Below are 70,486 nucleotides of genomic sequence, written 5' to 3'. Positions count from 1 at the left end.
GATTGCACTTTTGTCTTATGTGAGTTAAACCGGAGTCAAATTCCTTGTACGTGTTCATATCTGATCAATAAAGCTCATTCTGATTCAGATCACAGACTGTATAAAAAGATGGACGACATGACAGCTCCCTAAAAGTGAAGCCAAACCCTCTCTATCGCCCCCTGCTGACTGGCTGCAGTATAACTCATAAAGCCCGCCTCCTCCATGTTAACAGATGGGACATGACTCAAACTATAAAATCAAAATACACGTCAAATAAATGTTTCTCAAACATGGTTTCTGTCATTATAGTTAGTTCTTATTTACGTCTATTTTTCTGACAAGTTTATTTTTAATTAGTTATTTGATGCTGTAAAAAGGATGATCGACAGCTCTGTTGACAAATACGGCTCCTGCAGCCGATCAGTTCCGGATTAGCAGAGTAGGAGAGGAACGGTGAGAGGAGACGTAACTAAAACAATCACTACAGTCATTGAAGTTTACATATCTGTGAACGTCTGCTTCAGACCAACACAAGAAGCTGTTCTGCTGTTAAACACGCCGGCGTGCGGGATCCTTGCTGTAATTTTGGTGTGTGTTTTGGTCAGCGGAAGTGCCTACGGCGGCTCCACCCGTCGATATCTACTGCGCAACTGACATCACAATCGCAAGATGGCAGCGCCTATCACAGGGGCTATTTTGGCTTAAAGTCCGTACAATGAGAGCAGATGGAGACATGCTGTCCACCTTTATACACAGTCACTGCAAAACAATTCTTATCAAGAGGTGTAAATAACCATGAGGATCACTACTCCCCATGTAAGCAGATGGATGCTCTCAGTGTGCAGAAAGGTTACTCGTGTGACAGAAAGAAAAAAAACCCATCACGTGCGAGTCTGCATGCAGCCAGAGATAGAAGAGATTTCCTGAGAAAGAGAGAGGAGGAGGAGGAGGAGAGAAAAGTGGCCCTGCAGCTCTCCCAGGAAGTCTGTTAATGTGGGAAAGGTGAGAGCAGGAGGCAGGTTGGGATTAAGGGTTATGTTAGAGTGTGTATGGGCCTGGAGCTGCAGTCAGTCTGAGTAATGATTGATGGACAGGGCGAGGGAGAAATGGGTTTGGGGGTCTTTGTTGTTTTTAAGCCAACCTTGACAATCACCCCTTTTTCTACCACCATCATTCATGTGTACATTTTACCAAAAAGATCTACACACAATAAGCTTAGAATTTGTTCCTTTGACACCAAACATTCACAATGATTGCATACCAAATGCAATAAGAACCACAATCCTCTTTATAAGGCTAACAAAATGCTAATTACAGTGTGTGGGCCACATTTTCAGGGGTCAGACGTGGGCAGAATTCCCCGGTGTTCAGGTATCACCAGCAGGCATCAGCTCGCTCCATCTCAAACTGCTTTTATTACAGGAAATAGCGTGTGGAATGAGCACCAATCTGTCTCCCTACGACGCATCTGTTCAGGGGGGAGCCCATGACGCAGGAGGAGGTTACAAATGAAGTAGGGACTGAGTTGGCTGGGATAGTTTGTGATGTTTAGATGTTTTAAGAGGGGATATTTTTCAAGCTGGGGCGATGTTTGCTCATCCCAACTTCCTTAAAGGGCTAGTCAACAGTTTTACTTCCAGTTTTAAAAGTTAAATTAAATATAGGGTGGGGGAGGAGAAGTTAAGGACTTTGTTCAAAGTTCAGGTTCAAATCAACAAACTTCACCCTGCGATTTTGAGTCAGGGTATGTGTTTGTTTGTGTGTGTCATGTATGTGCGTGCTCTTGTAATGATAGATGTGTGTAGAGGGAGGAGCGTGAGTCGGGGGGCAGTAAACAGTGAGACATGCATGTAGGAGGTCTGGGTGCAGACTGAAGCCAGAGCTGTCAGGATCCCAGACAGAGATACAGAGAGATCCCATCCCTCCACACGCTGCCGCTCGGTCCACACAGAGCCATAAACTACACCACCCATCAGCAGGGCTTGATGACATCAGATCTACACATCAGAGTTAACTGTGCTGCTAAAACAAGCATCATCGTGTGGTCATTGTGTGTTTGCTAACATTAAGATCACAGCAGTCCTTTCACACTGCCTTAAAGAGCGTGTAATAGTGGCACTGCTCTGTTGTTACTTGAAACAGACCACCTAATCACAGGCGAAAGGTTCCATCCTTCTAACTTTCATGTTGTTTGGAGTTTTTGCAAGATTAGATAGAGCTTGAGAGGATCAGACTTTAAACACATTATTGCTACCTCAAAGACATATTCCCTTTTATGAAAAAGCTATCAAAATGTGGACATAAAGGTAAACTTTACGTAACAGAAATGACAGTGATCACAAAAAACATAGAATTTAATCATTAAGGCGATCATGTCTTTTTTATACAATGTGGTGTGTTTTTATAACTTAAAGTAATAATCTCGAAGATTTTCATGTAAATAAATGTCTGTTAAGTCATTATCTATCACCGAATGAGGTAACACAATGGTGATTGAGCCTATGGCCCACTGATGAAAGCCTTTACATTTGCACTATATAGTATTATTACAGACTGGGTGTCTGTGGCACCCAGTTAGTGACGTGTTTTCCGTCAGCAAGCAGTGGTTGGTCTGCCAGAGAGGGTAGGCGGAGCTAAGCTGCTGCTTCTCCGGTCTCTGCAAGTGTTGCGAGTAAACAGTAATCTACTATGGCTGAACAAACAAAGAAAAGATGGATGACTACAGATACAACTTCAAAAATAAGTGAAAATCCAAAGAAAAAGAAACAAAGTTGACGCTCAGATGAAGGCAAACAGTCTAAAAAGGAAAGCAACCGTCAGCGAGGAAAATCAGTAGTGATAATGCACATTTGAATAGGTTCATAATCATAACACATCTATTAAACCAAATACACTATGATTAAAATTGTTAATAACACTGTATGTTTGTTAATAATTACACTGTATGTTTGTTAATAAGAGAGTGCTTTGCTTATCGAGGGGGGATAATAGTTGCTGCCAGTACATCTTAAGACTTTTGCGTCAGAGGTTATTACAGCATCCATTTGTCATGATGACACATTAGTGATAAGGCTGTAATATTTTGTTACATAAATCTAAAGCTAGCCATGAGGAAGAAGCATGCTAATACATAAGTATCACTTTGCAATCATTACTGTGTGTTGGGGAAAATTGATAGAAAACTGTAGTTTCCCCCAGGGTTTGTGTACTTTCAGAACGTCTTTCCGCATGGCTGGGTGTGTGTGTAAGCATGATGCGTGTGAATATGATTGTGGTATGTGTGCATGTGAATGAAGGTGGAAGTCACCCCTCTTGTGACCTCCTCTGGGCCTAGGGGTCACACATTGTTCAGGAGGATGCAGACACCCGCGCTGATGGATGACCGTTCAGACCGTTTCCCTGGACTCACGGTTACTCGGGAAATCGTAACTCACCCGCTGGGAGAGGCTGAAGGAGGAACAGGTTCCCTCTTCAGAGCCGCACTCATGTTCTCCTGGATCCAGGATGCTGTGAAGAGGCTGAGAGCTCAGCTGCCTGAGCCGCCCGTGCTTAAAGAGGAGGTGGAGTAAATCTTCAGGCACAGCTGTCCCCTCTGTAAACTCTAAAGGGGTATACTGTGCGGAGGTCGGAGGCCTTACATGGTGCAACCAGAAATACAGCTGTAATAGTCTTCATCATGAGAGGATGCGACCTCAGGATGATGCACTACAGACCTGGTGTTGACTGTGTCTGCTGCTGTGTCTGAGTCGGAGCTGGGATTTTATTTTCTACATTTGAAAGATTTGGTTAACTCTGCAAATGGTGTTGCTGAAAGACTCCCTTTAAAAAAACAACCCAATTTTAACCCCACCGATGGGTCACTATGGGACAGATTGAGCTGGGTGGGTTTGACTCAACTGCTGGGTTCTTATTTCATTCTCTAGGGACGATGCAATTCAACATGGTTCCAATTCAGAGCATGAAACTGAGAGTTTATAGCTAATTTATAACTCTTGTCCTTAGTTGAGCTTTTACATATTCAGTGTAAAACACAGCTGTCAGTATCATAAACCACATTACACAACAGATATTGAAATAGAATAAAATACACATACCAGGACATAAAATACACACACTGATACAAATGAGAAATTTAAAGTACAAGGAGTTTAAATGAGTACAGCTCTGGTTTGCTTTTAGCCAGCACTTAACCTTAATTAGAAAACATTATTTATGTGGGATTACTTTTATTTTCATGGGTAAAGTTCTCCAGAGTTGAAGGCCCTCTGTGTAGAAAAAGGAAGTCCCTATTTATCTAATGTATTGCTCATTTGCACAGGGACATGTATGAAGCAAGTTAACCAATGTCACACAGCATTTCCCTATTTTGTTGTGTGTTACAGTTGCCATTCACCATGCTTCTCTTTTACGGTCCTGTCTTTGTGTATGGAAAGAGGTTCAGGGGCTGGATTGTTGATTTGGAAGCAAATTCAACATACATGCGTAAAGCTCTAAGAGTGTATCTTTTATATGGATGTGAGTTAATGACATGTAAAACTATGCAGAGGGGATTTATCAACATTTTTATGCCTTTCTTTTTCATTTCTAAAAGTCGTCCTTTATTGAACCATGCCGGAGACTGTCTCACCATCGGACAATTTAAGGTAGGGCTCAATCATGTAAAAAATGTAACAACGCAGAAGTTTTACAAAGTTCATGTAAAGCATCGGTTATCTATACCGCTTATCGTGTTCAGGGTCAAGGGGAGGGGCTGGAGGTACACCCTGGACTGATCGCCAGTCAATCACAAGGCGGACACACAGAGACAGACAACCTTTCATGCTCACACTCGCACCTACGGGCAATCTTGGAGTCATAAATAAACGAGCATGTCTTTGGACTGTCGGAGGAAGCCTGGAGGGAACCCACGCAGGCTCAAGGAGAAAATGCAAACTCCACACAGAAAGGCCCACTACGTCCCAACCGGGATTCGAACCAGGAACCTTGCTGTGAGGCGACAGTGCCAACTACTTAATAATGATACCACTTATAATGTTCCTTTTAATATTAGTCACACACTAAGATGCGAATTAGGACAGTCTTTTCTGAAAGTTTCTTTACATGTTTATCAAATTTGAGCTGTGGATAACCCCCAGTTCTTTTTTTTTTAAAGAAATACTTTAGTTCTGTTTTTTACAGCTCAGGAAGTTGTTATGCATGAGCGTTATTTTCAAGAGTACAAATACAGGTCATGACCTTTGCTCTCTCCGGACGGACACCACTGTTACCCTTTTCAGGGTTCAAGGTCAAGTCTGTCCCACCATCTAGATTTGCAAGCTCTGTACCTTTAAGTGTTTTGCAACATCAAAAGATAAGTGAAAATGTCTCTTTCCACGTGACAGTCAAGAAAAAAAGCCCCTTTCTCATGGAAACATGCCTGTTCAAACCACAATAGGTACTCTCACATCCCCAAACTTTGAAGGAACTCTCTCAATGTCATGCCTAAAATAACACTGAAAAACAACTTTCTTGCCAACTTTCTCACACAGCCATGAAGCGGACCAGGGGACGAGAGGGAGCCAGTGTGCGGAGCATCTTCATCTCTGTTATTATCCTCTACTTTACTACATCATGACATCATAGGTCACTCCAGCTGCCTAATGGAGCCGGCGATGACCAAGACGGATGATCTCTTAGCTGTGCGCACGCCATCACCACCCGCGCTCTCTGCCAAGTGTTCAATTAGGGTCAGTGAGTAAGTGGGTGAAGATGAGGTAAAGTTCATCTTTAGGCTTAATGTGGAAAGTCTTGGAAATGTATGGGGGAATGTTTCCTGTCCTGTCTTTGAGTGACTCAGTCATAAAAAGTGTTTCTAAACAAGCCACATAAACACTCAGGCAGACGTCTCCAGTGCTTCTCCAACATCTGCCTGTGTGGCTCATTAAGTGAACGCTTCACAGGGGAGGACATGAGAGCACGTCAAATAGATGTAGAGCAGCCAAAGACTATTAAACCTTCACATGACTTTAAATATTTTATCCACAAATTTTCCAAAATGCATTTTTACAAGCAAGAAGGATAAATGAAATCAGTTAGATAGTAAACCAAAGTGCATTTCTAAATCACTGTTTTTATGTGATTTCCAGATAAGATCAGACGTCCGTATCCTCCACAGGACCACAACCTTAGTTAATGTGCTCACCTCCCCGATGACTTTCACTTAATAACCTCCTCTGAGACTCTTCAGTCTCTTTTGACAGCAACAGTCACTCTCTTTATCTGTTTTTTCCTGTTTGCTTTCTCTTTATGCTCAGCTGTAATTGTTGAAATAACAGCGGACATGAGTGATAGAGAAGAGTGCAGATGTCCAGCTGATTAAAGCAAAATAAGCCAGAGTCATATTGCAGCTGTGACAACTATATATTTGCAGAGAATGCAACTTAATACATTATTTAAACGATAATATTCTTGAGCTTTTTGTTGTTATCACTGTGCAAAGTGCGTGTGCTACATATCCTGCAGGCCAATGGAAAGACAATATCTGTAATTGGTGGCGGTCACATGTTTGACCTCTGGAGGTTTTTTAATGTAGCAGAAACAACAAATAAACAATTTGCACATATAGATACGATCTGCTTTTCCTGAAGGAGTCACTTTGGAAAATGAGGGACTGGAACTGAATGTAGCGTGCATCAAGATGAGAAGTGCTGCCGAGCGGAGACAGAGTCTGCTCGTTATCAGAGGCACAGATGCAGCATTTGGAGAAAGAAAACGGTTTTTTTTCTGAGCCTCTGATTCAGTTTCCTTCCAACATCTCAGATGTGATCACTTTAACTGAAACAGGTTTTTATCATTATGTAAGTTAGTAAAAATATCGCTACAGCTGCAGATACAAAACAAATCATCTCAAGCAAAGGGTTCAAATAAAAAGCAACTGTGTATGCAATACTCACTCGTGAATGTATATTTCTCCTCTGCCTACATGTACAGAATTTGCCTGATCATGTATATACCTAGAAAAATATCAAATATCAAATATCACTATTATCTTAATTACTGCTTCCTTATTATTTTTCATTTTATTATATTTTATGTTTCACTTAAATTTACTCTTACTAAATGGAGCCTCACAGCATAAGAATTTCACATGATTGTATAACCGGAGTGACAATAAACATCTTGAATCTGGTAAATGCTGCAAAACTGTCAAATAAATTGAAACTACTGAACTTTATTTATATTTTCAAAGAAGAAAAGTGAGGTCATTCTGTTCATGAATAGGATTACAAATATATTATGTATATGTTTGATTGCTAAGTGCTTAAATGTACCCATATTAAACCAGTGGTAATGTAGATGAGCTTTGGCTCTATGTTGCCACTAGATGGCGTTATAAAGCTGCACTAGCTTACTGTGGTTTAGTCCAAGCTGTCGCTTTTCCGTCTGCGCTCCACTTCGAGCAAAAGCTCAATGAAGAGCAAAGCAGAGAGAATATTATAAATGAAATGTCTTTCAGTAACAGGACATCTACCAATAAAAAGCCTGTTTCCTCTTTTCTTTAAGTTTCACCGTTTCCTTCTCATGCTTCTGAGCTCTCTTATGACATGATTCTCACTTTTTGCCCTGAATTACATAAGCAGGATTTTCCCCTGCGCGCTCTCTATTGATGTGAACTGTAGAGTGTGCAAACCATCATGGTTAACCAGCCATACGACGATCTGCTTCAACAGTCCTCTCTTTTCCCTCCTTCTCTGGGACACAGCAGGGCAGGGTAACATGCAAATCTGCTGTTAAAAATATATATGAACCTCTCACCGGGATGCTGCTTTTAAACATGCAAATTGATGACGATTTCTCCTGTTTTCCACTGTAAATTATGTCAGATAAATGTGGAACATGGTTATTATTGTGCACTATACAAATCCAGACTGACACAGTCCACCCACCACAGTTTCCAGATGACTGAAACCGATTCAGCGTGCGGATGATATATCAGCGCAGCACGACCAGGTAATCCACCTCAGTCATGTGATGGTCATGTTTGGATTCTGGTTTTTCAAAGAGGGAAGTATGTACTGTCACTGTACTTTCTACCAGAGCGTGTGGTCGGCAGACAGCGCGGCCCGCAGGCTCCTTCAGCTGCACTGGGACCCTTTTAAACCGACTTTAAATAATCTCCATCCCAGCAGCACCTGTTGCCTGGCCAGTGTGGCTTCTGACTCAGAAAGAGGTTGCGTAATCAATGCAGACGGTGTAACGATAAAGTTGGAAACAAGGTTTGAAACCACAAGGATCCTGTTCCTCAATGAAGTTACATGTAATCAATCACATGTCATACAAAAAGTGCAAACAAAAATACTCACTGATTATTCAGGCAGTGTACCAACATTTATTCTAAGACATCTGCTTCATGTTTTCACGCCAACAAGGCCTGGAGAAGCCTGTTCTGTTTGTACGGACAAGCATCCTTAAATACAATACTTAAAAAATATTTGTAAGCAGGTTCATTTAAAAAAAAAAAACATAAAAGGGGTAAATTCTCAATATCTGTTGAAACTACAAAAAAACCCTGTTTTGCAGGTTCTGCTAGCTACCTCATAAGTAACACCTTTCTGAGTACCCACATCCCGTCACCTCTGTGCTTTGCATGCACACACACACACACACACACACACACACACACAAACCCAAACACAGAGTGAGCACTGAACTGTGCTCTACATGTCACTACGTCTCTCATGCTCCCCTGGCTCTGCTTCTCCAGGGACTGTCACCCCACCCTGGCCTTCCCCTCCACCTCCATCGCCTCCCTCTTTCTGCTGATAAGTTTTGTTTTGCCTGAACATGAAACAGAATTACACAATGCACTTAATTTAGTTACAAGACCTGAGCAAGGTTTTCTTTATTACTGTGCCAGTGGCTAACACACTGTAGATGTTTCATAGGGGTTAGATCTTTTGAGAAGTAGTACTGTAATACTGCATGGTTAGTATAGTCCTGTTTTAATAACCTTATTCATGTCAAATAATGTACGTATTATTGGCAGAATTAACAATACTGAAAGTAAATGTGTGAATAAATACAGTTTTTTCTCTTATATATGATGAGGATTTATATCACTGCTGTAATGTTGCACTTTACTGCTGCAGATGTTGAAAGTACAGATAATTTGTATTTATATTATTGGGGAAGTTTGAGCAATGCAATGCAGCGTATTGTATAAGATAATCATGTGTCATAAGTGTTGCGCTGCTGGGAGAACCACATATCTCCATAAAGGCAACTTAAAGATGCAACTTAAAGTATACTTTATTTAGCAGGAAAAATTTTCAACCAATATAGAGAGAACAGATCACCCCAGTTTCAGCCAACATACAGTGTCTTTTTGGATTTAGTTTTTAAAGTTCTTTCTTTACAAATGCCTAAATCTTTGTCTTTTATAATCTTTCACAGCCTCTCAGATCCTCTGCAGCCGGCTCTAACTCAAACCATCGCACAAATAAGAAAATCAGCAGCTCAGCAGTTTTTTAACTCTGCACCGAAAACATAGAACTCGCTTTAGAGACACAAACTATGAGACCATTTTTAACAATTGGAAACATTATTTTTACATATCTTATTGTTTCTAGCATATTCCTGTTCTTGCTATTTGGTATTCATTTGACGGGTTGGTTTATCGCACTTGTTTTAATTTGCATGTTGTTTTTTTTATTCTCCTGTTTCTTCACTTTATTGTAAGGCACTTTGAGCTACTCTCCCTGTAGAAAAGCTCTATAAATAAAGTTTAATCATTATTCTTAGTATTTCTAAGGAAAATCAGTTTATAACAATAAATCTAAATGATCATATTCATGTTTTTCACTGGGCAGGGATGGCATGGCAACCTTAAATCTGAAGAGTAATTAAAGCTGTCAGACATATGCGTGCCTATGAGGTGTAGCAAAGTGTAGTACAAGTACTTCATTGTCGCGTTTGAGTTAATGTACTCTAAAAAAAAAAACAACTTTAGGGTGTTTATTTTGAGACGTAACAGGATGTATTTGTGTACTTCCTCTGATCATAAACACTCACAGCACGTATAGCAAAATGAACACATTTGAATTAATGCCACTCTCATCAAAAACAGCTCAAGTCCCTCCCATACGTATCTAATTCCCACAAACCAAAGCTGACAAATGTTTTCAATCATCTAAATGTTTTCGGCAGCAGGCCTCCGTGTTGACTGTTCCTCTTTTCAGAGAGAGAAGTTGTGTGCTGGACCATCTTCCTGGGCTCCTTCCTGTGCTTCCTGTCCAGAGACAGATCAGGCGGTCAGGGATCAGTGTTGTCAAAGAGTGCAGCAACCCGGGCAGAGACTGACGCAACGCTCAGCTGTGTCTTCACCCTCACATTTAGATACAACGCTGCCCAGTCTCTAATTTCTTTAAATCCAGGCCTTTGAAGATACTTTAGATCTTGCACAATAACAAAGTTTCCATGTAGTGAATTCAAACAATAGGACTTTTAGTTTATTTGAAGTTGATAAATGTTAGCTGGTGACCTAAATTCTTGAGAGATCAGTCACTTGTGAGTCACTCAAACCAAGTTAACCTTTGTGCTTTTATTTTGTAGTACTTCTGAGGCCATGAGCGCTGGCTAATTTACACTGAAAGAGCACCGAATTATATACATATATTTTTTATCGTTTCTAAATTGTTGACTTGTTACGATAAACCGCTTTCCCGTAAATCAGCGTACTTCCTTATCTTCACTTTTACATGTCAAATCTGTCTTGCCACATCACATACTTTCCCATTTGAAAGCATTTCTTGAAAACAGTCTAATTATTTTAAATGCAGTTGTTTTGGGGGATTTAAAATAATAATTTTTACCTTTTTCATAATTTACAGCTCTCTCTTAATAAAATATAAACAGTTAAGCCATAAGAATTGGTGTGAGACTTTGTGGACTTTTGTTTTGAAGGACATGAACTGATACTGATTAGAGGATCTGATCCTCGATCAGTGGCGACCATGGCGTGTGCGCGTGTGCGTACACATTATGTGTGGTTGTGTGGCTTTCTCCCTTTACGTCCCAGGATGTGGGCTCCCCGTCCACCTGTGTCTCCTCTGACTGCGTCCTCAGAGCTCTCCCAGTTCCTCTCCCGATGCCTATTCTCATCTCACCCACACTGATTCTAAACCAGCGCTCTCCCCAGAGACACCTCCAACGCCTCACGCACCACCTCTTGCATAACACAACCTGCTCACGGCAAATCACAACTTCCCATTACTGTTTGTCTCACTCACCTGGCACGGCATCAACGAGGCCAAATGTTTCTAAAATATAGTAAATCACAAAAAAAAACATTACAGGGTGAGATTGTTCATGTTAAAGCTGATACACGCAGAGGACAAGAACAGCAGCTAAATTGAAAGGTCAGTGCTGATTGTGCAGACAAACCTCAGGGCCATAAGACTGAGGAGTCAGCGATACAGAGGAATCAGGAAACAACAAGAATAGACAAAGAAATTCTATTAAACATATCAGGAAATGCTTTTCATTTGCAGATATTTCTCTTTATTCTGCTTTATTTCCTTGAAGCGCTGCTTTTCACAAAATAGCTGCAGCTTCCTTTAAGTGGACTGTAATGTTATGAAGCGGATGGCCATGGTTACGTATGGTGGCAACATCAGTTCTGTTTGTCCCTCGTCTCTAATGATTTATTGTGGGAAGCCTCAGACGCCACAAAGAGATGTTGCAATCCAAAGAGAACCACATTGCAGACACTGAAATGAGCAGAAAAGAGACTCCGTTAGCAGAAATACACACAAGCATGTGTGTCCATCTCCTCCTAATAGTCTCCCCGCGGAGCTTTGTGTAACAGTGCCACAAGCACACGCATAGAGCATTTCCAGGAAACTGGGCATCAGAAGTAAAAGTAATCTTTGTGAAATATAGTTCCCCTTCAGAGTCCTCCCTGCGTCTGATTTTACTGTCTGATGTCCTTTAACAGACAGAAGCAGCCAAGAATGTTTGTGTCCTCCTGACTTACTACACCATGTTGTGCATGTAAATCCCAAACCTATAGAAGACAAATTGGTAATTGATATCATGGAGAAAATACAAAAATATTTCTATTTCAATGTCACTGGATACAAGCTTATAGTGTCCCAGAATTAAAGTAGGCAAGACCAGTAAAGTGGAGTTAAGTTTTGGAGTTAACACGATGTGAAGCCACAGTTCTGGAAAATACTTCAGTTATGTTCAACATTCAGAGTACATTTAAGACAGAGACTGATATTTGGGAGACGCAGTCGGAGACACTAAGAGAGTTAAACGAGAGGATTGAGGGGCGCTGGTTTAGCTCAGTTAGTAGAGCGGGCGCCCCATATACAAAGGCCATAGTCCTCATTGCACTGATTGCAGGTTCGACTCCCAGTCTGCTGATCATTTGGTGCATATCATCCCTGACTCTCTATTCCCAACATTTCCTGTCTATCTTCAGCTGTCCTCTCAAATAAAGGCAAAAGCCAAAAAATTATCTTTAAAACAAAACAAGAGGATTGATATATCTGTATAAGTGAAAATGAAACTACCATTGGCTTGACCAAAGGTAACACAATCTGCCTAGTAGCACATCTTAACCTCACATCCATCCATTATCTATACTGCTTATCCTGTTCAGTGTTGCAGGCGGTCTGTCATTGGGCAAGAGGCAGGGTAATCACAGGGCTGACACAACCAATACCTCTTACACATAAGGGCATTTTAGAGTCACCACTTTACCTAACACTAGCATATTTTTGGACATGTGGGAGGAAGACACGTAGACTACTCCACACAAAAGGCTCTTATACCGCCCAACCAGGAACCTTCCAGCTGTGAGGTGACAGGGCTAACTGCTGTACCACCATGTTGCCCCGCTAATGTTGTTGTTTGTTTGTTTGTTTTTAATCTGTGCAAATGTAAAAACTACAACCAGAAGTGCTGGCAGGAGTTTGTTTTATTGTTGACAGTGCAAGGTTAGCTGTTTCCACGCTATGCTGTGCTATGCTAAGCTAAACGGCTGCGACAAATAGGTATATGTAGCATCAATCTTTGTTTGTTTGTTTTAATTTTTTATGCACTTTTCAAAAGTGCTTTACATTAATAATAATAATAACTGTATTTATATAGCACCTTTCATGCAAAGATGCAACCCAAAGTGCTTAAAAAAAACAGCATCAGAATCACACATTTACAATTAAAAACAAAAATATTAAGACATGGAAAATAAGAATAGCAATAGAAAACAAAGCAAAACAACCAAATCAAGTTGATAAAAACAAACAATAACATATTATCAAAGATATAATAAAGTGGACCCTAATTAAAAGCCAGATTAAAAAGGTCTTCCACAATTTAGGGCCATAGACACTAAAAGCCGCCTTACCAGAATTCTTGTGGAGTACTCTAGGAACTTCCAAAAGAAAGGCAGTGGAAGATCTGAGAGTACGTGTTGGGATATAAAATGAGAGGCAGTCGGTGATGTACGTAGGTGATCCATTATGTAAGGCCTCGTAGATGATAAAAGTATTTTAAAATCAACTCTGGTTGCCAGCGCAGAGACGAGAGCAGAGGGGTAATGTGGTCTCTTTTCTTTGGTTAAAATCCTGTACACAAAATTAAAGTACACAAAACAATTTAGACAACCCGAAAATGTAAAGCAGCTATGGGGAAGTTTCTTTTTTTTCAATTTAGCAGCCCTTGTGGACGAATCGTTGTCTCAGCTGTCCTGTACATGCGTGTCTTCCTTTTAACTGGCTAGCGTGTTAGTCACTGTGAAACTATGCCAGGGAAAACGTAAACGTAGGCTCTTTCATTCTGAATGATTTCATTCATTTAGTCAGAATACAACCTGGCGACAGCTTATACAGGACTTAAGAATAGCTATTGTCATCTTTGAGCTGTTGGTTTGGTTTTGTAGGTCTTAATGAGGCATCAGATTAAGTTTCATAACCAGTTAAAAACTAACCTCACTGTGGGTTTAAGTACCAATCAGAGTGAAGACATTGAGAAGCACACTCATACAGTTCCCTTTTGAAATTAGTGAGTCCAAATTAATAAATATAATCCGGCCCTAATGACCAAATTTCCTTAGTTCAAACCAACATTTGTACCCAGAGAACATAGCTGTTATTTTAGGCTACAAGTACAGTAGTGATATCCTTAATTACAGGGTTTAAACTGAATGTGTGTGATAAATAAATGAAATGTTTATCCAGCCTCAGACATGTTGTTTGAGGGGTGGGGGGGTAGAGACAGCTTCCTGTGTCGGTTCCTGTTCTGTGGAACTTAGACAGAACTCCCCCTTATAGATAACCACACACACACACACACCAACACACACACACACACACACACACACACACACACACACACACACACACACACACACACAGGCATGCTCACAATATTCCCCCCTGTGTTTTTATTCAGTGAACCATTTATTGTAAATATTCTAATTAAGGTGAAAGGTTTAATCCAGAGAAGTCATATGAGGAGCACATGACTTGTGTCCCTGTGTGATCTCTGAGTGAGTCAACACAGCGAGAAAAAAAAAAACCTTTTCATCATTGTAAAAAACTGGGACTGGATTACCCAACGCTGTCTCCTTAAAATGATGTTTCGATTCATGTTTTTTTATACATTTATATTGAATCTTGAGGTATTCAGGCTATTTTCGCTTGGAGCCTCTCGTGATATAAATACAATATATCTGCCGGCATTTATAATGGCCATTAGAAACTCAGGTGTATGTATTGGGGAACTGAAAATGTTGTGCGACTGTGTGTCGGTGTGTGTGTGTGTGTCCACAATGCCATACTGCCTAAATCCAGACATGTTGTGTGCACTTCCCCGCCAATGTTGCCCCTAAGAAACAAGTCTGACGTGTGTGATGACCCCTCTAGTTTTCAAACACAAACAGTGTCAGAAACAAGAGAAGAAGGCCGGTGTTGTCGTCTCATTGTGAGTAATTTGGCGTCAGTCGGTCACCTCTCTTCCTGTCCTTTTTTTGTTACTCATAAAGGCCATGATGGGGGGGTTGTCTGAGAGCTTCCCTGCCTTTGGTATCCTAGATCCTTCTTTTAGTTTCATATATGTTTTAGTTTCATCATTCCTGAGCCGCAGTAACAATCGCCATGTGTTCATAGTGAAGGCAGTCTCAGTGGAGGAGAAGTTCCCCCTGAAGTAGCTTTCTCTTCTATTTAAATTTAATGATAAGTTTGAATTGACAAAAACATCCTCGTTGTCTCAGGCAATGTGAAATTTAACTTTATGAATATGTTTTATGTCTGAAGAAGATTACTGTGAAACAGACATCTTGAACCCCACAGACGTTTGTGTTTTGTGCAGCCAAGCATTGTTCAAACTACAAGTGATATTTAAGATCCTAAACGTCTATGAATATTACTGATACAATGGACTAAATAACGGGGAAATGTTGACAAAATTATACGTTAAATATCTGCAGTGGATTTGGATGAAGAGAAATAATGCCAGTCGGAAGCCCTAACAAATGTAATAGTGATCCTTTCTTGTCTGCCATTCCTTTTTCGTATGTAACGTTGGCACCAGGAATAGTTTTTACATAAGGATTTGATAGCAAGAAGTTTTGTGAGAGCTAGCATGGAGGGGGTGGGCTCTGGGATGCCAGCGCTAACTGTTGAGCCCCCCCCCGAGGTGTCATTGGCCTAATTTGACGAAACACCGGTGAAGGGAGGTGCCCACTTGATAACCCCGTGGATGTGCGGGCTCTCGCTGCCCATCTGACTACAAGTTTGAGTGGTGGGGGCCGTTGGGAGCCATGTAGGGTAGGTAGTATCAGCGGTGTCAATACCTGGAGCTCACATGAGCAGATGCTGGGTCTGTTGAAGGTGGTCATGCTGCTTGGGTTGCAGAGGTGGGTTAGGTTATGTTAGATAATGGGGAGGGGTTTCTTCACTGAGCGCTTATCCTCATCATCAGGGCACAAGTATCTTGTGTTTAATTCAAATTCAGGTTTCTACTTGATGTCATGTTATTGGGCAGAAAATAAAAAAAAACATATAGTGCTTTTGTATGTTTCATCCATCAAGTGTGATATTAAGTCACTTAAAGCTCCTTTAAGAACTTTTGGTTAGTGTTGATTTTGGCGCCCCCTGTGGACAAAGCCGTACCTCTTATCTCTTTGCTGATTTTGTCCTGTTCAGGCTTAAGTGGTGTTTTTTAACAGAAAATCTCATCCTGCTTTCTTTAACAGTCATATGTGTCACTCACTTTAAGTCTTTGTCCAGGAAAATGTAAACAAAGGCAGCGTGCTACCCCCCCCGCCAGCAGTTTCAGCCATTAAAAATAACTATATAGAAATAATCAATCTTGTCGCTGATGATCTGGTTTGCTTTTGTAGCTCATATAGATTCATCAGAATAAATTTCAGTCTGTTTCATAACCAGAGAAAAACTTCTTACGGGAGCTTTAAGCATCCAGACAAGCAGAGCTAAAATAAACTGTTTATGAATCCCTTGTTTTTAAATGTGGTTCAATCCCACCTGAATGAAACAGTGGTTCGTTATTGTTTCAATCCAGTTTTATATTATGGTTTCAAACATCAGGTTTACTTTTGTTGTTGTCTAAGTCACACTGTGTTCTCCTTGTGTGGTCATGCAGTCATGTAGATCTACACACTGATTTAAATACTGTACACATACATTTAATGGTTGAACGGCTGCCTAGATAGTAAAAAATGCTGATTTCTACGATAAGCTTTGAAAGATTAAAGACACATTTAATTTGTAGTTAATGACATGGTCCTATGATCGTCACGGAGAAGATAACGCTAAGAAGTCCAACCTGTACCAATCTTTTAGATTCAGTAGTAGCCACTCAACTTTGTATTGGACACTTTCTTAATAATTTAACAATCAAACTTAAATAGGACAACGACATGATTGTATAAAGACAAGCTCATGTGTATTTCAATAAAAGCTTGATTTACTAGAAAAGCACTTTATTTAAAAAATGATGAAACAAAAGAGTCTGATAGTAAAACCTATCAGTAACACAATGCCACATTGCATCCTATGCAACTTTTAACAGCTCAGTTTTTACAATGTAAAAAGTACAAATAAAAAAATAGAAAGTATCAGTTCCCAGTATCCAAAAGGTCGTCACATAAAGAGCAACTTAAAAACTGAACAGATTATGCATGTGGAAATATAATTCAGATTTGAGAACTAACTGTGTTACAGATAGCAAAACTACGGTTTGGAGAAGTTTAAGACATATTTCTAAAAGATTAGTTGAGAAAGTGAACTCAATTAATGAGTTCTTAAAGCTTTGAAACAATGACTGGATTATTCAATAAATGCACTCTCAAACATTTGAAATAGCTTTAGGCAGACGTCTAGAAACATAACTGACACACAGAATATGAGTGAAATCCTAATTTGGAGCTTACTGTGAGACCTTAATAATCATCTCCACTGTGACTGGGATCACTATAAGTCAAACTTAATTGTGATCAGGGTTTTTACCTGAGCTAAATAGGTGAAATAAGAGGAATTAGACATGTCCCTTATTATGCACGCTGAGGAGCTCCCGGCAGTTGTGTCTCTGCTCACAGTTCAGGCAGTGATGGGCACGTTGTCCCTGTAGCAGGCTGTCCTCTGGGGGCCGCTGTAGCTGCACAGGTCCTGGTAGATGCGGGCCATCTGCTCAGAGGCTGCACTGTCAGACATGTCCAGGCTCAGGCTGTTGCAGAAAGGTTGGGGGCGCCTCATGTTGATTGTATCCAGCAGGTGTTGGCAGTGCATCACTGTGATCTACAATACAGAGAGAAGAGACAGAAAGATGTTTTATACAGTGTTTGTAGTGATGAGTCTGCTTCTGTCAAGGATCCAAAATCACACTCTGAAGACGGCTGTGTTTGCAGCTACTTGTGGGTTGGTACTTTTTGAACATGACTTGAGCAGGTTTTCCAGTTTTGTTTTTTTTCCTCATTTTTTGTCTTTTTGAATATGTAACACACTTGCTACGACTCGACTGATCTTACCTGCACAATGATCAGTTTGCTCTTTGCATTGCTGAGATCATGGAACTCTTCTCCAAAACACAGAGTCACAGTTGGGTCCGGAGCAGCAAACTGACCCTCCTGGTACAGCTGTAGAGCTGGAACATACAGAACAAGTGATCAGCTGTTTGGAGCATCTTTGCAAGTTACCTATCTTCCTTTATGATGCTGCTTTGTGTCAGCTTTGATATGAAATGTATGTTTGACAGTGATTTCTTTCTCATCTGAGCTTTTAAATATAAAAACATAGAGGCTCACCTTGAACAAACCTTCCCGTGTCAAAAATCTTGACCACAGCATCCCTCTCCAGTTTACAGGGCACGGGGCCGTACTGTGAGCCCGTTTCCACCAGCCCACTCCAGAAGACTCGGCTCTGGCACAGCCTTTTGATGAAGATGCCCTCTTGGTTGGCACGGACCAGCACGCCTCTCTCCAGGTGGCCCAGGAGCTTGCGGGTGATTTGGCGTGCGCGGTCGTACTCGATGAGCTCGGCGGAGGGGAAATAAACACTATGCATGCTGTCTGAGCTGTAATGGGCGCCACGACCCAGGTGCTGCTGAGGGGAGATCCGGCAGCCCTCGGGGTGATTGACCATCTGTGTGTGCATCGGCTTCCCTCCGTAGTAGAAACTGATCAGCATTTGGGAGAAAGCTGGAGAGGAGAACACTCGGTAAGCTTTGCATATTAAAAAAATAACTGTGAATGCTGTGTCTGATGTTATTATGATTCCTCACGAATAATATAAATGAATACCTGAGCTGACAGCACTTGATGGCAAAGCTTCCTGATGCACTGGGAAAGCTGTGGATAACAGGAGAAGGAGATGGGTCAAAGCCTGTTTTTAATGCAGTGGACACAACCACACATGTCATGTCATTATTTTGCTGCATCATCAGAAAACAGCATTTCTCCAGCACGATCACACAAAGAAATAATCACCTTAGTCAGCAAAGTTCAACAGGATGTTAGTCAATTCTTCCATTGCAGAATTTAACAGACAAGCTTATAACCTCTATTTAGCACCCACAGTCACAGGGACGTGTCTCTGAGATTTCCACTGTGGTTATTTTCTCACAGACATTAAAGCTCAAACTTGCAGAGATAGAACACCTTTACTTTAGACATCAGGCTGATATATGCCTGGGTTACCACACTGACCAAAGCTTAGTTTAATAAAATGATTAGAAAAGGTTGTCTTACCACTGATGTTGCCCTGAGACCAATACTCTGGACTGGCCTGGATGCTACAGCCTTCTTCCTGCAAACATACAACAAGTCGTTAGCCACAGAGAACCTTTGTACACTTTTATGAGGGTTAAATGAGAGTGCATGCATGCTCAGTGTTGCAGCAAGTGTTGGAAGGCGACACTACAAGTGCGGTAAGGAGGGGGAAAAAAGTTGAATGGTGACAAAGTGCATAGACACAGAAGTGAAAGGGAGGAGTAAGAGAGGCTACAATTGTTGTTGAATAAATGAGGAGTGGTCTCACCTCTTTAATGAGCTCCTCTGTTGCTGCAGGGCTGCAGTCCATGTCAGGGATATCACCAGAGCTGGTAGTGGCCATGGCCATCATTGAGCTTTTGCCATCTGAGGATGAAATACAAAGTTATTAAGACTCTGTTCAAGGTACAACCACAATATTTTCTTGCCAAACTCATAATTCATAATTATTGAATGGTAAACATCAAAATGCATTAAAACATTTGCATAAATAGTTGTATGCAAAATATCTGTCTGTAGATTTTAATTGAACATGAACACACAAGCCTCAACAACTTAAACATACGTTTCTGCTCCTCCTCGGGTACAATGCGGTAGACTTTGTAGGGCTCAGAGATGTCCAGCTGTGACCTTTCTGTCACCTCCTCAAAGTCAGGGCTTTTATTCAGGGCACAGCGGAGCCGGGTCTTCCATGTTGCAGGCTCAGCTTTGTCCCCCTCCTTAAACTTGCCTTTGAACACAGCCCAGGCCTATAAAGGAAAAATAATCAAATATTAAAGGCGGTATTGTTTTGTAATGAAGTTGAATGCATCATGAAAAAGGATGCTGATTTATCACCTGTATTAGACAATGAACAAAATAAAAATGTGATTTACAAGAAAATGAATTGCTTTGTGTCAACATGTACGGTTTCAGTATAAAAACTTATAAAGCACTCCTTAATAAGGAAATAAGAACAACTAAAAACAAGTAGCTACTACTAAAAACAACACACAAGCAATGGCATAAATGTCTAAATCAGTGTATGAATTCAGTTACAATAGGGCCAGATTTAAAGAAGCGCCTGACACATCCATCAGGTTTTATCACCAGGTTTTTGGTTTTACGCGCAGCGCTGCGTAAAACTCCAGATTATTCTATCCATGGATCTACACGAGTGCTATCAAACCTTGAATATGGATGCGTCTACTTCTTGGTTGTAATCCTGTTTCCCGGCGTGTTTCCAAGGAATTCGGAACAAAGTCCGGCTGTCATCTTCCCACTGCAGTCCAGAGTACTGCCCGCTCTCGATCTGCTCCATCAGCCACTGCTTCAATCTGCGACCTCCATTGTTTGACATCTTGATGGAAGGAAGTTGTTTGTGGATTGTTTAACTTGTACCTAAATGAGGTGAAAATAAAATGTATTATAGTCTTTGGAAGATAAAAAAATATCTTCTAATAACGTATCTTTTTAAAAAAAAAAAGATATTATAATAATAATAATGTGTCTAAAATCAAGGCAAGATGTTTAAATTGTATAACTTAGCTTTCACCATGTATGATAGAAATCAAAAGTAAAATCACTTACGGTTTGTGATGTGTTCAGTTGGTGATCGATAGACACTGACAGATTCAGTCAACTGAGATCAACTTGTCCCTGACACATGCCTATCAAGTTTATCGTTCTCAGTGTAATGAATGAAACAGCTGGGAGATGATTGGACAGCGCTGTCTCACTCTGACCAATAAGAGCGCTGGACCTTCTTTAGGTCGGCCCATTCCGGAAGTGCAGTTCTTCTAACTGTGGGCATTTACAAGAAATGGCCTGACAGACATTCTGGTTGTAAACTTACTGCCCACGCGTAAAGCTACGCAGTCGCGGGGCGCAGAATAAATCCGGAGAGTCACAAGTTACCTTGTGCTGCGGGGATTTCTGCGCTCCACCGAGGTGATGTGTACCTCATACGCCCCCGTAGCACTGATGATAAACCTCATAGAGTGTTGTTCAGGTACAGTAGACCACTGCTAGTGTTATGGTAAAAGGGGGTGATTTCCCTTGATCAAGTCCCCGGGTAGAAATCTTCATCAAATATCAAAATAATATCAAATATGATAGTGGGATGATTATTAAACAGATTACGTTTCATTATTACCCTGAATACATCTTCTAATAGTATAACCTGTATCTTAACATCCAGTGAATTTGACTTCATGCTTTCTGTTACAGAATTAACTCTCAGCATGTCCTGCCAGGACTATTGTATTAATAGTCTGAACGTGCCTACACAACATACACACATGGGAAAGCCTGCGTACAACCACTCTTTTCAGCTGTTAAAAGGTCTGAATAAGCACATATAGGCAGTGGGAATACTGTGCAAATAAACATAATTTCAACTATAAACAAATTATAATTTCAAGGTGATTGTAATTTTAGAGGTCACTCTTGTCATACATTAGCAGTTGAGAAAAAGCAAACCTACCAGCCTCCAAGTAATAACTTGAAAAATACAAAGTGTATTGGGAAAGTGTATTCCCTGTGAGAAAATATGAAAGTGAATCGATGTGTTGGTACTTCTTTTTTGTGCTTCAAAATAGTAAAGTAAGCATTCCTCATAATTTTCAGTCTGACATGTCAGCTTGCTGATTCATCAAAATGAGTGCCAGGACACTGATTGCATGGGAAAGATTTTTTAAAGTCGAAAAAAATGATTCTGAATATTAATATTAATATTTTTACTTGATTTTACTGTGATTAAGAGCCTTCAAATACCCTGCGATAGTAGTCTTTCACAAAAAGTGTGAAGAATATCACCTGACAACACCTTTCTAATGTCCTGAAAGTAAATAAATATAATTTTGTGTTCATTTAAACAGTTTGGTTTCCTTTTTGAGATGATTCCTTGTGTGAAGTCTTACTTTTTTTATCTACCTTGTTAAATTAAATGTCTGTTTGCTTGTTATGCAAAATGTCACTGTCTCTCACAATTATACCACTTTTTGGTTATTGCGTAGAGACATTTTTCTGTTAATTAAACATACTTACAGTGTGTAGGACAATAATAATTAATAATTGTCTATTAAAAGACATTAACACTGTTTAATTTCATGAAGCTGCACATGGTTGTAAAGCAGCATTACCACATGATCGGCTGCGTTAAACCCAGAAACGTTTCAAATCTGGCCTGAACTTCAGGAAAAAGCTTTTCTGGATTTTACTCGGCAGCATGTTTATAGTCATTTTTTTCTTTACATACTCACAGACACACACCATAGTTGGATAGTACAGATTTATTAGCATTTCCATCATTTTTTTGTCAATCACTGCATTTTATTAAAAAACACAAACAAAAAAACACCATAAATATGCAATTAAAACAACTAACTGAACCCCTGAATTTAAAACACAAATCACCTTAAAATCAGCTGTCACAATAAAAACAGAAATCAGAGCTTCAGTAAAACCAGGAAGACTTAAGCTTTTGGACTGCAGAGATCCTTCATGTGTAGTTATAGCTTTATACTTTATGTAGCTTCACTATTTCACCTGCTCTGTTGAACTTAAAGGAACATTTTGCCAATTTTGAGACATACTCCACATGTTACTCCAAGTTGTGCGTCTTTTAATGGTTAACTGATGAAAGGTTACTGTGTTTCTCTCTGGGTTGTTTGTGCTGGATTCTGCTGCTGACATGGGTACATATTGTGTGCAGACTGGGTGTAAACAAATGCTGTTTCCTCCATGGGCAGTGATGTGCAACAGTGATATATTTATCTTAATAATAACACCGTTAAGTGAATAGTGTAGCTGCCAATGACACCATGACTAGAGCTGCATCTTTTTAATCCATTAGTCAATTAAAAGGAAATTTACCACCAAATATTTTGATAATTATTTAATTGTTTCTGACATTTTTTAAGTAGAAATTTCAAACACTTGCTGGTTCCATCTTCTTAGATGTCAGGATTTGTTGCGTTACTCTGTCATTTATGACACTCAATGAAGAATAACTGCCATCCAATGGGTTGTAGATTTATCTGTGTCATTGTCCACCAGCACAGACTAAACATCCACATAATTGGAGACAAAATGTTCCTTTAAGAAAACACAAGTTAGTCACGTCTTTAAGGCTAGTGAGCTGAACATTGCAGGTGTTAAGAGTCCACATGGAAGTATATTTTATTCGTTATGGCTAAGGTGCTGAGGTGTTTAGAGTAAGGCGTCTGTAAGCACCGAGACCCCTGTTGTGGCTATATTCAGTTAAGGAAACATGGACGGTACTGGTAGTGGACAAAAATCTATAGCTCAATTCCAAATCAACCTCCAGTCCTTCAAATGACTACACTGATACAAGTAAATAGTTAAACATAATATTTCTATTTATTTCGTCCTATGCTTTCATGGTCAAATAAAGGCCTTAAAGCTGGGGTTGATTTGGAAGTGAGTACAGAATAATAACCTCTGCCGTTTACCGACAGCGTTTGGCAGGACTTTGACACGACCAGAGGCGCTAGTTTCAGCTGCTGCCTTCAGGGTCATCAGGGTCAGACGGCAGAGAAGACACACCTACACCCTGATTAATCCAGCGATGGTCTCCTCCCCTCCTTTGGCTCTCCTGTTGCTCTGTGTACTGGCTCAGCAGGGCTCCCACCTGCTCCTCGTCATTGAAGGGACTGGCACGGAAACTGGCTCGTAACCACGATCGGTACTGCGGACAAGAGGACAGACCAGAAAACTTAGTTCAATTTAAACTCTTTAGATGTTATTTTGTTAAGATCAAATAACATTAAAGTGTAAAAACATTATTTGTGCATATACAGTATACTGCATAATGTATTTATTTTTAATAGCTATAAATCAGTACTTTAAACACGTACATAGAGCTCTTGGAAATGTGTCATCATGCACAGACAGTGCAGTTTATTTTTTAATGATAAACAGGTTAATTCAGTATCATTTTCTTATTCAAATCTTTAACATAAAAAAAAGTTGCTCTAAGAGTACAAAGTTGAACTTACAACGTGAGCTAAACTGTAACTAACTGAGCAGCACATATTTACTTTCTTTTTACTGAGGGACGATACAGGTCTTCTCAGAACAAGTTGGTTCCCTGCGGACATGCCCGCTCACACCGTCATCTGAGACTCAGGATTTCCCCACAACTCATCTTACATTTCCACATTTTTTTAAAGTTGTAATCTCAAAGATCTCAGTTTTGTTCTCTTTGGCCGCATCAATGGCGATAAACGGGAATTGCAGGGGCACACTTCCCAGATATCCAGACAGTGTTGCGCTCCATGGTTGCACTCCGGTTGTGCTCTGGTTGTAACTCTTGATTTTCCTGGCTGACGGTTGCTTTCCTTTTTAGACTGTTTGCCTTCATCTGAGCGTCGAATTTGTTTCTTTTTCTTTGGATTTTCACTTATTTTTGAAGTTGTGTCTGTAGTCATCAATCTTTTCTTTGTTTGTTCAGCCATAGTAAATTACTGTTTACTACGGTGGCCCTGAAGTGCAAATCACAACGGCAATACAGAAAACACAACGGCAAATCAGAAAACACAACAACATTAACCAAACCGGAAAAGGTAGGTACCCTCAGGCGACATGAAACGTCGCTGATTCGTCCGTCCTTTGAACCGGAAGGACAGGGTTTACATGTTATGAAAATATGAGCGCCGCCAGTGACAACGTACTCGCTGCTATTAAAGTTTACTTTGATGCAGGACAGAGATATGACGTGATACTGGATATGCTGTTGACAATTCACAACATAAACATGAGTCTGCGTACGCTGAAGACGCGTTCAAAAGAAGCAGTGTTGACCTTCCGGTTCAAAGGACGGACCAGTTCAATCGGCGACGATTCATGTCGCTCGAGGGTACCTACCTATTCCGGTTTGGTTAATGCCGTCATGTTTTCTCTTTTGCCGTTGTGTTTTCTGATTTGCCATTGTGTTTTCTGTTTTGCCGTTGTGATTTGCACTTCAGGGCCACTGTAGTTTACATAGTAGTATAACAGAAGAGTTAGGATAAACAGCCGCTGAGCTCCGCCTACCCTCTCTGGCAGACCAACCACTGCTGGGTGATGGAAAAGTTGTCACTAACTGGGCACCGCTTGTGATTTTTTCCACGAAAGTCGCCACAGACACCCAGTCTGTAATACTGACAAGGCTTTCATCAGTGGGCCACAGGCTCAATCACCATAGTGTTACCTCATTCTATGATAGACAGTGACTTAACAGACATTTATTTACATGAAAATCTTTGACATTTTTACTTTAAGGAAGATCCTCAATTTAAAAGTTACTGTAGTTTTCTCATTTTGGAAATTCTTTTTATGTCAGTATGTAAATCAACATAGCCTCAAAGCAGGTGCTTGGACCCGTGACAGCTGTGCCACATGACAAGACAAAGCTGTCTAAGTCACCTGAGTGGCTTTGCTTCTTTTGGACTTACATTAGACTTTCAGCTGTTTCAATAAAAGACGGAAACCGTAGTGAGTTTGATTTGAGTTTGAATAAAATGCTGCAGCTCTCCTTTCCAGTGAAGACATTCAGTGTTGCTTTAAGCACAGCCTGTCTTACTGCGATTTCTCAAATGGTGTCCAGGAATTATGAGTTGTTTTGTGCAATACCTTATCTTTATGAAATACCATGAAGTGAAAGTAACTCTGAATGTATTACAATCATCTTCCTAAAATCAGTACTGTCAGCCCCAAGTCAAAAATCAAAACAGTCAAGCACTGACTCATAACATCAACGCCACTAACAATGATAAAGAATCTAAAGTACGGTATAGATAACACATCAATGAGAGGACTAATATCAAGGGTTGTGCAAGACTCTGATAAATGTCAATGTGTGAACTTGAAAAAGAAAATGAAACACATTTGAAGCTGCAAAGTGCGTTCTTCGTCAAACACGAGGTATGAAAATTTAAATTTGGTATCAAGATTAAAAACTCCCCAAAAGAGGAATTTGTTCTGTAGAGCTAAATTCATAACCTTTGAGTTAAAGTGAAGGGAGACTGTGAGGAACATGATCAGACATCAAGCAAATAAGGAAAAGCTCAATGATTTTCTAGGGTTTAATAAAGGTTTTAATTTAAGTTAAATCAAGTGAAGGAAGGCTGAGCTTCAGAGCCTGACTGATTAACAGGACAAATGTTTTTTACTCTACTGTCCATTTAATAGCTACGGAAGCGTATTGCATTCACTTGAGAAAAAAAGTCTGCCCTGTTTTTCTGATTTAACGACATAATGATCTCAGAATTCCGAGAAAAGTTTTCATTTTTAAAAAGTGGGCTCTGTTTTTCTGAATTAACACTTTAAAACCCTGCAAGAGGCTCTCATGGGCACACACTATGGTTACTGCTGCTGATCAGCCTGACTAACAACAACACCGTCAATATCACTTAAAGTGCTAATCTCGAAGATTTTCCTCGCTGGCGGTCGCTTTCCGTGTTTAGACTGTTTGCCTTCATCTGAGCGTCAAATTTGTTTCTTTTTCTTTGGATTTTCACTTATTGTTGAAGTTGTATCTGTAGTCATCGATCTTTTCTTTGTTTGTTCAGCCATAGTAGATTACTGTTCACTTGCAACACTTGCAGAGACCCGAAAAGCAGCCGCTTAGCTCCGCCTACCCTCTCTGGCAGACCAACCACTGCTGGCTGATGGAAAACGCGGCACTAACTGGGAGCCGCTTGTGATTTTTTCCGCTACAGTCGCCACAGCCACCCAGTCTGTAATACTGCAAATGCAAAGTCACCATTGTGTTACCTCATTCGACGATAGATAGTTAAACTCAACAGGCGGGACATGCTTGCTTTCATAAAATTGATCTTTCGTGAGAGCTAATCGCAGGATTTTTTTCTCAAGTGAATACAATACACTTCTGCAAATACCCACCAAAGCTTTTTGCTTATTTTTGTAGATAACTTATTGTTATATTGTTATTCCTTTAGGCACTGTCTCTTTTGCATTAACTCATACACTTTATATTTGAGTTGTTTTTGTATTCCTCAAATTTTTACTGTATTTTTGGAGCAATCTGGCTCGAGAGTTTCCTTCAGGTTCAATCTTATCTTATCTTATTCTGTCAACTCTGTGTTATGCAATGTATTTATTGTAAGACAGCCCTTATCATAGCTCTCTATAAATGAGGCTCTCTGGCCTTCCAGCACAGATTGTGAGCCTGTTTTCAAGTCTGCACAGGAAAGTTCTGAGATGTGCAGTCCACTGGATTTTACATGCCCTGTTGCTGGGACGCTGTAGCAGTAAACAAAGATGTTACAGAAGCAGCAGTGACAAAACTACACTGTTGTCTTTAGGATTACTCACTTTCTATCTGAGGCAAACGTGGTAAAAGCATACTAACAGAAAACTCATTTCCCTTTAAATCCTCGAAATCAGTGTATGATCTACAAACAATGAGCTTTTTTTTTTTCAGTCATGTTATGTTGCAAGCTGCTGACAGTAATGCTGAACACGTGATGAGCAGTACCAAGCTAATGCAATCCCAGCAAATCCCCTGCAGTTCCCCTTCTCTACTCAATGGCTGTCAGAGTCATCGTTAGGGAATGACACGCAGGGTGTCTCCATGTAAAATGCAGGACAGCAGACACCTACAGTGTACCTGACAATAGGAAAATGCAGAGGAGATGTTGGATCAAAATACAACCTGAATACAAATCCTCACTCCCTAAAATGTGATGAATGTGTCTTCTGACGACTGAAGGACATTATGGTTAGAGGCTTACTCCTCCTTAAGACTTTACATTTGACCATTTGTATCTATCATGTATTTTCAGGTACCGTGCACAACACTTTAGTTGTATTAAAAATGAAACACTCCAAACCAGATTGGACATAAAACCAGGAAGTTCAAATGATTTCCTATAAGTTACATAAAGTGAAACTATGAGGCTTAAAGGGCAGGTCTCCAAAAGTGCATGATCATGGAATATACACCCTAAAATGCTCTATACGCATAAATAAACAGGAGTCCAGTAACAGATAACCACAAAGCTTATATATTTTATGTGTTCTAACATTTAACGAGGGAGATTCCCCAATTTGCATCTACTTCTGATGTAAATAGAAGATTAAATATTGTGAATTTATTATCATAGTGAAAAAAGCATGTTTGAATCATTGACGCCTCTGCGGCTTCTCTGATAAGTTTCTGTCTGTAGCTGAGAATCATCACAGCTGTGACAGCTTAGCCACTGAGGTGATGGTTTACTGTGGAACAAATGATGGCTGTTTATTGGCCTCTAAAGGGATAACAAATACAATTACAGAAACAATACAGTGAAATAATCCTACACCAGGAAGTCCACTGCAGCTGTCAGGTATGCTATGTTCCATGACAACAAGAGAGCCACATTAACGGTTGACAGGTTAACCACTGACTGCGTGTGCAGAGTGATGGTGTGATGTGTCATCTGCAGTGAGTTCCTGTGCACGTCCAAGGGGCTTTGCATCAACACCAACAGCACACGACGCACATGTGCTGTATGCTTGAGCTACTGCCAGAAAAAAAACGGTGAAGATGAATAAATAAAATGTGGCTTTTTTTGCACGTCTGCTTTAAAGCTTACATGTTAAGGTCCCCTTTTATTTTAGATTGCAAAGTGTAAAAGGGGGCAGATATTGGTTGTGTGAATTCATCATGTCTCTGTGTTTTCCTTCTTGTGTTTACCTCTGAGACTTGCGTCGTCTGGTACTCCTGCAGCTGCTGCTGGAAGCCATAGTTTGGGCCGACAAAGGAGCGGACGGCCTTGACCGCAGACAGACACTCCTCCCAGCTGTAGTGGGTGACGGTCATCAGGTAGGCCACCACCATGGTAGTGCTGCGGGACACACCTGCAAGGCTGCAGCACAGCAAAGCACACGGCTCTGTCATCGTCATAAAGAGACTGAATTTTTAACAACTTATTTCTATGGAAGCGTGCATGCCAGAAAAAGATAAATGAAGCATCAGTATCACATTATAAGGTCAAAAGTGTATTGTTCTGACAAGATGTTGTTATAATGGGACGTGTTTATGTAATAAGGTGATAACTTGTTAGGTCTCAGGCAGAGATGGACTTCCTGTGAGATGTACAGCACCCTGGGTGGTAACTGACAAATTTTGCAATGAAGTGGCATGTTGTGTTGCATTACTGGAGCCTTCTGTAACTATCTGAACAGAACCATAGATATAATATTTATTCTTGAAATATCTATGATTAGTACATTCTGTCAATAAGTCCTACATATGTGCAGCAACAATATATAACAGAGTAAATAATAATGATGCTGTGAACTGGTTTGTACAATTGTTTTAACATGCTAGAATAGTTTGAATAAGATATATTCATTACATAAATTATTAATGCTGAGAGTATTGCAGAGGTGAGCTACTGCATAGAGTACAACACTGATCATTGTAGTAACCAAAGCATGAAGTAATCTAAATTAAATCGTATAGTTGAGACACATTCCTCTATTTGTCTGTTTCCTCATTCAAACATGAGTTCCATGTAATGAGATGATGCATTTGTACGTCGTAAAAATATCTTGCTATAATTATAAACGTTTGACGCATAGCGAGGTACTGGTCTGTTTTTTTCTGATGTTGCTGCAACACCTCGCTGCTTAAATCTTCCTGGTAAATATCCGAACAGACACTGGATCTGTTTGGATAAATGTTATTTCAACTGATCACTGAACTCTTCCTCTTAGGCTTTTAATCACGATTTGATGGTACTAATAATTACTTCCACTTATTTATTAGTACCATGTGCAGTATCAAGAGCAATATAATATTTTTCTTAATAAGTCATCAGCTTGTGCTCTACAAGTTTTTACTACGTTATAACTGTCAATACTACTGTCAATTTAACTGCCACCATTACTTCCTGCCTACTTTTGTAGATGATTTGTTTTTCTTTAAGGCACTGTGTCTTTTGCATTAACCCATAAACGCTATATTTTCACTGTGTTGTTTTTTGTATTTGTCTTATTTGTACTCTATTTTTTTTAGAGCTATTTGGCACTATAATCTTATCTTGATGAATGATGAATCATTGATGCTTAGCAGACGCTGGTAAAGGCGCTTCATATATAAAAACGTACCAGTGAACCAGACAAGATCCACCATTCAGGCGGCATTCATGGATGAAGCTGATGCACTCTTTAAAATGTTGCATTCTGGAAATAGAAAAAAAAACACATTTTAATTATTAATGAATACTTTTGAAGTCTAAAGTAACTTATAAAAAGCATGTTTCTGTGGAACGCAGTACAAATTATGGTTACAAATGTTTTAAATCAAGAATAACATTCATACTGTTGCTCGTCAAATCAAGAAAGCAGCTTCCTTTTACTAAGGTAGACTAGTTTAAGGTTTGTAAAGCTAAAAATAGATCAGACTTATAGGATCTGAGAAAGGACACTAACTGAAAGTCCTGTGTCGAGGCCCTAACTTTGTGCGGTGAGTGGAAAAAATTGATGTTCTGATTTTGACTGTAGAAACTCCAGGTAACACTCAAATACAAGTCCCAGGAAGGGTCGGGTTGTTTCCATTGATTTTAGTATAAAGAAGAAATATTGATGTTGAAGAGAAGTGCTTTTCCGTTCCACTACTCCAACCTGTCATGTGAGAAAAAGGTCTGCTCGGCTCGAACGGGGGAGTCTGTGGTAGACCAGAGCACAGACAGCAGGGACAGACAAGGGAAGTAACTGGCCTCGATTTTGTCTATCTGCAAAATTACATCAGTTTCCATCATTTATTTATTCAGCGTCTAAATATGATCAAGTAACTCCTTTTGACTTTACAACAGAAATAGAGCAAATAACCTCCTGCTTCATGGTGGACTGTTCAACATGTGTAACTGAGAGCTTAAAAAATAAGAGCACAATATAAAGTCAGTTATACTGCATCCTCAAAACACACAAAAGTACAAACAAACAGAAAAGAAACTGCTTATTATAACGGATCACAGACACCATCAGAGTGCGAGCCTCCCCTGAAATAAAAGGGAACACGAAGCAGCACAAGGCAGAGCAACTGCTCCTCAAATATCCTTCTTGGTCACTGTCAGGAAACACTCATGGGCTTTTGCATAATCAAGCAGTGCATGGCCGATAGCAGCGTCTCCTGAGGAGCAGATGCTGGTTACCCAATAGCAGACAGAATAACAGACAGAGGCTAAAATAGATTGACGGCCACTTTTCTTTTTTCTCCTTCCTGAGATCCAAACTCCTCTTCAAAAGATGTCTCCTCAGCACTTTGTTCTGTCGTGCTAGCACAGAGGTTTCCGGCCTTCTTGTTTAATATGCAGAAAATTACCTTGTGACAAAGATTTGAGGTTTTAACCCGCTGAAGCCAGACAATATCACTGAAACAAAATGAGCTGTTGAGCTACTGTACATTTGAAATGCTTAAGGAGCTTCTGCACCTCTAGTTTATGTTGAAATAATAGTTCATATAAATATATCAGAGCGAATAAGAAACAATTAATAGAACAAAAAGCATTCCTGCTTAGTAATAACCTAAATACATCATGATGGACATGCAGACTCCTCACATGAATGCACATCTAAGTTTGGAAATGTTTGATGCAAATGAGTTAACACCTTCATGGTCGGTGCACATGTGCATTAAAATCATAACAGTCCTGTCATGTGAAGGTTCACAATAGGGGAATCCCTGGCCCTTCACACACATGTACATGTGCATATTCGCCTACACAAATCAACATGCAAGACAACTCCAATGATTGTTTGCGTTCATTCTGAGGTAGCTGACATCCACCACTGCATTGGAGGTCAATTCTACAACAACATTAACTTATCAACTACAATCGTGGCTGGATGCCCCTGCAAGTTGTTACAGGTATTTAACCTTTGTTCAGCCATTCATCGGCCATCATTAGCGAGGCCCTGATCAAGATCTGTAATGTTTGCTTTATCTAAGAGTTTCACCCTCATAAGAGTCTAAGGTGGGCTGTCATCATCTTCATACTTTCCTATTCAGGTAAATGATTGCGCCTATTAGGACAGTAACTGTCATTGTGGGCTATGTAAATGAACCCAACTTCCTGACATCTGTCCTAAAGAAAAGAAGTAAGACATTTAAGGAAGTTTAAGGTTTTTCAAACTGATACAGTTGCTCCAAAAACAGCCTCCATGAGAAACACAGCCCCTGCTGTGGCCCTTAGACATGGGAGGGGCCATCAGACCTGGCCATAGGGGCTCCCTGGCTGGTGTTGAGCATGTTGGGTTGTCAGTGGGCCTCACCATTCCCGTCAGCCAGAGCAGTGATTGTGACAGAGGGGTTTTGTTAAAGTCCTGGGTGGTCGGGCCCAACAGCCAGATGTCACACTAAGGTTTCCTTCCTCTGCTGCCTGAGGGAAGGACACTTGATTGCGACAGTGGAGGTCAGACACCTCCAACCAAACCCAACCAAGCTCAATCAGCAACATTCAACCAAAAAAAACCAACTCAATCCTCTTTAGGTTTCCTTTTACCCAGCTCTGTTTTGTGTTTGCAGAGTTAAGCTGCTTGAGTTCATCTTCAAACTTTAATGTCTGCCAAACTCAAAGTCATACTCTGATTTCTGGATACAAAGAGAGTTGACTCTCCTAATCCAGGTCAAAATCCCACACCCTTTTGTAGAGTCGTCTGACAGAAGCAATACGTTAATATTTAGTCATGTTGGATGGCCTTTGAATAAAAAGGAATATCGAGTCATGATTTGAGAAGTAATCACACAGGATATTATTCACCTTTAGCAACAAGGACCATCATTCAGCCTGAAATCACCATGGCAACATGTCACCTGTCAGCAAGGAGCTACACAGGGACCGGCATAATGCAGGGATGATGTATTCAATTCCCTTCTCCTGTGCAGGAACCCTGACCAACCAGCAGAAGGCACCAGTGCAACAACACCAGTTCAGACCCTGACTGACATGACACTGCTCTTTTGCATTGATACTCAAACTGCAAACCACGATTGATCCTTCTGTTTTGCACTCTGGAATGCAAAATTACTGCAGAATTATAGCGTGAGGTGAAAGGCCCTGCATGGCAATAAAGATAAATGTGATGACTAAAGTGTTGTGTTAGCGACGGCTGCAAGGGCGGAGGGACAGCTCATGCCTCTTACAACACTGAGCCTGATGAACAATGACACATTGAACACACTTACGCCGTCTCTGACACTCTCTTTGCTTCTCTCTCTGACGCTCTCTCTTTGTCAGAAACACACAGATATAGTAGCACAGAAAGTAAAAACTCTTGAAAGTGCTCGATCTTTAGGACCATTACAGTATCAATTTATTTTTCAGGGTCTACTTTACATCATGAGGTTTCCATATACTAATGACTTTGCCCTCCATTGTGCATCTAAAATACAGACCTGTGCTGCAGAAATTAAACTTCCTAAAAACTCCCAAAAAAAATCACGCAATTGAAAAAAACAGTCAGCGTTATTAACTGCTGAAAATCTTCATATAGTTTTTGTAACGGTTTGCAGTTGGCTGTCACACCCTGGAACCTAAATCGGGATGGCGATGGTGTCGAAATAATACAGCATGACACATCAGTGTTTGAGAAACACAAATGGAAGGGACATTTAAAATCTGAGGTATAAGCACCATTAATACGTCTGTGAGCGTGCATGCGTGCGTGTGCGTATTTACTCACAGGTTCTGGCTGGAAGCATCAGCTGCATGAATACAAAGGTAGGTCATGTCCTGTAAAATAATCATTAAAAAAAACTGTTAACAACTGAAACTAAATTCAGTGATATAGGCCAAGCATGTCATATCTGGATGTCTCGTGTAAATCTTTAACTTTATTTATCTAAATCTGGTCAGGTTAGCAAATGAGCATCTTTTTACTTCTCTCCAATGTGAGCCCTTGGACCCGGTGAGTCTTGCACCCAGAACTATGTAAGTGTAGTTACTTTGGCACTCATTATAGCTCTATATGCTGAATGCTTTCTGGGGCTTAGAGTTATTTATATTTATATGGTGATAACATGAATATTTTTCTTGCTGTTCAAAAGAAGCTTAAGAAACTGACTGGACACTTTAACTTGTCTGACACCTGGATGTGACATTGTAAGCATACTGTGTATTTTGCAAGGTCACAATGGACAAGGTCCCTCTGAAAACATGAAATATCCCAAAATTAAGAACTTGCATTAATATAACACCAGATTTGAGTAGCCTAAAAAACTTCACATGGTTTCTAATATAAATTCCCTGTACCTAAACACACACAAAATATGTCAATCTCACAAAACTGTCTTTGTCCAACCACAACTCATCACCTCCCCCAGCTGGCTGACAGCACACATCACATCATTTCATGCACAATCATCTACCAAAAAACTACAGGTAAAATTTCCACAGGAAGCACCAACAGCTTGAGCCAGCCAGGATGGATTTTCCACGAACCTCAAACACGGGCTTAGCATTGTTGTACACTGACAGGATGTGGGTGATGCCGTTTTTAGACAGACTTTCTCTGTTTTCGGCATCTGGGACAAACACAGAGGAATAGATCTCAGTGAATTTCACAACAACAGAGCAGACTACTTCTATTGTAAGCTGCTGCAGAGGCAGGTCTGTGGGCTGTTTACTGCCCTGCAACATCATTTGGAAGAATTAAGCCTGTGGTCACTTGCTGCTGTCATTCGAGCTAATTTTAGCCTTAATGCTCGGGCCATCATGTGGGGCCATCATCGCTGCAGCTAAAGTTAGAAAGCTGTAAATGCCACATTACCTGGTGAGGGGTTGTTCCAGGCCAGAGAGAGTGACACACTAACGACTACTCACTCTTATTTTAGCAACACATTCGAGCTTATTAATTGGCTTTTATCAACAGCATATGAATCTTATTATTGTGAAATATACATTTAAAAGAATAACAGTTTTCAGCAACAAAAAGATACTAATGGTAAAGTGTTGCGACTGTATCAATCCCCATCTCTCCTTTCTAAATGCATTTATGGCCTATAATGGTGGACCTTTATGCTTAAAGCCTGGCCCTATCCATTTACATTCTACATATCAACTTTACAAACACCATATTGAGTATCATGTTTGTCTTACCTCTAATGTTTCCAAGGTAAAGCCCATCGACAACCTGTGAAGCAGCATTCACAGACATGTTGCAGTCAGGTTAGATATTCATCACTGTCCAGCTTCAAAAAACTTCACTGTTCCTGGTTGAGCTGGATGGGATTTAAGGCTTAAGGCTTAAGAACCAAGTTCTAGCAAAGGAAACGTTCCCTACAACCTCCATACAAGGCCTGATGCAACCATGCATGATTATCAGGACGAGGAGATGAGTGGAAAGCAGCCACTGAGTTCTTCTGTATAGCTATGGTACTACTGTAGCACCATGAAGCAGCAGATGTGTGCAGATAATAGAGCGATGGAGTCACAGTAATACAATGTATTAACAGCACAATCTGGAGGTTGTGTGTTGAATCAGAATGGAAATGTAGATGACCAATGTATTTTAATTTGCTGTTCTTCCTTTAGTGACTCCAGCTTTAACATGCGTCCTTAAAATGTATTTCAATTTCCACTGATTAATCAAGGTAATTCTGCATGTTAGCTTTAAATTTGTTGCTATCATTAAACAAATGAAGGGAAAACCAACATTAAGTCTATAAGAAGGGTGTTGGGCCTGCGCATGCTGCAAGAACAGCTTCAATGCACCTTGGCTTTGGCTCTAAGGCAGAACACAATATTACCAAAAGATATGTTCAAATGATGGTGGTGAAGATAGCTATCTCAAATACTGTTCCAAATTCTCCCATAGGTGTTAAACTGGGTGGAGATCTGGTTATTGCGAATGCCATTGCATATGATTCACATTTTTAACACTAATCAAACCATTCATTGACCTCTTATCACCTGTGGATAGGGGCAGATAAAAACTACTCCTATGAGGGTAGAAATATTTCATCATATATCAGACAAAGGCAATCACTCATAACTACTTTGTATTGATTTGTAGTTAAATTCCCTCTAAGGGGACAACGTGGACTTAAAACATGTCATTAAAATGACAGCAGCATCATCATAACAGAGCTGCCAGATCTCCTCTCTGCTAGGTTCCAGCATTTAGGTTTTTCCTTTGGTTTGCCAGCCGAATATAGAAATGCTTAACAATGCTGCATGTAAATAAAGCACAACAAGGTCTTAATAATCTATTGATTTGATCCTCAAAGCAAAGTTGCATAAGCCCTCTCTTAGAAGGTCAGAGGTCAGGGACGATTCAGTGATGCAAAACAATGCTCTGCAAATTCCATTGATTGTGTTGTTGTTGCCATTGATACTAATAAACCTAAAGATAGCCAAAGTCTTGGTTTTAGTTGTATTGCTCAATTTAAACATTTATAGGGGACCTATTTGCTGCATGTGAAGCTTCTGCACTCAGTATCTATCGTGCATTATTTAGTTAATTTAATTTGGCATCATATCAGTTTGGGACAGAGCTAAACATGTGACTTGATTGATTGACGTACCAGCTCCACTTTTAACCACCAAACAGACACTGAAAACAACACAACACCTATACAGGAACAAAAAAAAACCTACCTTATTCATTCCATTGCCCATGATGACTTTGAAGCAGTCTGCGACGAGCTACAGGACTTTAATATGTGGAGCTGCTACGATATGTTAACATGGACTTTGAGTCCAAAACGCGAGGCAGGACTGGATGACTCATACAAAGGGGGGAACCTTAGCTTCAGTCACTATATTTGTCTTCTATTTAACAACATTATTAAATTCAAACATGCTAAAAATTGATGTAAGTAATTAAGCCTTCACCTCGTCTCGGCTACAATAACAATTCCGTCATGCTGTATCGTCTTCCGGATTGTTTTGACGCGAGTGCAGCTGCGGGTTCATCCGGTAAGTGACATCACAGCAGGCTGCCGCCGGATCAGCTGCTCTCCCAGCATTCGCCTTTAAGTGGAGGTTTGAAATGCCAGTAGAAAAAGACCAAAGACATACAGTCTGGCATGTATATATGTGCATATTATATGGAAACAATAAAGCATAACAATGACGTACCTTTTTTTACACCCACCTCTAGAAACACTACAAAGATGACGTAGTGCATTCCTAAAATGGGCAAAAACGGAATTCCTCTTGTAATCTCTTAAATTATACCCACCTAGCCACCATAGTCTACACATATTTTGACCTTATATTAATAATCATGACAATTCCAACTTGTTTTTATAAAAAAGAACAATACAATTCAAGCATCTCTAACCTTTAGTACCAGAAGATCTACTTTTCACTAGGAAATTATGCTGTTATCTACCTACAGTTTTTTTTATTGTGCAAACAAAAAAATGCATGAATTATCCTGCATTAAAAAAAGATTTAATTAATAAATGTAAATAATCAAGCACATTGCGTGCTATGGTGAAAGTTATTATTGTGCTTCTCCTTATAAAACCCTTCGGCCTATAACAAAGAAAGAGTAGAGCTATACCCTACCTAAATATGTTCTAACAGTACAACTTGTATATCAAATGAATGCTTAATTTAAAAGAATATATTCAAAAGTACATTTTCCCAGCCCTTACAGCCTCCACCTATATGTTTGGGCAAATTGTATGTGTCAACTCAGATCTTATTTGGTCTGTGGAGGTTGGATTGTGAGGACATATTCTTTGGTTTGAGACTTTGGTAAGAGAATAAACCTGGAACTATTGAAGGGGGCATTTCCCCCATCCTTAGTGGAAATAACCTATTTAGAAAAAAAAAAAAACCCCACAGAACTACATTTACAATCGCCTTTATTACTACATGGTCAGACTTATCTGACCACATATCTTCAACTGTTGTCTGGGATTCAAACTGGTGAAAGAGAAACTGAATCAGTTTGCTAAGGATGCCAATAACGCCTCCCTGGGCACATTTAAAAGTATGAACAAATAAACTTGATATCACTTGCTAATATTTTTATGATACAAGAAAAGTTTACTAAAAAACAGTTCATTCAGTGCCTTATTAAAAGGTGAAAAACTTTGGATTAAATATGTTACAAACTTGTGTAACATAAATGTGATATTAAAATTGTGATGGAAAAACCTGACCAAAAATAATATATCCTCATTAAAGTTCATGTCTTGTGTTTCTCCCCGTTCACAGTCAGTAGATGTAAAAGTAAAACACTTAAAACAATGTTATGAGTTTAACCATTTTTATTCTTATTTCTATAATACACGATGACCTTAGGAGGAAGAGGTCTTCCAAAATGCACAGACTGAGGTAATGTGAACAGTTGATAAATACAGAAATATAGGTATTCTTGTATCTTTGAGTTGGTCTGCCTTTCTTTTCAAGTATGGGAAATGGTCCTCTGGTTCTGGATTTTACTTCTTCCACTGCTTGTTTTCGTAGTCCCACTTGGAAGCGAAGCCCTCCACTGGGTTCATTCTCATGTCCAACACCCTCTGCAGCTCCTTCTCTTTGTACTCGGCATCAAATGTGTGTGGGACAGGTCCATACACTGCAAAGAAACAATATCAGATGTGTAAAACAATGGCCTTGGAAGGACTGCGGGAAAATAGCTGAATAAAAAAGATGGAATTTGCATTAATGTTTGTTGGAAATTATAAGATTAGGAAAAACAGGGGCATCACTAGAGCTGCATAATATTGGAAAAAAATGAACATTGCAGTATCCTTTTTTTCTCTGCAATAAACTGTATATTGTGATATGGAGAATACAGAGAATTACACTAGATAGATGGAGAGTGTTCTTCATGTACAGAAATACAACTAACAATCATAATTTTGAGCAGTTGACTCAATTGTCTTCTAACAAAACAACCCCCCCGTTAATTAACACACTTGCTTTGACTTTCTGACAACCAAGTAGAGAGACATGTTTCATGATGAACTTTACAAACATTTGTAACTTACATATCATCTACCATTTCCTAAAGTTGGAAGCTCACGTCTTGCTGCCGATGTAATTGCTAAATGGATATGTTTGGCGCCACATTGGCTGCGTTAACGGTTCTAAAAATGTACACACAGCGTTAACCAGCACTGGGATGCACACATTCCCGCTTCGCATGCCTGGCTCAAGCATCAAGCCTATATTATCTGTGACAGCAGCAGCGTTGCATGCTTAAATACAGAAAGTGACACGCAGACTCTGCATGTGTAGCAGTCAGTTCTCTGTATGCTTTGTCGAAGTGCTGCACTTATAATGTACTATCATAAGGACTTTTACTTCAGGTTAGTCATGGAAAATGAGAACCTGGCAACTTTTGGTTTGCATGAAACAGGAAAAAAGTAGCAGCATGAAGTGTTGCAGTACATGTGCCTCACTATTGCATGTCTTGTGATTTGTCTATTGCACATGGCCAAGGCAATGCTTTGACAATATACCATTTAGCCGGAGGCATCACTAAAATCTTGTACAGATTTGCCATTCTTTTTGGAAGACGTACCATACTTTCTCTGCCAGAGCACAACCAGGCCAGTGATGCCAACTATGAAGAACACCCCTGCAATAACAGACTTCCACTCTGCTGATCCCTGGTTCATCTCAGCAAAGCTCTGGTTGAAGCTGATGCGGTACACTGGACAGCAAAAACACAGAAAAATAGATTATTAATTGGCTTTACCATCAACACATTATTAATTATATTATAAAATATTTGTAGATAACAAAATATGTTTGACCTATGGATATAAACATTAAAGCATCACAAAAACGTGCAGTAAAGTCCTACATGCAATCTTCTCCTCATTGGAGAGTCCAGCCCAGGAGCCCTTCTCCTTCTCTTTTAGGGACATCTGCTCAGGGCTCAGGTTCTGCACATAGCAGATATCCGGGAGGGGACTATCCCGCCTGTCGAAGTAGGCAGGGAGAGTGTATTCTTCTACCTTGGCAACACCTGTAAGGGACAACACAGAATTAGTCATCAAGTAAGTTTTGGTAACAGCATCAAGCAATGCCTCTGTTTGTGCAAAGCTTCTTTTTATTGTCATGTGTATTCTAAAACTAAAACTGTTGTTTTACTTCTAAGACTTTGCATTGCTGTTGACTGATCTGAGTCTTGCTCCATGTTACCAGCAGTATTAATCAGAATTAGAGTAAGTCCATCTTTTAATATAACTAAACATTGTCAACATTTTCTGAATATACTTGCATTTGCATTAGAATGACACTACACCGATTCAACCCCTTCAGTCCAATGTGCGCTTCTATACCGATATGCTTTTCTGGTTGCTGGGAAACATGTTTACAATACAGCAAAAGCTTAGATTATATGAGGCGCAAACTTCAAGTTGATATTATTCCCACTGCCAAAAATAGATAACACTTCATGTCATTCCAGGACACACATACCATGTCCTCCACGTACACAGACAGATGTGGAAATGGCACGTTTGCCAACGAGGCGAAGGGCTCTAGTGGCCAGCATTCTGTGGACAAGGTCATATGGGAAATTAGAAAGCACATTAAGCTAAAACATTGACTTACATTTCAACACACCATCTTTAGAATATTTGGGGTAAATATATTGACTTTGATTATGTGACTATTTAGACTTTTCAGCATGTCTTATAATGATTCCATCAACAAGTTATCCTGTTTCATCAGGGGACTAGCACACAAAATATTACGAGTATAATTATTTTAAGGCAGATCAAAACAGGTGTCAGGATACTACATTAAGTGGCCAGAGATCTATAATTTAATTGCATTGCCATCATTTGACAGTTGTTTAAAGACTTTGAGACATTAATTTAATTGCATTTAATCTAGGTCCTGCAGCTTGAATAACAATTCAGAAACTAATTCAACATGCGTTGACTTGTGTTGATCGCTTATACCAAACGTCTAGCGTTACAGTTAGCTTCACCGGGATGTTAAGCCAATGCTAGCCTTAGCTACAATACACAAGGTCATAGCGCCCGGGAATAAAATAACCACAATACTACCCGTTAAATTGAAACGACACTGTCAAACGCAACACTACCCTGTTTACTGAGACTATATTGTATGATCCAAAGGCAGACCACGGCATTGTTCACTGTCTACGCAACACATCTGCTATCACCATTCTGATGCTAGAAGCTAAAGACAGCTAGCCGGTAAGTTAGCCCGTCCTAGCTCCGACAAAGTCACTTCGAAACAATCGCTAATTCCGATTTAAAATACCATTTCAACTTGGGTCACTACTCACATCGTGATATGTATAACGTTAGATTGAGGGTAAAAGTTCAAATGTGGTGCATTTCTATGTGGATGAAAAGATGCTATTGATAAGAAAATACAACCTGCTGTCTCTTCCTTGCTCTTGTCCACCGAATGGCTCAGGAAGCTTGGTTTTAACCGGAAATGAATAGCAATTTACGTCACGGGGGGGGTGAAACGAGGCCAACGGACCTGATATTACGATATCTCCGTAGTCATTTACGGCACTACTAGGAAAGAGGGAACAGTTTGAATAAGAATAAAGTTCTTAAATATATATATTTTTAAAGTATTTACAGCAAGTATACAGATGCATCTAAAACACCAGAAAATGGAATAGGAGTAGCATATATTATCCCAGAGCTAAATGTGTTGGTAAATAAGAGGGTAAATGATAACAGCATGTAGGGGAAATGTTGGTCATTCTACTCTCACTTAGTTGGATTGAGGAAGTTAAACCATGAAGAGTTTTGATAGGGTCAGATTTAAATAGTGTATTAAAAAGTATTACAAATACGTATTCAGAAACATGGAAGGACAAAGTATTTGACATTGCTAAGCTCACACAGTATTTAGAATTAAGAGGGCAGGAGTAAAAATCCTATTCATGTGGAATCTGGCACATATTGGTGTGGACGGGAATGAGTTGGCAGATAAATATGCAAAAGGAGCAACAAGGAAAACAGAAATAAGTATGGTCATTTAATATAGCAAGGTGGAGGTTAAAAGCATAATCAAATCAGAAATGAGAAAGAAATGGCAAGAAGAGTGGGATAGAGGAAGTAGGGCTGGCACTATTACAGTATTCAAAATAAATAGGAGAAAGGAGAGGAATCAATTGAAATAGAGAAGGATATAGCTAATAGAAATATATCATGTGGATGTGTGTTGTGACTCTATGACTACAGCACTAGCGACATTCACAGCAAAAATATACCAAAAACATAAAATGTTAACAAAAGAAGGCAACTCCTCCATGGCTAAATAATGAAATATGTAAACTTATGAAAAAATGAGATCTGGCTTGACAAAATCATTCTCTTCTAAACTTAACTTAACTTATATTAATGATCATCTGCTCTGTAAGAGTCTAAGAAATAAATTAGTCCTGGAGTTACGCAAAGCAAAGTCTTCATACTACACACAACTTAAAAGAATTGCCAAAGGTCACAATGTATCCCTTTGGAAACACTAAAACAATTTAACCAACAGTTCCCATGGCATGGCCAAAAAGGAGTCAAAGAACTAAAAATAAATGGAACCGTCATAACCGATAAGGCCACAATGGCACATGAATTTATTCATTAAATCAGTAGAAGAATTAACGAAAAAATGTTGACTGTCCAAGTATACCTAATAAAACAGTAGCTATAGAATCATCGGATTAATTTTTGTAAAACAGGTCACTGAAATAACCATTGCAAAAATTATTAAGAACTTATCAAACTCTAAGGCAACAGACATCTATCATTTTGATGCTCTTTTTATCAAAAATACAGCTCTATAATAAGACTTAATTTATCAGTCAGAATCAGCACATTTCCTAACAACTGGAAAAAGGCAGTTATAACACCAATCTTTAAAACAGGGGACTATGATTTAAATAGCAACTATTGCCCTATCTCTATTCTTCCTGTGCTGTCAAAAATAGCAACCAAAAACCTGTCATCTTTATACAATCAGGCCATGAAAGTAATGAACAAAAAAAACACTCGGTCACATCATTGTCACATATATTTAAAAAATACAGCCTATTAAGTTTTGAGAGCTTCATGCATTTATGTTTTCTCAAATTAGTTTACTAATGTATTAACAATCTCACCCCTGAACTTCTTACCAGATATATCCAAAGACAGGACAGTAAGAGAGAAACCAGGAGCAAATTTGGACAATCAACTTCCTCCATAAAGGGCTGTCAACCCTGGAACACATCAACAACAGACATCAAATTAATCCCTGATATAAAATCTTTCACAACAACAGTTAAATGCTGGCTCCAAGCAAATCAGAGCTGTAATGATTTTTAGCTTATTGTACTTTGGATTATTTATTTAATTATTTGTGTATTGTTATATTATGACATATATTTTTAACTGTACTTTAAACGTAATTTTTTTTAATACTGACTGCTTTATTTTTTTTATTACATTGTATATGTAAAGGCCCAACTAGGGTTGAAATAATTAGCAAAAGCTTTAAACTCTCTGTGCAACACATCAGTTTGGTGATATGTACAGGAACTATGTTAAATTGCATCATCCCTATTCATATAAGATAAATTCAAATTCAATATAATTTCGAGTATGAGTCTCGGCCATACCGGGCTGAATAGCGCACTAAAAATAATTAATAAGCATGAAACAGGTGATTGTGAGGGTCCTCAGGGCCGTATAACATGTAGTGGAACAGTGTCCTAAATATTGGTTAGAAAGTCAAGCACTTAAACGTTCATTACAAAGTAATACATTGGCACCTAATATCAGGGAAATTCGGGCCATATTAAAAAAAAATTAAAATACAAACTAAACAAACGTAGTAGTATAACATTCTGATCCACACTCCTTTCCAGAAGATGGCGGTAATGCTACTCTAAGTTATTTGCCAACCGCTCGTAAAAGACAAAAGAAGAAGAAGAAGAAGAAGATTTACGGCACCACCGGTGCTGCAAAAAAAATCGAGTGGAAGGTGGAAGTGAGATTAGCTTCTATGGCTAGGTTTAGTATCACTGAGTAATTCATCTAGCATGAGAAGAGTTTTGTGGTTTTGGCTAATTGTGAAGCTTACATGTACGCGTTAGAAGGCAAAGCGTCAACAACATATTCTAGCAGTAAGGTGGCTGCTGAGGTAGATATATACTTTTCTCCGGGAATTATATGTCACGTTAGCTAACGGTAGCAGGCAGCAGTCCCCCCTATTGTGTAGCCTCTCTACTTCTCTGGCAGGATTTGTCTTTACACCCATTCTGTCGATTCTCCTATAAACATGCCTATTCAGCTGACAAGTCAGGCTTACTGTAAAATGCTTTTACATGCTGCCAAGTACCCTCACTGCGCCGTGAATGGACTGCTGGTGGCAGAAAAGACGAAGGAGAAAAAGAAAGACAGCCACAGTGAGCCAATCTTGTGTGTGGACTGCGTGCCCCTGTTTCACGGCACTCTTGCTCTTGCACCAATGCTAGAAGTAGCTCTAACACTGGTAAGTAGCCCTCAAGTAATATGCACATTCAGTTTATTAGGGGGGGGGGTTATGATTCAACATCCTGGTCATTTAGTGGGCTATAAGTTGTGGTGCTGTTCAAATGTAGTATGTTACACCAACAGGTGTTTGTCAGATTCTGTTCCCCTATTTATATTATATAAATATAGACCCATTTTAAAGACGGTACAACATTACAGCCTTCATAGAAATAGGGTTTATTGAAGGGTTTACATTTAATTCTCTTAAGCTTTAACTTCCAAATAAAGTGGAAACATGTGTGTTGTTCCATGTCATTTTTTCCTCTGTTCTCTTTCTTTATTTTCATGTCAACTTCCATCTGTTATTCCTCTCCCAGATCGATACTTGGTGTAAAGAAAATAATTATGTAATTGCTGCATATTACCAAGCGAATGAGCGCAAGAAGGATTCAAGGTACATAGAACCAAATGGACCGTAACACTCGGCTGTGGTTATAAAAACACCAGTGGACTCTAATGCCCTATGTTTTTGATCCCTTTCTTGCAGACCCAACCAAGTTGCAGAAAAAGTGGCTGCCAGGATTTCTGAGAACTTCAGTGAAGCAGCAATTGTTATGGTAATAGTAAAACATTTAGGCTGGTGTTAATGGACTATACTGGTGGCTTTACATGTTTTTTTTCTCCTTAACATGCTAAACACTTGTGTGGTCATGTTAAGGTATACGGAACAGTAATGTCACAGTTGCCAAGAGTCTCACCAACATCATAGCTGACTAAATCCCTTGTAATTTTCTGCTTCCCTCTCAGGTGGACAGCAGTAGGTTAACAATGAGCTGTTTTGAGCCCATTGTCTTTATCTATGATCATCATGAAAACAAGTGGAAATGCAGAGAAGTAACTTCGTAAGTGACTGTCTAAAACGCCACCTCACTGCAGACTTGTACTGTATGTGTATACATTCATGTTATGTCATACACGCTCCCTGTGTTCTCTGATCACTTAATATTTAGCAAAAACTATACATCTATTCATCTTATAGACATTTCAGCTGTTACTTCCTAAATTGATGTGCTGGTTTGTCCCCCAGTGACTGTTTCGAGGACTGGAGCGAAGCACAGAAGATCACATCCTCTCTGTTGGAGGGCAGGTCCTACGAGAACTTGGTTGACTTTGACAATCACTTGGATGATCTAAGGAACGACTGGACCAACCCTGTGATCAACAAGTCCGTCCTGGATCTGTGCTAAGACCCTCAGTCAGGAGTACCTTAGACACACACATGTATACACAGATATTGCTGCCATTTCAGCATGCATGATGCTACTCGTGTGTAGCACAGGAGTACAAAAACGCTGGGTCTTTGTTCCATTGAAAGGCTCCCGTACTGATGGGGACTTGTGGAGCACTGACCAGCTACGCCAAAATCTCTCAAGGGCAAGCGCCATACGTGCACTGTTGGCATGTGCCCACCTTTACAAGGTGAACCTGAGGTGATTGAAGGCAATTATGTTTTTGAATGCAACTTAAATGTTTTTTTTTTTCTCTGCAATGGTTTGTGTTTATTCATAGTTGTGTGCATACATTTGATTCTAGAGTATTGATCTATATTTTTCCTCTTAAATTTTATAGCCAGTAGCCATACAGAGATCAACTTCTAAATTATTAAAAACCGTAGGTGATGATTGTACTACTGAGATATGATATACTACATGTTCTTTATTAAACCTTTAGTTTGTTTTAAGCCCTGAAACAGAATTCACAAGCAGAAGTGTAGTCTGAAGATGTTTGTGGGCAGTTCAGTTTAAAAATACTCCTGAAAAGAACATGTAGATGAGACGGGTATCCTAAAGGGTTCATCTCATCCGACTGCCTACCTGAGATGTTCTAGTTGCACCAGCAGTGACAACTGTACGATTGAGTAAAGAGCTCTGACATTTAAATGATTTATGCTTACAAAAAATGTCCCGTTATTGTAACTGGTGCACTCCATAATGTCATGTTGGTGTATTGGCCTTTGATGATTACGATGGAAGATTTGCTCAGAAATGTAATACGATTTAGATTAAAGAAATGTGTACATTTTGTTTTATGTCGGGTAACTATTAGTTAATAGTATTTATTTATACATAAATGACCATTCTAAAACCTACTATTTAATAAGTGATGTAAAAATTGAAATAATGTGAAGATACAGAACTACCTTTGTATTTGAGATTAGAATTTAATCAGCAAGAGCTAATTACTGTTTGTGTGGCATCACATTTTTTACTGAAATTTTATGAACTGAATGTACAATGAAACCAACTTTTGAAATTACCAAAGTCTGTGTCAGACTCGTCCTTTGGTTAATTGTTTTGCAGGGTGTCCTACATCACATTACAGATTCACAAAATGGTAAATGGACTGTTATTATATAGCACTTTTCTAGTCTTTGCGACCATTCAAAGCCGCTTTTACACTACATATCGAAGTCACCCATTCACACACACATTCATACACTGATGGCATAGGCTGCTACTGCAACTGTCTATCAGTTATCACATTCATACCTGTTGGCTATGCCACCGGGAGCAAATTGGGGTTCAGTGTCTTGCCTAAGGACACTTCGACATGTAGCCTGAGGGAGCTGGGATCAAACATCCGACCTTCCGATTGAAAGACGACCGACTCTACCACTGAGCCACAGCCGCCTCGATGCTAAATGTTTCAACACTATCACTTACCAGCTCAGGAGCTGCAAGTTTTCATTGATTTAGCTTTTAAAAAGCCTGTAAGTCGGCTCGTGCAGTACTAACAGGTCTGAGATAAAGCTGGGAGAGACTTATCGCTCCTGTGAGGAGTTTTTTACTGGTTATTACTGAAATAAATTCTGATTACTCTACATGACCTACAAAAGCAATATTGTTTACATTTTCATGGTCAAATATTTAAAGTGAGTGATACACATGACTGTTGAGCAGGATGAGATGTTTTGTTAAAAACCACCACTTAAGGTGTTTTTGAATAACTTTGAGGCAGGTATATCTGGCTGTAGATGTCCATCCATCCATCCATTATCCTCTGCTTATCCGAGACCGGGTTGTGGTGGTAGCAGGCTTAGCAAGGTGACCCAGGTGTCCCTCTCACCAGCAACGTTTTCCAGTTCCTCCTTGGGGATTCCGAGGCATTCCCAGGCCAGACGGGATATATAATCCCTCAAGCTGTAGATGTTCTGCTTGATATATTTATGATTGTTGTGGTTGTTTTAGACAAAGCTTTTACTTGTTATTTCATGTATTTTATTGTATTATAGTCACATATTCTGTGTTATGTTTGTATGTATGGCTGCTTAGTTAATGTGCTGCGGCCTGTCTTGGCTAGGACACTCTTGAAAAATAGATTTTTAATCTTAAGAGCTTTTTCCTGGTTAAATAAAGGTTGAATGAAATCAAATTGTTTATGGCCTTTACACTCATGTAGAAAGGGCTGCAGGTAACCTTAGCTCCATGTCCATAGTTCACACCATGTTATTAGTTATATATTTGAAAACCTTCTCAGCCTATTCGGCAGGCTCTGCACACTCAGCTGTGTCTTAATTTTGACAATAGTGTGAAGTTTGGGAATCATCCATTTGAAAAATAGGGGCACCATGACAGCAGAAAAGTAAATTAAGTTTAAATTCCTCTTGTTGTTGTTAAAGTCTTGATCAACTAATTACAAAAGTAAAAACAAAACACCAACACTATATAATTGAAACCAGATTACTGTAATAAAATTGGGATGTTCTACATGCATCCCAAAATTTTCTTTCAGGATTTTCTCCTTTGACAGTTCTCTTAATAACTGATATTCCCTCAACAGTAACCATTTTTTCTGATCTGATTACATGTAATACCCCTCCAGTCTTATAAGTTTCAGTTTTTCTTTTATTATCAGTTGTCATCACTTTTTCTTTTGCTGTCTTTTTCCCCCAAAAATGCCTCAAAATTACATTTACAGGGGCGCTGGTTTAGCTCAATTGATAGAGCAGGCGCCCCTTATACAGAGGCAATATCATATAAATGTAATTTGATGTTACCTTAATGAACATGTGGATATAATACCACCAAAACAGTATGATCATATCTGAGTCTGAACATTGTGGAAAAACCTAAAAAGTAGTTGAAACCACATGAAAATAGTTTTCAATAATCTTCACAGATATTTTAGCCTTTGACAATCAGGAAGAAGCTTTTACCTTACAACTGAGTAAATGGGATTGATGGGAGACGGGCTAGATGGGGGTTAAAGAGGGGTCAGCGGGATCAGGGTGAGGGTGAGGAGTTAAGGATGAGTTCCTCTTCCACCTCTTTAGTTTCAACAACCCCAGAAAATGTATGAACCTCGTCCAGAGTGACTTCTTTTTAGTCACTCGGACTGGTTGTTCCTTGGCTGTTCTCTCCTCCTGGTTATCCGTCTGCTCTGCAGAGTCGTCGCTGAGCCCCTGGTATCCACCTGCTGGTGACTCAGGGAGGTTCAAATATTTCTCCAAGGTCTTAAACTCAGAGTCTTCAACTTCCGCTTTCTTAGCGTCAAGCTGGAGCCTCAGCTGTTCCAGCTCTTTCAAGTAAACCCTCTCTTTTTCAGTGAAGGCTTGGTGCAGGAAGGGACAGAGAGACAGTGGGAGAGAGGTTTGAGGTTTAAAAAATCCCTTTATTAACCATTAGCAGGAGAAACATGTCACTGTCACATTCTTTAAATGCAACACAACATCAACAAAGAAAATTTTTACTCAAATCAAATATTCACAACGAGCTCTCCGTCCCCTCCCACAGAGCACAAATCCCCCCCTACAGCCCACACACGAGCGAAGGCCTGCACATTGTCCATCATAGAAGCATAGGCATATTCCACCCTCAGTCTGGCCTTAAAAAGTCCCTCCAGAACCGATACCAGCTCCACACTACCGGCACCCTGAGCCCGGTTCCTGCGAGGAACTGGGCTAAAGATGAACATAGCAAAAGAAAAATCCTCTCTGAGGGCCTGAAAGCAAGATTTCAAGAGCACAAACAAACATGACAGTCTGGGACACTCAACAAACAAATGTATGAGGGTTTCAACCTGGGAACAAAACAGACACTCCTCTCCCATCCCAGGATCAATGTGCACTCTGTATCTGTTCGTAGCTATTGCCCCGTGTACAACCTTCCATTGGAGGTCTGCTGACCGCCAGCTGCCTTTCGGGGAAACATCTGGGCCAAAGAACTCTGTCCACCTCGACTCCTTCATCCCTGACAGAGCCTGCAGGTGAAGGACTTTGACACAGGTCTGATAAATTTCCTTTTTGCCTTCATCCTTAAACTTGTCCAGGTGAGGTGTTGTAAAGGACAGCAGCTGGCCTCCTCCTTCCCGCCATTCCCCCACGGCTGGGGTAACGGTCAGAGAGGGGAAGCCATACTCACCGTCCTCGCTCCACTGGTCACACAGAGTTTGGTCTCTTACAAAGGCCCTCAGATGTTGGGGTAGAGCAGTGCAGACCTCCTCCACCACTCTGTTGACCAACCTGATGGAGGTGATGTTGCTCCTCTCTCTCAGGACATCCACAGAGGTAGCTGTCAGCCTCATTACATGGCCCAGTTTTGTACAGCCGGCCTCTCTGAGACCGGACCTCAAACTGGCAGACTGCAGGGTTTGAGTCCTGATGAGGTTGTTATAAAATAGAGGCTCCTCAAACACCCACATGCCCAGAGTCTCATTTACTGCATGTGAAGATTTTAGAGTCTGCCAGGCCTGCAGCACAGAGCCGTAAAATGGAGTCAGGCCAGTGATGTCCATATCCTCAGTTCTTAAAAGGAAAAGCTGCTTGTCGTAGCCCAGGCGTCCAGCTCTCCTCAGCAGCAGACGAGCAGTGTCCAGCCAGCTTGGACCACAGTTGTAGAGCAGCCTCTGTGCAGTCTGGAGTCTGAAAGAGGCGACTTTGGACTGAATGTTGATAAGTCCCTGCCCTCCTTCCGCCACTGGCGGATAGAGGGCTGCTGCCCTGACCCAATGATTGCCAGACCAAAAGAAGTCCAGGATGACCCTCTGAATGTCCTCCATCAGGCCTCTAGGTGGAGTCAGGGCGATGAGTCTGTGCCAAAGAGTCGAGGCGACCAAGTTATTGACGACCAGAACTCTTCCCCTATACGACAACTGTGGCAGCAACCATTTCCATTTAGACAACCGAGCACACACCTTCTCCTTAACTCCCTCCCAGTTCTTTGTTTTGTAACCCTCTGTGCCCAAAAAAACCCCAGCACCTTCAGCCCCTCCCTCCCCCACTCAAGTCCTCCAGGCAGACTGGGCACCGCCTGATCCCTCCACTGTCCCACCAGCAGAGCCTTGCTCTTTGCCCAGTTCACCCGTGCAGATGTTGCTTTTTCATACAGGGACAGGGTGTCCTGCAGACACGGAACATCCCCCTGGCTGGAAACAAAAATATTCACATCATCCGCATAAGCAGAGAGTGTTGAGCTCAATGCCACAGGACCCGGGCAAAGAGAGTCCACTGAGCCGGTCCCTCAACCTGCACTGCAAGGGCTCAATAGCTAAGCTATATGTCATGGGTAAGCCTTCCCCTTTCCATTTTACCCCACCCCTTAATCATGGCAAGGAGGAAGGAAACCAGTGTCAGCTGCTTCCAGTTAGTAGCCCCTTAAAGGAAGCAGTTTGTGGCTCGATGCGAGCTCACCTTGCCATTCCTCCCCTGTTGCGGTCAGAGGAAGATTTGGACAGATTGCTTGCAGTATTAGAGTGCGGCGTGTATGTGTGCGTGTGTCGGATCATACAGAAGCCTAGTTCGGTCACCGTAACTCGCAGGCTTCCAGGTATGCATTGTTTGGTTTCAACTTGTGATAGTTCGAATATTATTGGTACCGGTAATCATGTGTGCTTCTCGCAATAGGAACAAGGACATGGTGTTGGCGTCCCTCATCATCTAGCGGTGCTGTACTTGGCGAAGGTAATCAGATAGAATCACCTTGTGCTTCTCCATTGATTTAAATAACAATTTTTTAAAAATCAAAATTTTGTTCTTTTGCCCTATTAGGAGGAGCTCGGTTGCCACTGCTGTTTTTGTCCCTTTAGTTAGTTCCTTTACTTACTTTCTTATAAATTTGGGTATTTTGCGTTTAGTTTAGTTTGTTTATTTGTCTCACATTGTTGGTTTATTTACTCGAAGGTTTTGCTTATTTTTGCTTATTGTTGTTCTTGCTTTAGTCAATTTTTTCCCATTAAGTAGAGTGAAGGCCCCCAGTTCTTCAGTTAGGCCAGGTCTCCTTTCTATGGCAACAAAGAAAGCACCGCTCGCTGACAGGAAACAGGAAGAGATCCTGTTTTAAAGCACTCCACCAAAACACTGTGTAAATCGTGACCAAGAACGTTCCAGAACCTTTTATAAAAGTCAGTAGAAAGGCCATCAATCCCCGGTGCCCGCCCAGATGTCATCTGATTGATGGCAGACGTTAATTCCTGCAGAGTCAGCTCACAGTCCAGAGCAGCTGTTTCCTCCTGGCTGAGCTGAGGAAGACCCTCCAGGAGCTCCCCACGGCACTCCAAGCTGCAGGTTTCTGCCCCAAAAAGGTGCGAGTAGAACTCCACAGCATGGCTCCTCATCTCGGCCGGATCTGTGGTCACTCTGCCCCCTGGCAGCTTCAGACAAGACATCAGCTTCTCTATGCCACCGATCTCTCCAAGTTGAAGAAGAAAGAGCTCGGGGCGTCCATGTCTTTAAGCTGGAGGAAGCATGACCGGACCAGGGCTCCCTTTACGTTCTCCTGCAGGAAGGAGCTCAACTCCAACCTCTTCTCCCGCAGCAGAGGACCAGTGGTGGGTTCGGAGCTCCTATTTAAACCCCCCTCAATGTTTTTAATTTGGACCTCCAAATCTTTGACAGCTGCCTTTATCCTGGCAGAAGAGTGAGATGTGTACTGCTGGCAGAAGACCCAAACCTGAGCTTTGCCTACCTCCCACCACAACTTCAGGTAACCAAATTCAGCTTTTTTTGTTTTCCACTGTTTCCAAAAGCGCTCAAAACTTTGGCAGAAAACACTATCCTGTAAGAGTCTGTTATTAAAGTGTGTTACATGTATAGAGTGGTGTGTGCAGGTGTCTCTCTCTCTCTCTTGCTCTCTTCTCCCTTTGCCCTGCAGGTGAGAAGTGGAAGATTGGCTGCCACCTGTGAGCTCCAGAAGAGCTGTGGATTGGTTCACACTCCAGCCAGTTAGCCAATCAGAGACAGAGGGCACCATTTTAAAAGCCTCTCTTTTGCTTTGTTCGCCCCTATGTTGCTTGGCTGTCTAAGATGGTTTGTGGTGGGGAGGTAGAGCTGAGGTAAGGCTGGGGTACCCTATACATTCACTTAGCAGGAAATTGTTACTACACCAGGTTATGGGTTGTTGCCACTGTTGTACTTTTATTATATTCAGACACTTTGTAGATAAGGTAGTCAGGCCTTTTGTTTTCGTTTTCTTTCCTCACAGATCGAGTTGAGCTAGGCCCTATTTTGTTGTACTTTGTTTATTTCGTTTGGCACAACCCCCACAGTTCCTCCTTCCCCCCACATTTTTCAAACCTACGTTTGTTGTTTACCTTCATTTAAATATTGTGAATAAACCTTTTTTCTTTGACTGCCTCACGTCCGCCCTGAGCTCTTTCTTTGTTGGTTGTCAGCGTTATTGTTTCTGCTAAAAGGGAAATGTAACAAAGTGCCAGTAGGACTGAACCTTTTCACCTGGCGAAATGATCAGCCCTGCTGTGGTAAGGTGATGGTCTGTGAAGCCCACTGGACTGATGTTACTGTTAACTAATTTGGGGCTGAGGCTTTTTGACATGTATATTCTATCCAGTCTGGCTGCACACCTTACATCCCAAACTCACAGCCTTAAACCCGCTGGCAAACTTTCCTTTTCGTTCTCTAACAGCTTGTTAGAAATAAACGGGGGAACACCGGATACGGTGATCCACGTGGAGGGAACTGACAGCGGGGAAACCTGCGCAAATAAATCCCAGATAACCACACCGCTCCTAATCAGCTGATGAGCAAGAGGCTCATTTTTCAGGAACACGACCACAGCGTTGTTCATCCGGGATGCATACGATAGGTTATCATGTCCTACCTGCTCTCCGACAGCCAAAAGAACCTCCTCCACAGAAACGTTGGCGTCCGGCGGGACTATCCGCACTCCCTGCCGGATTGACGGAGGTGGCGTCTCGGTGGATGCCATTCCTTCCGAAAACACGAGGGAACACAACCAACGATCTGTCAGTCACAGTCAAACACTCAAAAACACCAGTAAAAGGCTTACCTGGTTATGCAGTAGGAAACAGTGGAAAATACAGGTGAAAAACAGGGACAGAAACAATTCAAAGAGAGAGAGAGAGAGCGAGAGAGAGAGAGAGGGAGAGAGGAGCTTGGTGTGTCAGATCCCCCCTGGCAGTCTAAACCTATAGCAGGATAACTATAGGCTAGACCAAGCCTGAGCCAGCCCTAACTATAAGCTTTATCAAAGAGGAAAGTTTTAAGTCTACTCTTCCTGGTAATTGAAGGCTCTACCTCCAACACTACTCTTAGAGACTTTAGGTACCACAAGCAGGCCTGCATCCTGGGAGCGCAATGTTCTAGAGGGGTAATATGGCACTATGAGCTCTTTAAGATATGATGGTGCCTGACCATTAAGAGCTTTGTAAGTAAGAAGAAGGATTTTAAATTCTATTCTATATTTTACAGGAAGCCAGTGCAGAGAGGCTAATACAGGAGAGATGTGATCTCTCTTCCTAGTTCTTGTCAGCACACGTGCTGCAGCATTTTGTACCAGCTGAAGAGTTTTTAGTGACCTATTAGGGCAGCCTGATAGTAACGAGTTACAATAATCCAGCCTGGAAGTAACAAATGCATGGACTAGTTTTTTTGCATCGTTTTGAGACAAGATGTGTCTGATTTTTGCTATGTTGCGAAGATGAAAGAAGACTGTCCTTGATATGTGTTTTATGTGGGAGATGAAGGACATATCCTGATCAAATAGAACTCCCAGATTCTTAACAGTAGTGCTGGATGCCAGGCTGATGCCATCTAGGGAAGCTATATCATGGGAGAAAGAATCTCTAAGGTGTTTTGGGCTGAGCACAATAACTTCAGTTTTGTCTGAATCAATAGTAGTCTATGTTTATTCACTTTTGGGTTAATTGACCACAAAGAATTTTCACATTGTATCTAATAAAAGGGAAAGTTAAGATTGTGGACAGTTTAGGAAAGCACAACCTGCATTCACTTGCTATCTACAGTAAAAGATGGGACAAAAAGTGATTTCCATTGAATCATAGTAGCTCTTTCAAACTGGTTTATAACATTATAATCTCTGTGGACGGATCATGAGAGTTGCACACCAACCATGTTTTGATTCGAATTAAGAATCCCAATCTGTCGCTTTTGTTTCTGTGTAAGTACTATAAAGCCTTTGAATGTGTTTATGTTTGATTAAACACATCTCTTGCATTTGAATCCACTCAACATTCTGAATGTATTCTATAGAACAGGACACACAGCAGAATATTGTGAGGTCAAAATTGTGTGGCCAAAGCATTCCGGAACAACCTCTTCAAAGGCATTCTGGAACAACCTCTTCAAAGGCATTCTGGAACATGACATAACTTACACTTGAATGATCCAAGTTAGTTCATTTTCATTTGTCATTTCAACGGAGAAGCATTACTTTTTGAGAGTCATGTCATCCAAATCGTGGACACCAAAAAGGACCGTTCAGTGGTGGGCCTCAGTTGCAAAACGGAGTAAGTATTGAGGAACACAATTCTGGCAAAAAAAAAAATGCTATTTTCCTTTCTCTTTAAACCACATGATTAAACTGGTTCACTCAGAACATAAATAATGTAATGGACTGTATTAAGCACATACTGAATTGTCGTTTTCTGTTCTTGCAGGTTGCCGCACTGACCCCATCATATATACAGAGAAAGACTGCAACTCAGATCGAAAAAACATCTCGAAGAGAAAATCTGAGGAGAGTCTTGAAAGAGCCAGCAAGAGGAGCAGGACAAGTCAAAGTCCCTGCGAGGGCTGCAGCAGGGACCTCACTGGCCCAACTACCAGCACAGGTAAGCTCAGAAAAATCCTAAAAAGATTCATTGTATTTGTTTTCAGTTAAGTAAATGTTAAACTAAAAGAGGAGAATAATTGCACGCTCAGTAAAGGGGTACTTTGTTAAATAAAGCCCATTTACAAGAAGCTATATTGAGAGTCAGCAACTAAAGTTGACTCATTCTCACCTAAATCGAAATGTATTTGGCATAGTTATCTGAAATCAGGCTTTTGCTGAACTTTATGTGTTATGTCTTTTGTCTTCATTATATTTTCAAATTATTTAAACCACCAAAAAAATTGTATAGGGCTGAATTGTCTACAGATAAATACCTCTGATTTGTCTGAATACCAATGTGCACAATTTGTTTTTAACTCCTAATACTCGCATGCTCATGATTTGGCTTTATCTGTTGAATGTCACAGTTTCAGGAGAAACTCCAAGCTCCTCTGGACCCAGCCATGGTGCTGTGTTGGGTTCTGGGAAGACCAGCAGCAAGAGGAAGTCCAACGACGACATCCCCGACGACAACGTACCATCCACATCTACCAACATCTCGAGTAGAAAGAGGAAGTCTGAGGAGACAGAGGGTCCCAGGAAAAGGAGCAGAAAGACCCATTATCCCTCTGAGGCCTCCAGTGACAACCCTGACACTTCCTCTTCAGCAAATACGGCCCATCGTCACAGCAGAGGCAAGCTAGGATAGGCAGAATTATATTTAGCCTGTAGAGAATGATGTAAATGTCTACTTTGGATGTGGAGGGAGGTCTCCAAAGTCAAAATAGCCATGATTGTGTCATCATGGGGTTTGAAAAAAATCTGCAATTAGAAGACAGAGTGACCAATGACATATGCTTATGAGTTATATTATTGGAAGTGAAGAATCCAGTGTTTATGGAGTTCGACACATGCAAGGGACTAAAATCTGGATACCTTGGCTGCTGCAAAATCAATTTCTACCATTTCTGTTTCAATGTATCTTCTGTGAGAAGCACAACTGAATGCTATGACATGCAGTTGCTTAACTTAGCATAAAGACTGGAAATAGTATAAGTCAGTTTTTTGTACTGATTTATCGATCATGACAACTAGTGAGCTTTAGAAATGTTGGTAGGTGGATTTATTATGTTTCCTTTGGACGGATTCTGGCATGCTTTGTGCAGCCATGATGCTCAGCTACGCTAATAAAATGAGGTTATTGTGAGAGATTAGTTTTATGTATTAGTGTTCCGATGAAAGTCCTGAGCATGTATATTTAAACGGAATATGTTTGTTATATATTTCTGCAGATGCCTTTGAGTCCAAGTACGAGGAGGGGAAACTGCTTGGTGAAGGAGGCTTCGGGGCAGTCTTTGCTGGCTTCCGCAAAAAGGACAATCTACCTGTAAGATTCATTGTCATGCTATACAACACACACACACACACACACACACACACAAACTACCTATGATTCATGTATCCACATTGTACGACTAATAAACTAAACAAATGTATGTCTTTATTTTTTGTAGGTTGCCATAAAAAAAATTGAACAGGAAGAAGTTGAACGCACATCTATGGTAAGTGATATATTCTTCTTTCTCATTCCAACATGTTGATACATTGTTTAATACTTAGAGCAACATTTATTAATATTTCTCTTTTTTCATAATGAATACAAAGAGAAAATGCCCATGTTCTTCCTTTACCTCATTCAATGTAGAAGTTTACTTTTATTATTTAAACATATGAGATTCATCTTTTTCCCACTTTGGCTCTATGTATAAAGCTGCTGGACGGGGAAAACAGCATGGTCCCTCTGGAAGTTGCACTGCTGCTGAAAGTCAAGCCACCAGCAGCAGAGACCAGTGCAGCCGTGACCCTGCTGGACTGGTACGATCTGGATCGCGACCTGATACTCGTCCTAGAGAGACCAGTCCCCTGCTGTGACCTGTATGATTATGTCGAATCTAGAGGGTCCTCCCTGCAGGAGCACGAGGCTAAAGTAAGTAGCTGATACAAACTGTGATTCAGTGTTTTTGTATCTGTGTCCATGAACACCATGTCACTCAGTCTTGATGTCTCTCTCTTTCTCCCCCAGACCATAGCCAAACAGCTGGTGGATGCTGTCATTGAGATCCACTCCAGAGGAGTATTTCACAGGGACATCAAGCTGGAGAACATCCTCCTTGAAACCGGCTCTGATGTCCCTCGAGTACGGCTTATTGACTTTGGCTGTGGAACATTTCTGTCAGAGGAGAATTACACTTCAGGTCCAGGTAGGCTGTCCCTCTTATTGTTCTTATTATTAGTTAGTCTTAGTCTCCTATATTTGTATTGCTTGAGCTGATGATCATTGCATAATTGCTATCTCTGTCCTTTATCTCTGTCTCTTACCATTATATTTTCTTACTTTGTGGCTGGTTGAATTGTAGCAACTTATGTGTACACCTCCCCTGAGTGGTTCGAGAATGGGATGTGCAGGGCCGTACCAACTACAGTGTGGCAGCTTGGTGTTGTGCTTTTTGAGATCCTGCATGGTACTATCCCCTTTACTGACAGCACTGAGACTGTTTATGTAAACCCTGACATCAGTGAAAGTCTTTCCATCGGTAAGTTATTAACACCCACATGCAGTCAAATTAAGCACAGGGAAACGCATATTAAGTACAGTGTGTATTCAACCATGATTCTTTTTTGTCTGTCCAGACTGTCAGGGGTTTCTACGAAGCTGTCTGACCAAGACCCCGGAGGCCCGACCCACCCTGGAGACACTAAAGGACCACCCCTGGCTGAAATGAATCTCCACACCCTCCCAGAAGCACAGAAGAACACCCCAGGACAACAAATAGACATATAGACAGACATATAGACAGACATTTCGACAAACAGACAGACATATAGACGAGCAGAGAGACATATAGACAAACATACAAACAGGGCTGCACGGTGACTGCAGTGGTTAGCGCTGTTGCCTCACAGCTAGAAGTTTACTTGTTCAAACCCCGGTTTGGACAAAGTTGTGCGGAGTTTGCATGTTCTCCCCGTGCATGCGTGGGTTCTCTCCGGGGTCTCCGGCTTCCTCCCACAGTCCAAAGACATGCTTGTTAGGTTAATTGGTGACTCTAAATTGCCCATCGGTGTGGGTGTGATTGCAAAAAGTTGTCTTTCTCTATATGTCATCCCTGTGATTGACTGGTGACTAGTCCAAGGTGTACCCCGCCTTTCGCCCGAACACACGAACACACACACACACACACACACACACACACACACGCACGCGCACACAAACTACCAATGATTCATGTATCCACATTGTACGATAAATATAATATGTAATATATTATATGTAATAAATATGTAATAAACTAAACAAATGTATGTCTTTATTTTTTGTAGGTTGCCAGAAAACGCATTCAACAGGAAGAAGTTGAACGCACATCTATGGTAAGTGATATATTCTTCTTTCTCATTCCAACATGTTGATACATTGTTTAATACTTAGAGCAACATTTATTAACATTTCTCTTTTTTCATAATGAATACAAAGAGAAAATGCCCATGTTCTTCCTTTACCTCATACAATGTAGAAGTTTACTTTTATTATTTAAACATATGAGATTCGTCTTTTTCCCACTTTGGCTCTATGTATAAAGCTGCTGGACGGGGAAAACAGCATGGTCCCTCTGGAAGTTGCACTGCTGCTGAAAGTCAAGCCACCAGCAGCAGAGACCAGTGCAGCCGTGACTCTGCTGGACTGGACCGTGAGCCACATAATGTCAATCTCCAATTGATGATAAAACATGGTTGAAAAAATAAATAAATAAAAATACGTAACAAACTTGGTTGAAAACTCTTAAAAATGTTCAAAAACTTCAACTCTAAAACATTTGATTATAAAGCTTCAACATTTTTTCCAACATTCCCTCCTGTGGGATTGGAAAGTCACATACTAACAATTTTAAGTGATCATCAAGACGATTAATATCACTCATGACAAATGCATCCTTCAGGCAAAAGTTTTCCCTCCTGTGGGACTGAAAAGTCAAATATCAAAAACTTTAAGTGATCATTCAGGAATAACATAATTTCATAACAGATATATTCAAAAGCTTGTACCAGGCCGCTCCGGGGGCCTGGACCCAGGCTCGACCAGAGCAGCGCCGCTCCGGGGACCCGGACCCGGGTCGGACCGTACAGAGCCGCGCTGCTCCGGGGGCCTGGACCCCCCAGGTCCCGCGCCGCCACGAGGCCACGAGCTCCGGGGGCCGGACCCCCCAGGTCCCGCGCCACTCCGGAGGCCTGGACTCTCCAGGTCGGACCGCAGAGCCGCGCCGCTCCAGGGGCCTGGAGGGTCCAGGTCGCACAGCATGGAGCCGCGCTGCTCCGGGGGCCTGGACCCTCCAGGTCCCGCGCCGTTCCGGAGGCCCGGAGGGTCCAGGCCCTCGGGCCGCGTGGAGCCGCGCCGCTCCGGGGGGTCCAGGCCTCAGCATTGTGAGCTCCTTTCCTCGTCCATCAGGACACGCATGAGTGGTTCTTTAACGTCGTACACATTAGTCACAACCAAAGGGGAATAATGGAACCGTAAAATAATCAAGTAATAAAAGTGCATTAGGTGCGAGAAAGGGAAAGTGAAGGCTGTTGTGTTTGAAAGACATGTTGGAGAAAATATGTGAATCTGAAGCAGAGAGATGCAGACGTACCTCATAGTAGAAATAAGAGACCGAAGAAAACTTTTAGGATAGATGCCACAATTTTATTTGGAAATAAAGCCAGCTTATGACACGCAAAATTGATAAACAGGCTTCGTATGCAGTAACAGGCCATATAAATGTATTAACAGAGGTGAAGATTAAATGATCAAGATCAGGATAATAAGAAAAATGTAAAGCAAACTCACCAAAACCCGCTGTGTGGTGCTTCTTTCTCATAAAGAATCCATGGATGTTTGCTCTTCTTTAAAGTATCCATACTGATAACCTGAGTCTCACTGTTTAAACCCTTCTATAAATCCAGATTGGTCAGTGTTACAAGCTCTTTAGATCAATTTCCGGGTGACAAACGCAGATGCAACCACAGCCCAAAGCTCCCCTCGAGTCCAGCCTGAGATCGTCCGAGTGTTCCCAAACCCCCTCCTCTGTCTCTTCAGGCAAACCTGATTTGCTCAAACAAAGCCTCTGGAGGAATGTATGTCCTGGTCCACTCATCAATAAGCCATCCGTCAGTGTTTGACCACCTTGAGAGTCAACACATCACTGGGGAGAGACAGCAGGTTTCCAAAATGACTGTGAGTCTGCTGGGGGTAACAGAGACACACACCTCACAGACAAGCCCTCAGTGGTTAACCATTTAAAGAGGTTAGTCGGGACCCAGGAGGGTTAACATTGGTGACTTACGCCCCAGGACAATTCAGCTGAGCTTTCATAATGAGGAATAGAAGATGTTAAAGTAGCCCATGTGTATTACAAATACTCAAATGTGACACAAAAGGAAACACAAGCTAAATAAGTTGTCGTACAGTTATAGCCTCACAGACTTGTATAACTAATGCTGTTTAATTATTGCCTCAGCACCTTTGCTCACCACTTCAGTGAGCATGAGCTAACAGAGCGGCCTCCCACTATGTTTAATGAAGGTATCAGGTCCCAGTGGAGTCTGGTCTGCAGGGCAGTTCCTTGCGCCTGGTCTAATATTAGACCAACACACACTAGTAGCTCACAGTGTAACTGGCTCTAATATCTACATCATTCATCTGACACATGATGCAACAACCAGAAATGGACAACAGGTAATACAGGTATATAACAAGAAGACACCTCGACTTACCACCGCAAGAAAAACAACATTAGGACGGCCTTGCTCCATTCAGGTAATACTCTTATTTCATCTTATCTAATCATATTTAATGCTCAAACATAAAAAGTGCATCAAAATAGAAATCAAAACAAGCAAATATTGTCTTACATGAAAGATATGGCACCTTTATTGGATTCCCTTTTTGCAGGGAGAGGGTCACAAACTATACAGTTAACATATCAACTATGTTATTTGACATCAATAAAGGTTACAAGACTTTCAAACATTAAAAAATAAATGTAAAAATGTAAAAAATAATCCTTTAAACTGCAGCAATTAACTGCAGGCTGTTAAAACAGAACTGAAATATTCACCTTGTATAGTTGATGTGGTTTGTCTTTGAATGCTTTGAGCAATGCAATTCTTTTAAAGCAAACAATTCAACATCGACTGCAGCATTACAGCACTCACTATAAACACAGTGTCCAATGTGGTAAGAACACGTGCCATCTCCGTGAAAGACTGCTTATTGTAGGCCTTCATAATAGTATACAGTGTCAATGCTTATTTTGTGCCTGAAAACTGCATTTTTGCACAAGGGCAGATCAGAGCAGATTTTTAGATATTTAGCAATGTACTCTAGGTTTTTAGATGTTCGCTGCCACTCACTCTGACACAATGATCCCTAATGGGGGAATGGCTGTGGGCAGTAATTCACTTTGGCTTTTTTCGGCTTCTTCGCACCATATGCAGGACTGCATTTGCCATCAGGTTTGTGTTTTAAGGCATTCACAGTAACTTCAGGGCATCCAAGCCGCCTGAGCTTTGTTCGGTAGTTACCAAGTTTATACTTCAGGCTCGTCTTCCATCAGCCATACCCGGTGACCGAACCTGGCTCTTTCAAACACGGATGTGTTGTTACAAGAGCTTCTGCTACCTCATCAAACTCCCTGTCAGAGAGGTACACTTTGTACTGGACGATCGCTTCAGCTAAGCCATCAAGAATGGCAGATTTAAGTTTAGTATCAGGATTCAACAAAGCTCCAGTTTCTTTGAAAGCAGCGTTGGCCCTGTCCAGCTGTAGCTGAGTATCATAAGAGAACCGGGGCATGGGGAAGACAATGGGCCATGCAGTGGATCTTGAGGAGGTGGACTCAGGAGAAGACAATATGTCTGTATCAAATGAGCTACCAGCAGATGAAAGGGATGAGGAGTCATCTACAGGGCAGGAGGTGGCAGCAGCTGAGTAGGGAGGGAGCAGGGAGGTGGCAGCAACTGAATAGGGAAGAGGCTGGGCAGGTGCAACTGAGTTAAAGATGACCTTGATGGAACTTTTGTCCTGGATGTCTGATATTGAGACCAAGTTGGTGAATTCATTCCCAAACTCAGCATCCATGAATTGAAGCCTGAAGTCCCCATCTACTCCACACTGTCTCTTTATTTGCTGTGCAAGTTCACTGACAGACTCTGGCATCCCATCTGGAAGGATCAATCTCCGGGAATCGTTTTCTCCAAGAATGAAGAGGAGTGGGGAGAAGATGAGAAAGAGGAGGAGAAGAAGAAAAGGACGAGGAGAAGCAAGAGTAGAAGAAGAGTGCTGCTGTATGTGATTCAGTGCCATCCCTCTGCTGTTGCTATGGTCTGAATCTGTGATAACGCCCCATTCATTTGAATATAAGAAATCAAAATAAAAAGAGCTGGGAAATGAATGTGGCATTATGAAATCACAGTCCCCTGAGGAAAAAAAAAAAAAAAAAAAAAAGTAGTCATTTGAAAAAATGTCCTAAAAGAAATTTAACTTTAATGTAAATGATGTGTATTCATACCTGTGATTTGAACCAGTTGAGGATGACCCTTGCACAGTCACTGCTAAGCTGGAGGGACAGAAGATACAAGCAGTAATTAACATGATGCCTAGAAACTGTTGGAAATATGTCATTATCAAATTAATAAACCAGCCTGTCACACTCCAACATCAAACTCAAGGATTTCCCCCAATTTTTGAAAATGGCATCATAGTGTAGCAGGACAAACTACTGAAATAGCTTATATGCATTTCACCTGTTAATAAGTAAGCCGGAATAAAAACCAGCAGGTAACGCCACGCACAGCTCATGCATGTAATGTGAACAAGCCGTTGCAACCTCGGGAGCCTTGCGAGCTTTGACGCACCTGTGTTGCGTAGTGGCAACACAAAGCAGCACATTCAATGCAAACTAACGATGTGCATGTCATGAGTCAATCGAAACTGGAGATTCACTTCAGTAAACCGGGAGTGCCGATTGCTCATCCCAGCTAACTCGTTCACTGGGCTTTTACACTAGGGGCCCGGGCACGGGTCTGCCCCGTGATATACGAGACTCCCTCGGCACTTGTTCGCTCTCCCAGCTCAGAGCATAAGACCCGCCCGGAGCGGAGCCTCTGCCTCGGGCTGCAAGAATCACTCACTCACCCACACAAGTTCCATGCAACAGTCAGTAAATATCCATGAATGAGCATCACAACCCCCACGAAATGACTTATTTCGCAATCAAAATTCGGTCCGATAACATTTGAAAAGTCTAGAAGAGCTGCACTATTTAAAATGAGTCTATCCCATTTAAGTTAGCAGAGCGCGAAACCGGAAGCTAGCCGGCTCAGCATGTTAGCATGCTCTATGGGCGTTGGGGCCGGAGGGACAAGCGTGACCAAATATCGCTGAAAATGATGGACAAACTGCTGGTGACTTTATGCACGTCATTTTGCATTCAGATGGATGATAAAAGATTGTATCTTACCTTTTCCAAATGAACGCAACGCACGCCAAGTGTGTTATTCTTCAATACCGTCCTCTCGCGATGACTGCCGCGATATTCCCGGGCACGCTTGGAAACCTACCTGACACGCCAGATGGTTTGTGATCTCGCGTGATCTCGCGAGTCCACCAAGGAAATTAGAAACCACATTCTGACTACATTGTTTCACGTTATCTCAACATGACGGAATCTAACAAATGTTAAGTTGTTGAATGTCATGCAAATCCTATATGATTTCATCACGTTCACCTTGTAAGTATGACATTATCTTGTACAAAATACATGTTACACTTTTGTAAATGTAATAGCCAGCCAATTTCCCTTTTTTGAGTGCAGGTGCTGTTGCCAGCACGGAGCCCTACCCATGCAGTTGCGCTTATAATCCACCGGGTGGCGACAGAGCAACAGCAATAATACAGTCACATCAATTTTGCATAAATTGAACATAAAGCTTATTTCTAACTATGTTATATTTAGTATGGATTAGATTTTTTTTAAATCCAGAACTTATCAAAATTATGTTATCGTTCAAAAATGACATCTATTTGTAAAAGACACGGAGTGTTTTTATACAAATTCCACAACATTCCATCATATAGTGACGAGTACGGACACGTCATGACATGTTCGGCTCGTGACCTCATCATAGACGTCAGGATGTGTTCCCAACCGAGGTTATAAGTAGGAGTTGTGCAGGTCGGAAATCCTCAACGGTAGAGACACTCTCCGGGGGCCTGGACCCAGGTCGGACCGTATACCGCAGAGCTGCGCTGCTCCGGGGGCCTGGACCCAGGTCGGACCGTAAAGAGCAGCGCCGCTCCGGGGGCCTGGACCCAGGCTCGACCAGAGCCGCGCCGCTCCGGGGGCCTGGACCCAGGCTCGACCAGAGCCGCGCCGCTCCGGGGGCCTGGACCCAGGTCGGACCGTACAGAGCCGCGCTGCTCCGGGGGCCTGGACCCAGGTCGGACCGTACAGAGCCGCGCCGCTCCGGGGGCCTGGACCCAGGCTCGACCAGAGCAGCGCCGCTCCGGGGGCCTGGACCCAGGTCGGACCGTACAGAGCCGCGCCGCTCCGGGGGCCTGGACCCAGGCTCGACCAGAGCAGCGCCGCTCCGGGGGCCTGGACCCAGGTCGGACCTTATAGAGGAAGAAGAAAGAGCTCGGGGCGTCCATGTCTTTAAGCTGGAGGAAGCGTGACCAGACCAGGGCTCCCTTTACTTTCTCCTGCAGGAAGGAGCTCAACTCCAACCTCTTCTCCCGCAGCAGAGGACTAGTGGTGGGTTCGGAGATCCTATTTAAACCCCCCTTAATGTTTTTAATTTCGACCTCCAAATCTTTGACAGCTGCCTTTATCCTGGCAGAAGAGTGAGAGGTGTACTGCTGGCAGAAGACCCAAACCTGAGCTTTGCCTACCTCCCACCACAACTTCAGGTAACCAAATTCAGCTTTTTTTGTTTTCCACTGTTTCCAAAAGCACTCAAAACTTTGGCAGAAAACACTATCCTGTAAGAGTCTGTTATTAAAGTGTGTTACGTATATAGAGTGGTGTGTGCAGGTGTCTCTCTCTCTCTCTTGCTCTCTTCTCCCTTTGTCCTGCAGGCGAGAAGTGGAAGATTGGCTGCCACCTGTGAGCTCCAGAAGAGCTGTGGATTGGTTCACACTCCAGCCAGTTAGCCAATCAGAGACGGAGGGCACCATTTTAAAAGCCTCTCTTTTGCTTTGTTCGCCCCTATGTTGCTTGGCTGTCTAAGATGGTTTGTGGTGGGGAAGTAGAGCTGAGGTAAGGCTGGGGAACCCTATACATTCACGCACTTAGCAGGAAATTGTTACTACACCAGGTTATGGGTTGTTGCCACTGTTGTACTTTTATTATATTCAGACACTTTGTAGATAAGGTAGTCAGGCCTTTTGTTTTTGTTTTCTTTCCTCACAGATAGAGTTGAGCTAGGCCCTATTTTGTTGTACTTTGTTTATTTCGTTTGGCACAACCCCCACAGTTCCTCCTTCCCCCCACATTTTTCAAACCTACGTTTGTTGTTTACCTTCATTTAAATATTGTGAATAAACCTTTTTTCTTTGACTGCCTCACGTCCGCCCTGAGCTCTTTCTTTGTTGGTTGTCAGCGTTATTGTTTCTGCTAAAAGGGAAATGTAACAAAGTGCCAGTAGGACTGAACCTTTTCATCTGGCGAAATGATCAGCCCTGCTGTGGTAAGGTGATGGTCTGTGAAGCCCACTGGACTGATGTTACTGTTAACTAATTTGGGGCTGAGGCTTTTTGACATGTATATTCTATCCAGTCTGGCTGCACACCTTTCATCCCAAACTCACAGCCTTAAACCCGCTGGCAAACTTTCCTTTTCGTTCTCTAACAGCTCGTTAGAAATAAATGGGGGAACACCGGATACGGTGATCCGCGTGGAGGGAACTGACAGCGGGGAAACCTGCACAAATAAATCCCAGATAACCACACCGCTCTCAATCAGCTGATGAGCAAGAGGCTCATTTTTCAGGAACACGACCACAGCGTTGTTCATCCAGGATGCATACGATAGGTTATCATGTCCTACCTGCTCTCCGACAGCCAAAAGAACCTCCTCCACAGAAACGTTGGCGTCCGGCGGGTCTATCCGCACTCCCTGCCGGATTGACGGAGGTGGCGTCTCGGTGGACGCCATTCCTTCCGAAAACACGAGGGAACACAACCAACGATCTGTCAGTCACAGTCAAACACTCAAAAACACCAGTAAAAGGCTTACCTGGCCATGCAGTAGGAAACAGTGGAAAATACAGGTGAAAAACAGGGACAGAAACAATTCAAAGAGAGAGAGAGATGGAGAGAGGGAGAGAGGAGCTTGGTGTGTCAGATCCCCCCTGGCAGTCTAAACCTATAGCAGGATAACTATAGGCTAGACCAAGCCTGAGCCAGCCCTAACTATAAGCTTTATCAAAGAGGAAAGTTTTAAGTCTACTCTTCCTGGTAATTGGAGGCTCTACCTCCAACACTAATCTTAGAGACTTTAGGTAACACAAGCAGGCCTGCATCCTGGGAGCGCAATGTTCTAGAGGGGTAGTATGGCACTATGAGCTCTTTAAGATATGATGGTGCCTGACCATTAAGAGCTTTGTAAGTAAGAAGAAGGATTTTAAATTCTATTCTAGATTTTACAGGAAGCCAGTGCAGAGAGGCTAATACAGGAGAGATGTGGTCTCTCTTCCTAGTTCTTGTCAGCACACGTGCTGCAGCATTTTGTACCAGCTGAAGAGTTTTTAGTGACCTATTAGGGCAGCCTGATAGTAACGAGTTACAATAATCCAGCCTGGAAGTAACAAATGCATGGACTAGTTTTTCTGCATCGTTTTGAGACAAGATGTGTCTGATTTTTGCTATGTTGCGAAGATGAAAGAAGACTGTCCTTGATATGTGTTTTATGTGGGAGATGAAGGACATATCCTAATCAAATAGAACTCCCAGATTCTTAACAGTAGTGCTGGATGCCAGGCTGATGCCATCTAGGGAAGCTATATCATGGGAGAAAGAATCTCTGAGGTGTTTTGGGCTGAGCACAATAACTTCAGTTTTGTCTGAATCAATAGTAGTCTATGTTTATTCACTTTTGGGTTAATTGACCACAAAGATTTTTCACATTGTATCTAATAAAAGGGAAAGTTAAGATTGTGGACAGTTTAGGAAAGCACAACCTGCATTCACTTGCTATCTACAGTAAAAGATGGGACAAAAAGTGATTTCCATTGAATCATAGTAGCTCTTTCGAACTGGTTTATAACATTATAATCTCTGTAGACGGATCATGAGAGTTGCACACCAACCATGTTTTGATTCGAATTAAGAATCCCAATCTGTCGCTTTTGTTTCTGTGTAAGTACTATAAAGCCTTTGAATGTGTTTATGTTTGATTAAACACATCTCTTGCATTTGAATCCACTCAACATTCTGAATGTATTCTATAGAACACGACACACAGCAGAATATTGTGAGGTCAAATTTGTGTGGCCAAAGCATTCCGGAACAACCTCTTCAAAGGCATTCCGGAACAACCTCTTCAAAGGCATTCTGGAACATAACATAACTTACACTTGAATGATCCAAGTTAGTTCATTTTCATTTGTCATTTCAACGGAGAAGCATTACTTTTTGAGAGTCATGTCATCCAAATCGTGGACACCAAAAAGGACCGTTCAGTGGTGGGCCTCAGTTGCAAAACGGAGTAAGTATTGAGGAACACAATTCTGACAAAAAAAAAAATGCTATTTTCCTTTCTCTTTAAACCACATGATTAAACTAACGATAAGCTTTATGAAAGAGGAAAGTTTTAAGTCTACTCTTAAAAGAAGAGGGGGTGTCTGCCTCACGGACCTTGACTGGTAGATTGTTCCAGAGGAGGGGGGCCTGGTAATTGAAGGCTCTACCTCCAACACTACTCTTAGAGACTTTAGGTACCACAAGCAGGCCTGCATCCTGGGAGCGCAATGTTCTAGAGGGGTAATATGGCACTATGAGCTCTTTAAGATATGATGGTGCCTGACCATTATGAGCTTTGTAAGTAAGAAGAAGGATTTTAAATTCTATTCTAGATTTTACAGGAAGCCAGTGCAGAGAGGCTAATACAGGAGAGATGTGGTCTCTCTTCCTAGTTCTTGTCAGCACACGTGCTGCAGCATTTTGTACCAGCTGAAGAGTTTTTAGTGACCTATTAGGGCAGCCTGATAGTAACGAGTTACAATAATCCAGCCTGGAAGAAACAAATGCATGGACAAGTTTTTCTGCATCGTTTTGAGACAAGATGTGTATGACTTTTGCTATGTTGCGAAGATGAAAGAAGACTGTCCTTGATATGTGTTTTATGTGGGAGATGAAGGACATATCCTGATCAAATAGAACTCCCAGATTCTTAACAGTAGTGCTGGATGCCAGGCTGATGCCATCTAGGGCAGCTATATCATGGGAGAAAGAGTCTCTGAGGTGTTTTGGGCTGAGCACAATAACTTCAGTTTTGTCTGAATCAATAGTAGTCTATGTTTATTCACTTTTGGGTTAATTGACCACAAAGAATTTTCACATTGTATCTAATAAAAGGGAAAGTTAAGATTGTGGACAGTTTAGGAAAGCACAACCTGCATTCACTTGCTATCTACAGTAAAAGATGGGACAAAAAGTGATTTCCATTGAATCATAGTAGCTCTTTCAAACTGGTTTATAACATTATAATCTCTGTAGACGGATCATGAGAGTTGCACACCAACCATGTTTTGATTCGAATTAAGAATCCCAATCTGTCGCTTTTGTTTCTGTGTAAGTACTATAAAGCCTTTGAATGTGTTTATGTTTGATTAAACACATCTCTTGCATTTGAATCCACTCAACATTCTGAATGTATTCTATAGAACACGACACACAGCAGAATATTGTGAGGTCAAATTTGTGTGGCCAAAGCATTCCGGAACAACCTCTTCAAAGGCATTCTGGAACATGACATAACTTACACTTGAATGATCCAAGTTAGTTCATTTTCATTTGTCATTTCAACGGAGAAGCATTACTTTTTGAGAGTCATGTCATCCAAATCGTGGACACCAAAAAGCACCGTTCAGTGGTGGGCCTCAGTTGCACAACGGAGTAAGTATTGAGGAACACAATTCTGGCAAAAAAAATGCTATTTTCCTTTCTCTTTAAACCACATGATTAAACTGGTAGATTAATAAGTTTGAGTGCTGCCACTTACTTAATTCCCTCAGAACATAAATAATGTAATGGATTGTATTAAGCGCATACTGAATTGTCGTTTTCTGTTCTTGCAGGTTGCCGCACTGACCCCATCATCTACACAGAGAAAGACTGCAACTCAGATCAAAAAAACATCTCGAAGAGAAAATCTGAGGAGAGTCTTGAAAGAGCCAGCAAGAGGAGCAGGACAAGTCAAAGTCCCTGCGAGGGCTGCAGCAGGGACCTCACTGGCCCAACTACCAGCACAGGTAAGCTCAGAAAAATCCTAAAAAGATTCATTGTATTTGTTTTCAGTTAAGTAAATGTTAAACTAAAAGAGGAGAATAATTGCACGCTCAGTAAAGGGGTACTTTGTTAAATAAAGCCCATTTACAAGAAGCTATATTGAGAGTCAACAACTAAAGTTGACTCATTCT

At 41.1% G+C, this 70,486-nt stretch overlaps 6 protein-coding genes across 8 annotated transcripts in view; 3 read left to right on the top strand and 3 right to left on the bottom strand.

Annotated features, from left to right (window-relative positions):
* Nucleotides 1–16,955: 16,955 nt before the first annotated feature.
* irf8 (interferon regulatory factor 8) lies at nt 16,956–20,892 on the bottom strand. 2 transcript variants are annotated; one of them, XM_069657832.1, is made up of 9 exons: nt 20,825–20,892; nt 20,424–20,635; nt 19,821–20,004; nt 19,524–19,621; nt 19,235–19,292; nt 18,788–18,835; nt 18,293–18,685; nt 18,017–18,132; nt 16,956–17,786 (listed from the first exon to the last, which is right to left on the bottom strand). In XM_069657832.1, the coding sequence occupies exons 2-9, from the start codon at nt 20,592–20,594 to the stop codon at nt 17,589–17,591; spliced, it is 1,266 nt and encodes a 421-aa protein (XP_069513933.1). In that variant the 5' UTR covers nt 20,595–20,635; nt 20,825–20,892; the 3' UTR covers nt 16,956–17,588. The 2 variants fall into 2 exon arrangements, with proteins under 2 accessions (XP_069513933.1, XP_069513934.1); XM_069657833.1 differs by having other exon boundaries at nt 17,703–17,786; nt 18,017–18,124.
* Nucleotides 20,893–22,518: 1,626 nt separating this feature from the next.
* dusp22a (dual specificity phosphatase 22a) lies at nt 22,519–37,121 on the bottom strand. 2 transcript variants are annotated; one of them, XM_069657834.1, is made up of 7 exons: nt 36,847–37,121; nt 35,347–35,380; nt 34,690–34,772; nt 33,932–33,981; nt 30,356–30,430; nt 28,938–29,109; nt 22,519–23,945 (listed from the first exon to the last, which is right to left on the bottom strand). In XM_069657834.1, the coding sequence occupies exons 1-7, from the start codon at nt 36,865–36,867 to the stop codon at nt 23,754–23,756; spliced, it is 627 nt and encodes a 208-aa protein (XP_069513935.1). In that variant the 5' UTR covers nt 36,868–37,121; the 3' UTR covers nt 22,519–23,753. The 2 variants fall into 2 exon arrangements, with proteins under 2 accessions (XP_069513935.1, XP_069513936.1); XM_069657835.1 differs by lacking the exon at nt 34,690–34,772.
* Nucleotides 37,122–38,462: 1,341 nt separating this feature from the next.
* cox4i1 (cytochrome c oxidase subunit 4I1) lies at nt 38,463–41,644 on the bottom strand. The gene is made up of 5 exons (XM_069662115.1): nt 41,574–41,644; nt 40,639–40,715; nt 40,019–40,183; nt 39,734–39,865; nt 38,463–38,782 (listed from the first exon to the last, which is right to left on the bottom strand). The coding sequence occupies exons 2-5, from the start codon at nt 40,712–40,714 to the stop codon at nt 38,646–38,648; spliced, it is 510 nt and encodes a 169-aa protein (XP_069518216.1). The 5' UTR covers nt 40,715; nt 41,574–41,644; the 3' UTR covers nt 38,463–38,645.
* Nucleotides 41,645–44,164: 2,520 nt separating this feature from the next.
* On the top strand, nt 44,165–46,965 carry emc8 (ER membrane protein complex subunit 8). The gene is made up of 5 exons (XM_069661077.1): nt 44,165–44,685; nt 45,044–45,120; nt 45,214–45,283; nt 45,474–45,568; nt 45,754–46,965. The coding sequence occupies exons 1-5, from the start codon at nt 44,473–44,475 to the stop codon at nt 45,911–45,913; spliced, it is 615 nt and encodes a 204-aa protein (XP_069517178.1). The 5' UTR covers nt 44,165–44,472; the 3' UTR covers nt 45,914–46,965.
* Nucleotides 46,966–55,384: 8,419 nt separating this feature from the next.
* Nucleotides 55,385–58,536, top strand: LOC138588815 (serine/threonine-protein kinase pim-2-like). The gene is made up of 8 exons (XM_069659094.1): nt 55,385–55,448; nt 55,599–55,772; nt 56,182–56,316; nt 57,046–57,140; nt 57,525–57,740; nt 57,837–58,014; nt 58,171–58,347; nt 58,445–58,536. Exons 1-8 carry the CDS (start codon nt 55,385–55,387, stop codon nt 58,534–58,536), a joined length of 1,131 nt encoding a protein of 376 aa, XP_069515195.1.
* Nucleotides 58,537–69,898: 11,362 nt separating this feature from the next.
* The window catches only part of LOC138588719 (serine/threonine-protein kinase pim-2-like), a 3,189-nt gene continuing 2,601 nt past the window's right edge, over nt 69,899–70,486 (top strand). Inside the window, exons 1-2 of the mRNA XM_069658998.1 lie at nt 69,899–69,962; nt 70,145–70,318. Coding sequence (XP_069515099.1) covers nt 69,899–69,962; nt 70,145–70,318 — 238 coding nt within the window. The remainder of the gene's footprint in view (nt 69,963–70,144; nt 70,319–70,486) is intronic.

The sequence above is a fragment of the Semicossyphus pulcher genome, unplaced genomic scaffold, assembly GCF_022749685.1.
Source record: "Semicossyphus pulcher isolate SPU_LCO1_2020_fin unplaced genomic scaffold, fSemPul1.0.p SCAF_1, whole genome shotgun sequence".
NCBI classification, from domain to species: domain Eukaryota; kingdom Metazoa; phylum Chordata; class Actinopteri; order Labriformes; family Labridae; genus Semicossyphus; species Semicossyphus pulcher.
This window is presented reverse-complemented; position numbering and strand designations above follow the sequence as displayed.

Bases quoted from the DNA above. Each gene is read 5' to 3' on its own strand.
- irf8 (XM_069657832.1), bottom strand. From the start codon at position 20,594: ATGTCAAACAATGGAGGTCGCAGATTGAAGCAGTGGCTGATGGAGCAG. The intron at 18,836-19,234 runs GTAAGACAACCT...TGTTATCCACAG, and splicing joins GTCTCAGGGCAACATCAGTG to CTTTCCCAGTGCATCAGGAA. The intron at 17,787-18,016 runs GTAAGATCAGTC...TCTGTATTGTAG, and splicing joins GCAAACTGATCATTGTGCAG to ATCACAGTGATGCACTGCCA.
- dusp22a (XM_069657834.1), bottom strand. From the start codon at position 36,867: ATGGGCAATGGAATGAATAAG. The intron at 34,773-35,346 runs GTAAGACAAACA...TGTTTGTCCCAG, and splicing joins TTACCTTGGAAACATTAGAG to ATGCCGAAAACAGAGAAAGT. The intron at 29,110-30,355 runs GTACGTTTTTAT...GCTGTGCTGCAG, and splicing joins GGATCTTGTCTGGTTCACTG to CCTTGCAGGTGTGTCCCGCA.
- cox4i1 (XM_069662115.1), bottom strand. From the start codon at position 40,714: ATGCTGGCCACTAGAGCCCTTCGCCTCGTTGGCAAACGTGCCATTTCC. The intron at 40,184-40,638 runs GTATGTGTGTCC...TGTCCCTTACAG, and splicing joins CTGTGTACGTGGAGGACATG to GTGTTGCCAAGGTAGAAGAA. The intron at 39,866-40,018 runs GTAGGACTTTAC...TTTGCTGTCCAG, and splicing joins CAATGAGGAGAAGATTGCAT to TGTACCGCATCAGCTTCAAC.
- emc8 (XM_069661077.1), top strand. From the start codon at position 44,473: ATGCCTATTCAGCTGACAAGTCAGGCTTACTGTAAAATGCTTTTACAT. The intron at 44,686-45,043 runs GTAAGTAGCCCT...TTCCTCTCCCAG, and splicing joins TAGAAGTAGCTCTAACACTG to ATCGATACTTGGTGTAAAGA. The intron at 45,121-45,213 runs GTACATAGAACC...CCTTTCTTGCAG, and splicing joins GAGCGCAAGAAGGATTCAAG to ACCCAACCAAGTTGCAGAAA.
- LOC138588815 (XM_069659094.1), top strand. From the start codon at position 55,385: ATGTCATCCAAATCGTGGACACCAAAAAGGACCGTTCAGTGGTGGGCC. The intron at 55,773-56,181 runs GTAAGCTCAGAA...TGAATGTCACAG, and splicing joins TGGCCCAACTACCAGCACAG to TTTCAGGAGAAACTCCAAGC. The intron at 57,141-57,524 runs GTAAGATTCATT...CTATGTATAAAG, and splicing joins GCAAAAAGGACAATCTACCT to CTGCTGGACGGGGAAAACAG.